Source organism: Pararge aegeria, chromosome Z (genome assembly GCF_905163445.1).
Source record: "Pararge aegeria chromosome Z, ilParAegt1.1, whole genome shotgun sequence".
Classification (NCBI taxonomy): Eukaryota; Metazoa; Arthropoda; class Insecta; order Lepidoptera; family Nymphalidae; genus Pararge; species Pararge aegeria.
This window is the reverse complement of record NC_053208.1, coordinates 10945352-11016629: the sequence shown is the minus strand read 5'-3', so window position 1 is coordinate 11016629 and position 71278 is coordinate 10945352. Positions and strand designations below refer to the sequence as shown.

The window sequence follows — 71278 nt, the reverse complement described above, 5'->3', positions numbered from 1 at the left end:
GCCATGCAATTATTGTGTCAAGGGGACTACGTTCGTGAAATTATATAAATTTTAATTTCGCTTATTTGCAACAAGGTTGACAAAAGGGATTTATAGAAATTATAATTATAAAATAATGTTATAGCTACAATGATAGAGATTTCTCGAAGATGTCAGGATAAAGGCGCGAGTGAAAATGTAACGTTAAAAATATTATTAATCAGAGTTAAAAATGCTAACATTCGCAAAAAAGCGATTTATTTTTAATAATATTTGCCAGCTACTTAACCCGCATGTGCTTTTTGCGTTTACTGTATCTATCTCTTATTCCTTTCAAATGTTTTAAATGTGAAAGCTACTACGTAAAAGGAGCTATAACCGACAACTCACATATGCATTTATTATGTTGAAGTTTTTTTTCCGTGCTATAAAGTAATCTGGTTATAATTCTTAAACCTTAATAATCTTTCTTCTTACTAAACACCCTCAGAATTCGTTAATTACGAACTACGTATATACGTCTTTTCTGATCAAAGAGCGACTTATGCCATGCTAATCACATCAATCTATTCTTGGTATAGGAGCAGCGTGGTCGAAGCAAGAACCAAGAAACACTTTCGCATTTACAATATTAGTGAGGACGAGGAGCTAGCTTTTCAATATATTTATATTATCGTTATCATAATAAAATGATTAAATATATGTTTGCCAAATAGAATAAAAAATGATCATTTATGTAACTTAAGGCCTTCACATACCATATTGACTTGACGCCAAACTGCCGACTCGACACCAACTCCACTCAAATTAGAGCATGTAAAAGGGAGCTTTATGTGGTGTGCCATAAAGTAAGTTGTTATAAAAAGTGTAATAATTCGAAGACGTGTGTACGTGGTGTTGCCCACTCTTCGTACACTTGTCCGTCTTCTAACCATCTTTCCCGCTAACCATTTATTGGTAACGCTTTGGAAATCTCGTAGACGATGCGATGACAACACATTGTTTATTATTCGACAATACGTTGACATACATTGTTTCTCTATAAAATTTGAAGCTCTACGTAGTCTACTCTAGAAATGGCATGGTGCTCCTGAAACAGATACGAGCGCGACGCAGTGGCACTCATGTCAAAGCGAATAGCGGCGTAGATGGTAGTAGTTGGAAAAATTCGCGCTTACGTGATATGAGTGATAGTCGATGCAGATTTGTATACAATTAAATTCGTCAACGTTGAGCGGAGTTGTCGGCTCTTTGACGGCGAATCAAAAGTCAGATAAACCGGTGTAAAAACCGTTTCGAGTCGATAAGTGTGCTACGGCCTTAGTTCGCACACAAAAATTTTAACAATTACAGTTTTTTTGTTCCAACGTTAGATTAGGTTTTATGATAAACTGTAAAGATAAATATACGTAGTATGTTACACTCAAATGAATATATTTTTTATTAAAGCAGTATTTTTATACCAGTTTTAGTTACAATTTATATTGAAATCAAATTTAGGTTGATAATCTTGTAAATAATATAACTATTGTAGGCAGTGAGATATTGTTACCACCATAAATAAAACTTGTAGTAGTATTCACTCTACTATTGATAAGAGAGAAATATGTCAGAAAGTTTCCCGAACGATGTCCAACCAAGTTGAATTATTCGACTAATCTACCTCTTTCTCGAAATACCTACATAACTGGCCCGTGTATTAGGTGCTAATTTTAAGTAGTAAACAAGAAATTTCAATTAAGTCCTTATATATGTAGTTTGAAATAATTACTAGATGGACGCCGGATCAAACTATAAGCATACAATAGCATTTCAGATAGACAACTTCGCCTTGCACATGTTCATTATTAGGTTATTAGACCTGATGAAAATCGCTGTGGAAGTCAGTATTAAAGACCTGCCATATCAGCTACATTATCGAGAAAACGTAGTAAAGTGATGTACTTACTTTTCGTTGATATCGATACATTATTCTGACAATCCAGCACGGCCAGCTATTTATATATATATAAGGCAATATTTCAAAATTCAAAATTCATTTATTTCAAGTAGGCCTAATATAAGCACTTTTGAAACGTCAAGTCTGTCTGTGTGTAGTGGACTCTCCCACCGGTTCGGAAGGCAGATTCTACCGAGAAGAAGCCGGCAAGAAACTCAGCAGTTGCTCTTTTCCAACATTAACAATTTAGATTTTACATTTCAAAATTCATTTTTCTATCTTGTGAGAGATGAAAGCGGAACCGGATGCTTCCAAGCAACCTTGTCATTAAGAAATTCATCAATAATTGTATAATAACCTCGCTGTAATAAATGTGTTTTAACACATTCTTTATGGTATTATATTTATTTATATATATATATATATATATATAAATCCCCTCCCCATGTAGCCTCGAAAGAGCATCTTTGGCGTGCTCTGCAGTGGGCCGGTAATATATCGATAGTACTGCACTTAAAATGTCGAAGTGTAACAAAAAGTGAAGTGTGTCTGTGGGGAAAGCAATTTAACCTGTCTCTTTCTGACGATGTTCACTACGGTCTCTAGGTAATGAAATCTCACTATTTGTATTTAATGCGATTGTACTTTCTACTACTCGTGACTGACTTGTTATCATACGTAAGTACGGTGTTTAGGTATATAAGCTTATCAATAGAAATAATAAAGTGTGGGTCTCCCTTTCTCATCTCGCGGGTATCGTACGTGGCGACTAAGGGAATATAACGGAAAACGGGCAGCACCGTCCTCTGTTCTATTACTACTAAGATACTACTACGGGTAGTAACCCGTCTGCCTACCCAGCGTGGCGATTTTAGGAAAACCCTCCAAAATTACAAAACTTCTAGTTTTGGAGTATTTCCATTAAATTCTCTCATTTGTTAGGACACTGAACATTAGTAGAAGACATTTGTATTGTTATTTAACGCCTTATTTATCAGATGACGTCGCAACACGCAAGGAACAGCAGGTATTATCGTCTGTTAATGTCTAATAATACTTACTTTAAAATTTGTTAGAAATCGTTGTGTGCTGGCAGCTTAATTGTTTCCCCGAGTGACATAAAGGTTAGGTATATGCGTAAGCTGGAGTAAAGGTCTATGCCGTCAAGACTGGGTATAGACGTTAGACAGACATTAGCTTATAGAAGTCTAGATACAAAAATAGTAGTGGGTTCTATAACTGGAAATCATTGAATTAATAATTGCATGTTGGAAAACCTTTAGGAATTATTGAGTAGTTTTTGGTACTTACCCTTTTCTATTTAGGACCTGCCACATCAATTATTGATATGGATATTTAGCCCAACTGTATTATTTCAATAGTCATAAAAACTTTAAAACCAGATGAGTCATATTTATAACGCGTAGGTATTTTAACCTAATTATGTAGAGGGGATTTCAGTGTGATCATGTATTGTATTTCTGTCTGCCTGTGGAATTATATAGCGAACCATCTGACAGTGAATTTATATGTATAACTTTGTAAATATGTTTTATGCCTCAAGGGCAAAATTCCCTCCATGATATTTTACTTAGAAATAGAAATAGAAAATATTTATTAGAAAAACTCAGTACAATAAATCTTTGGAATCCTGAACCCTAAACTAGGAAATCCCGTATCTTAGGGGCCAGTGCCTTCCCAAACATTGATTCAATCATTGAGATGATATATAGTGCACTTTAACAGAGGAAACTTTCAAAGGTGTGTTTGTAGATAATACTTTCATAAAAAGCCTTGGGTCGTTTAATTTCGGTAGCGATAGGTAGATAATAAACGTTGAAACCTGTCAACCCGCATGTGAACAGCGTGGCGATGCTAAGCTTTAAATATCTCTTCTATAAGAGAGAGGGCGTTCGCTCTACATTCGGACATTATTAGATGATGATTACTCTAAACCATTTAGGTCATCATTTATGAGAAAGTTTAGCAATCGTCTATTTCCTCCACAGACTTAAGAACATACAGAAACCATGTAAACGACTAATATTGAAGCATTAAAAATCTCGTCCAGCTTCATTTGCATTTGAAGTCGATCTTTTGATTGTATTTTTATAAGTATGACGCACAATATTTTGTATGCACCGTAGATTATATTGCTGCCGAGTAGTTTGAGTATAACGCTTTCATTATACAAGATTTGAACTGTTTTTAAATGTCTATATTTGTGATAATAATTCTAACGAAGTTTATATATTACAGATTATAAAATGAAATAAAATAATAAATGTTTTAACGTACACTGGTTTTTTTATTTAAAACAAACACCGACGACCCACGTACCTACTTACTGTAGTTTAACAGAAAGTATACATTTGGTCCACCAATCCGTACTAGGCCAGCATGGTAGATTACGGCCTTAACCCCTTCTCATTGTGGGAGGACCGAGCACCCGTGCCCTGTATTTTTTGTAAGAAAAAATATCATATGCTACTTCCTAATAGTTTACCTTTTTATCGGTAGAAGTGGTTAGAATCGGTCCAGTAGTTGTGGACCTAGCTTATTGTACCATTTTAGTATCTACCAATGAGTCATTTTTTTTAATTTTTTGCGTTGAGTTCTTTATGATTAACTACGTCACAACAATTGAATTAGCAAAGCGATGTCTCCGAATTCACTTTGATTGGTGATCTGTCAATGTGTCCGAGCCACTTCCTAACAATGTTTGGTAATAATCCGCGATATGATAAAATGGTAACAAAAAACATTCAAAAAGAGATTGAGTATTTGTTAAAGTATTTAATTAGCCTTGTGTATTGTGAAGTCAACATCTCCTGAGGATGCTATGGTGTGAGCGAAACGTGTGTAGATGATGCATTTTGTAAGACCTATGCGGTATCGTGTAGGTACTTACACAGATTTAAGATATTATAATTGCATCGTACAGATTAGCCTGGTATTCACCGAATATGGCGAATTCAGCTTAATGTTCATTATATATAAAGTAATGTAATGAATGTGAAAAAAGTCACACGCTTCTATCCAATATATAGAGCCATGTACTTTATTTTGGTTGCATATTAAAATGTTATAGTATCCACTTTATCTAAGAATCTATTTAATTTTTTTTATTCGATTTTAATTTAATTTTAAAAGTTGACTCTGAGTCAACTATCTATTGTCAGCTGTTAAGTGATAATGACTGGGGCCGATGGCAATGGAAAAGGCAATTAGGACAAATTAAGAGAAGTGCAGTGGCGAAACTACGGGACTAGGTGAACCAGGGCCTCAGAACTCTTAACCTAAACTGAAGTGAAAAGCCACCAATGATAATATAATGTCCAAGTCGAATAAACCATTTTTGACTTCTAACTTCTTGGTCCTTGTAACCACGGATGGCTTGACCTGAAGTTACAAACATTGAAGTAGTTTTACACCGTCGAAAGTATTTCATCATCAAAGGCCTTTTAGCCAGCAGTTCCACAGCTGGGCCTTGATCTTATCCAGCTTTCAGAGGCACGGATTTGATAATTCCCGAACTCCAGACTGGTACTGATATTTTTTGAAGAAAAACTAATTCTAACATATTCTTTGGAATGAATTAATAGTACCTACCTGTATACTTTAAATATAGCCCCAAAGTCCCTGGCCTTTAATTATATAAATAGGCAAATGATTTAGATCTTTAAAGCAAAATCATTGTTTTCTTTGCTTTCTCATATGCTATCTATGAAAACTTGAATTGTCAGGTCATAATATTCTTATTTTACAGCTCACAGTTATAGTCGTAAAATTTGCCTGATATATCCCGCGTATCGAGATACCGCCCCAGACCATTACAGATCCTCCTCCATAATAAACAGTTTCCTCGATGAAACACTGAAAATAACGTTCGCTGATAAACTCATCTGACATTGATCATTTCCATGTAGACTCACCCTGCTCTCATCAGTAAAGAATATATTAAAATACACTACCCCACTGCTCTAACGTCCAATCCCTATGCTCTCGAGCAAAATCAAGTACTCGAAGCTCGACGGTGGGCTGCCGTTAATGCTAGACCTGTTGCATCACTCTTTTGCGTCAGGTTCCGTTCAGCAAGTCTGATATAACGATCATCAGCTGCTGATGTAGCCCTAGGTCTGCCCGTAAATGGACGGCAATCAAATGCTGGTCTTTAGTTATCGTCTGTAAACTCACTGCACCGAAGATCTGCTGGTTCGAAGTCCTCTAGCGACCTCACGTTGCGAAACGCCTGACTGAAGTAGAGCTACAGCTTGAGCTGCTTCCTGAGGTGTCGTATCCATTATTGACCGAAAAAAGTAGTAAAAAATACACGCGTCTGATCAAATGATGGACCAAAACTAAAGAAATAATATGAAATATCCGATTGATTATCTTTTCTTTATTCATACAAAGATGTGGAACTCTCTACAAAAGACCTATGTCCAGCAGTGGACGTCAATTGGTTGAGATGATGATGATTGATTATAATGTAAGTTGACGGTACATTACAATCAATGTATCTTAATTTATTCTTCATAAAACTTAATTTCTGCAGGTATAATTTTGATAGTTGTAATTATATGTTACCTTAATTATTCATTGTAAAGTCAACATCTCCTGAGGATGCTCCGGTCTCGGAGCGAAACGTGCGTAGAGGGTAAATTGCCGAGGATCTTTTTGGTATGGAGTATATGGATTGAAGAAATTATACATTACACCAGATAGATTCTCCTGCTGTTCGCGGAGTATAGCAAATTAAGCTTAATTTTCATAATATATTATGGATTTCCGCAAAGTGACGCCTGCTTCTATCCAATATGATAGTTGTAAGTTTTTTACTTAAAAAAAAATCGATTAAAAGTACCAACGGGCGTGTGGCCCGGTTTATTTGCTGTCTAGTGTATTATTCATAAAAATATTTAATCATCAGTCATCTTATTACCCATAACACAAGCTACGCTTACTTTCGGGCTACATTGCGATATGTGTATTGTCGAAGTAGGTATATTTATTAGGTTGCGGATGCATTAACCCAGCGCAACCATTTTTTAACGTTACTATTTTTCTGAAAAACTACTGAGTTGAATTTGGTGTAGTCTTGCATTACATCAGTCATCTCAGAGCACGTTCTTCAATTTTTTACTTTATATTTTTATTCTTCCCAGGCCTTTCAAAAATACTTCAATTCTTTTGAAAGTAGTTCTTATGTTAATAATAGAACGAAAGCGCAATAAGTTATAGGTAGCTCCTCGAAATAGCACTTAACGACCCATGATGCACGTGTATACAGTTGTTAGAAACCAGTTCCAAGTGCCTATTAGGTCAAATGATTCTGAATTATTTATTCGAATTGAAAGCGGCTAGTACGTTAGTGACTGCATACGTCTTTGTAAAATTGCTTTGTAAATACATATTTGATTCCTTAAAGACTTAAATATACCCACTCAGCCTGAAACCTTGAATAGGTTATTTCTTTATTAACTCCAATGCAAAAAGGAATTTAAAAGGCCTTATTTAGTTAAACTAACAATATTCATGTACTTACTTAAGCTAAACTAAAATTCCTGTTTAAACTGGGATTTGTCCTGAAGTTTAAACGTTTTAACATATGAAAAAACAAAGCGTGGTTTTATTATATTTGGTTTCCAAAGCCCAAATCGCGAGCAGTTTGGAGTTAGAAAAACAAGCGGTGTCAAGCCTCGGAGAGCATGTTAAGGGTTCTGTCTCGGTTATTTACACAAACTTGTGACAGTAATCGTTAAAGCCCACCAACTCGCATTCGACCAGTGGGTCTATGCTCTAAAACAATATCTTCTATGAGAGGGACGTGGGTCAGGAACCGTTGCTACTATAAAGATTTTGAAGTAACAGGAGTATATAATTGCATTGCTGTCGATTCCAGAAGGTTGTTTTTCATCATATCAACCTATTACCGGCCCACTACAGGGCACGGGTCTCCTCCCACAATGAGAAGGGGTTAATGCCATAGTCCTCCACGCAGACCCTATTGGTGGACTTTTGAGAAAATTATGGAGAACTCTCAGGTATGCAAGTTCCCTCACGACGTTTTCCTTCGTAGTTGAAGCAAGTGATATTTTAATTGCTTTAAACGCACGCACGAACTTAGAAAAGAAGTACGTGCTGAGATACGAACTCAGCTCCCTGAAAATGAAGTCGAAGTCCTACCCACTGGGCTATTAGTACCAGCAACAAAGGTTCAAGGTACCAAAAAGAGAAAGGGTATTTTAAGCTAACAGAAATAGCCTCTTACGACACAATTAAATAATTTATGGCGTTGATGCGTTCCTTGTTCATGATTCATCCGACCTCGCTTATAGGGCAGGGGACCGAGCACGGCTTACCAACGGGTTCAAAGCCAGGGCGAAGGCTCTACGAAGACTCTTCTGTCGCTTTAGATATAGGGAAGAAAAGCTAAATATCACTAATTTGAAAATGTTTACTGCAATCACGCGATCACTAAGGATGCAATCAGCTAAGGATTCGTTGCCCGACACCTTAACCGGCGTGACTGATCCAAGGCCGTTAAACGATAAAAGGAGAAAGAGTGTGAATGATGCAAGCAAAAAGTGCAGCACTCCTTCCTTAAATAATTTCCTAAGGCCCTATAAATCCTGTACTAAAACAGCCATACGAACGGTCGGTCAAAGACCAAACCTTTGCAATCATCCGATCCATCGTCCCGTTTCATTATTTCTTTAATTAGTTCTTGTTGATCCACTATTTATCTAAGATATTTATCAACAACATAAACGACTGCAACTTACCTTGCTTACCTTAGTTAAGTAATTCCAGTTTATAAGCAATTAGTTGAAACATGCTGCGTAAGTTAGAACCACGATGAAAAATGAGTTCCTTTATATTTCACCCCTTTTACATAGATATGTCATTAGATAGACAGATTTGATTAGATCTAGGCACGAATTACTATGACGCAGGTTTATTATTATTACATTTATGTCTAGACTACGATTATTCATGTTCATCTTTTTTATTTTTTACAATTTATCTACTGAAGTTACTCGATGGTTATTAGTTAACATAAGTAAGATGTGAATATTTTTATAAGGATCCTATTATAGGGCAGGTCTTATGTTTTCAAGTTATTTCTTAATTGAAACATTTCCCTTACCCACTAGAGATAACTTAGGAAGTTTTTTTCGTCGTGGTTTTTTCACACTTTCGTATACTTAGAACATACATACTTTAACCCGAAATTCAGTACTGTAGCTGGATGGATATACAATTGGCAACCTGTTAGAATAATTATTGAATGCGGTGCGGGCGGGGGCATACGTATATGTTGATACATATAAACATTATTGTCTAATATGACCATGAGTAAAATTAATACATAATAACGGTTCAAATAATACAAAAACATTTAATATAGGTAGGTACATTTTATATACCAATATTGACAATTATAAAAGTATTTATTGTTTTGCTATGATCCGCGATAATCAAATCATTATCTTGTAATATTCTTTTAGTAACTTCTTTTTCTCTGTAAAGTTCATTCAAAAAGCGCTCTCTACGCACTTTTACTCGTAGAAAAACGAGGGTTACAAATTGTGTAACGAAGCTTTTAAAATTTGTTTTTAGACTAGGTACATATTTTGGGTTAATCGAAGAACAAAAGTGCATTTAAATTCATAAGCAAAACCCATGATCCACGTGTAAAGTTGTAGTGAAGTGTCTAGGTCAAAGGATTCTGAATTATTAAAGGGTTAGCTAACACATTAGTAACTGCCTAGGTCTTTGAAGAATAGCTTTGTAAATATAAATTGGTATTTTTAGTTGATTGCTAGGTTATACTTGCAAGGTTAGGTTGTGTAGTTTTAGGTTCAGTTCAATTCAGAATTTTATATTATTTCTTGACTAACTACAATTTGATGATGCTTTATCGATAAATATCATATGAGTTTCTTTTTCTACGGCACCTAACGCTTTACGCGGCCATGTTGGCTGAGCATGGTTGAGGTTTCAAAAATTATTGTTATTTGTAATGAATTGCATAATGTATTGTATGCATGATGACTAAATTATAAAAACTGCACTGCAATAAAACACATTTGAATATTTTTTTACTAAACATATACAAAAAATATCTTATTTTTGAAGGAATTAAACGTTTTTTTTAAAATATAAACTACAATTACATTTAAAAAAAATTATTGTCATTGCTGCACTCGTAACTTCATAGGTAGACTATTATTATTATTATTATTAAACTCTTTATTTGTATACCACAACAGTTAAAATATAACAAAAACAGAAACAGCGAAAGAAGTAGTAATACAAAAGGCGGAACTTACTTAGACTATCTGCCTAAGTAAGTTCTTGTTCCATAGCTGAAGATTACTGATTGAGGTATTGATAACCAAAAACCTTAGTAACTGACAGTATGAAAATACAAGATATAGATTTTCAAATTTCGAGCAAAATTATATTTATAGACATGACGTCATAATTTTGAATTCGGCGTTTCACCTGTCATGGCGGATATCTAGATTTTGCAGTTTTATTTATTGAAAATGAATACCAATAGAACGAATATAAATAAAAATACGTTTTACATAATACATTAATCATATCATGAGTTAAATACAATAGTTTAGCGATTTCTTGTTATTCTCATCATGCCTATTGCATGGGTGTTTATAATAAAGTATGCACTTACGGCCGGTTTGTTGGCCGCAACGAACTTAATCGAACGACAGTGGCAGGTGTGTTATTGCAGAAAAGTACATAATATGTAAGAAAAGTTACTTACTGAATAGTGGTCAGTAACCTTTGCCCACAATGGCTAACCAGGTTAAAAAACTAAACGATAGTACAAAACATTTCCAAAAAGACCTTATCGCTTGAAGCGATCTCCTCCAGACAACCTTTGGTTGAAGAAACATATCACATAAAACGGGATAGTGCAATACCCAAATTTGCTAATTGTATACATTATATATACAATACATACTAATACTAAATATATATTGTTAAAACATGTATATTTATTTATATGTATATAAATATCCATATATATAAACTTAAATACATCTTTAAACATACACATAAAATTACATAGATATTTTATTACACAGACAGACAGGAAATAGTCTAATAACCGCGATTTAAAAATATTTAATTGTTTGGACTGTCTAATTTCCCTCGCAGCTCATTCCATAGGTTAACCTTTACCGTATGTTGACGGTTGGCCATTTGTTGTAAAATATATAGGTACTGAATTCGGCAAGTTGACGGTTGCGGCCACATTACGCAAGGCCCCTTAATGGATATGTTGTTTTGTCAGGACCTTGTCACCCTCACTATGATATTCGCACCGTCACAATAATAGAGCGCAGACCTATTGTTCAGTTTTAAAGTCGTGCATTTTGTACAACTCATTTTACAAAACGCTGCACTCTCGTCAGGGTATAAAATGCGGACAAACATAAGCTTTAAAACAAATAGGTTTCGGTTTATTTTAATGTGAAGTAACAGTTTTTGGTCCTTGAAAACCACTCTACAATTATTATTACGAGTGCAAATTTCTTCCGAAAAATAAATTGAATCTACTGAGGCAGGATGCAGTGACATTTACCCCCGTTTATTAAAACACATATATTATTTAGATATTATTTTCACTTTTCACAATGCTCTGAGAGTTGATAAAGCTGTGGGAGAAGATACATTTTTATCCTTTCCCCGGGGTAAGATAATTGTCTCCTGCCCATGCTAGCCGTGCAGGGATGTATACCGGGGTCTCCTCGGCGGCATTTTCCTCTTTTGTTTAACACGGTGGACAATATGCAAAGTAGATCCGGCGATAGCTATGGCCCAATTATTCTATTGCAATGATAAAAACTACTAATTATTGAAAAAAATACGTTTATTATTATTAAAATACGACCTGATACCCGCGACTTCCTTCGCATGGTTTAAGGTTTTTTCGGGAACTACGGGAAACTCTCTTATTTCCCGAGATAATTTTACAATTGATATATCACTTGCTTCTACGGTGAAGGAAAACATCGTGACGAAACCTGCATGCCTGAGAGTTCTCCATAATGTTCTCAAAGACGTGTGGAGTCAACAGTTCTTATTGTAGGAGGAGACCCGCGCCATAAAGTGAGCCGGAAATGGGATGATATAATGATGATGATCATTGATTAGTGGTGGCTTTATGTGTGAACGTTTTTATGAAGCCAGACAGAGTACGTAAAATATGCATACCCATTTTATAAATATTTTAAAAGGAAGGTACCTACCTACTTTAGAATAAGATTCAAAGTTTGTCGTAGCTTATAACCGACAAGTAACTATTGGAAGTAATCTTATTGACTAAGTCTGCTAATTCCTAGACTAGATCTAGAATTCCTTAAAGTAGCGTTGCGAGACATGCGAGCTTCCCTAACCTTCTTGTTCGCATATATGCCAATGGCCAATGGCTGTGGCTAACTTCAACTTTGAACGATCTCCGTTATAAGTACGGTCGGTTTAAACTGCAACTGAGAACTTGTTATTATTGTAATGTTATAGGGAATTACTACTCAGGAAATAGCTTATAATAAAATTATAGCTTATTTTTTAAAAAAATTATTGTAATATTCAAATGTTCCATGTTTAAATATTCCCACTTGCCGATTTCGATATAGTAATCTAAATCGAAAATACTAGAAACCGATATTAATGATGCACTCAAACCAAATTACTCATTCAAAGTTATTTATTATATGTATTTAAAGTAAGCAATCCAGACAGCATTTATCAAAAATATTGAAGTTTGTTCGAAGTCGAGCTTCTACCACGCTGAAGTCGAAACTATTTAAAATGCGGTTTGAGTTCTTTGGCGTTGTGTAATGTCGTGCAATATGTGCAATGAGTATATGGCGATTATGAGTACCGAAAAACAAGTAGATAAAGGCGAGCCGGTCTACCGCAGGGGTTGCGGGAAGGGGGGACTCCCCATTCCTCCGCACTGCGCCCATTCGTTGCCAAACACGGTTAGGAGATTTTTATCCCCCGATTATATCCTGACAAGGGATACAATTTACGTGTCCACCTGCTATATCAGTGCGTACCTTCACGCGTAAATTATTTGGGTATTATTTCCACCTGCCAGTCGATAAGCGCAGTGGGCAGCGACCCTGCTTTCTGAGTCCAGGGTTTGATTCCCAAAACTGGAAAATGTTTGTGCGATGAACATGAATGTTTTTCTGTGTCTGTGTGTTTATCTGTATATAATAAGTATTTATTCATCCCATCATTATCATCATCCCTTCAACCGATTGACGTCCACTGCTAGACATAGATTTATTGTAGGGCGTTCCAATATCCACAATCCTGAGTAGCTTGTTTCCAGCGGTTTCCCGCGAATCGATTGATGCCGTCTGCCCTCCTCATTGGGAGTCGACCAACGTTGGGTTTACGGGTGCCGGATCGCCATTCCAACACCTTGGGACCCCAACGCCCATCGGTTCTCCAAACTACGTGCCCCGCCCATTGCCACTTCAGCTTCGAGACTCGTTGAGTTATGTGGGTAACACTAGTTCTTCTACGGATCTCCTCATTTCTGATTTGATCACCTAAGGTTACCTAACCTAACCTAATTTGTACACCTAACCTAACCTAACCTAGTTTGTGTTGTAATTTGTATACCTAACCTAACCTAACCTAACATAGCTTCTTTCTTTCTTTTCTTTTTTTTCACAAAAATTTTCACCAGTCTACTTTGTACCCATGACAGCACGGTTGCTTTGGGGCTACACGGCGATGTTTGTTGTCGTAGAATACCTACTTTATTTATTACTTGTGAGAGCTGATAAAGCTGTGGGAGAAGATAAAATTGTATCCTTTCCCCTGGGAGCAAATTGTCCCCTGCAGGGCAAGCACAATTATCGTGTCCACCTGCTAAAGTACGGGAACATTGAATAGGAAAAGTTTACCCCCATTTATTATAACACATATTTTAATTGGGTATAATTTCCACTTGTGCGCCATTGCTCTGAGAGTTTATAAAGCTGTGAGATAAGATAATTTTTTATCCTTTTCCCGGGGATATAATTGTCTCCTGCCCATGCTAGCCGTACCATGTGCCGCTGCCCGCATGGGCACATATGTGTAAATTGTCTTGCTGGCGAGTGGCCGAGTTGACTCACTATAGTAATATGCTCATTAACTTGTGTGACATAAGCCTGTGACTCAGAGAGCACGTCAAAGTCGTGTTGTTCCCGGTTATCATGACTAACATGTGATAAATTTTCGTTCATAAGGCCCCCTCTCTCTCTCTTCTCTCTCTCAACAAGAGAAAGACAAAGAAATCTTCGTTCTTAAGGCCTGCCAATCTGTATTGAAACATACCTGTCCTTTACTGACCTGGGGTCAGGACACAAAGGTTGAGGACTATAATAATATGGAGGCAGAGGAGTTTAAATAATACAAAATATTGCTGTGTTAAATATATTGAAATTCATTCAGCATTTCCTGTGCTTAGGCTAAAGTGACCTAACATTCTTTTGATTTCCTAAAGAAATGTAACACTTAGAAAAAATGTAGGTACGTAAGTTTAACATACAAGTCAAGAATAACATACAACACATTAGTGATTGTAAACATCAAAATTCAAACTGGTGTCGGTTTATCAATATTTTTCTACAGAATGCTACGGTCCTCTCTCGTGAGTCTTATATAAAACAACTCGATTGAACCAATGTGTAATAATGTATTACGTAGTCGAGTCTAAAGCAATCATATTTAATTTAATCTAGGGTTTTTAAGGAGCGGTTCTAGATACTAAAACCATCTTTAACCCTTCGGCGACAAATGGCTTTGTTTAAAGTGGCATGTCGTCCTCATAGAAAACTGTTGCACTTACTGTTGCCAATTGCAGCCCACTGGACCACAAACATTGTTGTTTTTAGAACGTAGTACATTATCACGCAAAATACTTATTATTTACTAACATTTTGTTTAAGGTCTACTGGGTCTAGCTTCCTCCAGTCCCCGTATCCAGTTACTTCTCTGACAGTCCCGACCGGTGGCGACCTGTCATCTCCATTTATAATACGCAATGAGTATACAACCTGTCAGAAAAGTAATACAGAATACGGGTGTTTTAGTCTCATACAAAACTAAGTTACAAGTTATTATTCAATCGCTTCTAAAGTTTTGTTAAGATACTCGTACCTTTACGTAGAAAGAACTCTGGCGATTTTACTGCGCAGGTTTGGTACTATTTATTCAAATTACATAAGAATAATTTTAGCCTATCGTCTTTTTAAATAACGTATGTTTGATGTTTATTATACTAAACAAACATTAATTAACTAATATATTCGCCATAATTTGGATGTAATTGTAAAAATTGTCCATTGGTCCTGGTCAATTGTCACAGTTCTTTTTACGAGGCCTATATCACAAAGGCGATTGTGTAAGAAAAAATTGATAAGATTTGCACACTAAGAAACGGAGGCTCGCTTTCATGTACCGAACAATGTTCCGTCAAAGTAATGTCTGGTTCATCCAGACACCACCATACTTAACTTCTACCGCCAAGCCGAATTTCTGTGTTCGCTCTGAACGGCTTGCTTGCCGGTGTAATTACAGGTATAGACATAGGTTGTCACACTTTGTAAGACGTTACTTGCATGCCCTGGGATACGTTCGCTTTGTTTGTAAGCGATGTTTTTTCACTTAGCATCAGGTCAACTGCTTTGTCCGTCCAAGCCACCATTCGCTCTACGTAATAACAATTTAAAACATGAAAAATGAATACATGAGAAATCTTACACAATCGCCCTATAATACGGACCAAAAACAATAATGTGGATAATAATAAACTAAGATGATATTGATGTTCTAATTATTAACATACTATGTCTATAATCTTCATAAAATTAATACTCATAACCACTCATACCTTCGATCAAGTTGTAGGTACCATACTTGATCGAAGATGTGCATACTTATTAACATTGATTTAAATAAAATTAAACAATAATGAGTAGGATGCATACATACATACCTACTACAAATACTTCCGTACTTACCTATTTAATTTCAGTTCGAATTTCGAAAATTCAACGAAAAAATACAGGCAGGTAGGTATGTAATTAAGTATAGTTTCCTATTTATTTACCTGTGGTCGAAAAAATTTATCAATGTAGGCTAGTTAGAATATAAAAATGTTAACAATTGAATTCATTTAATTATTAAGTTATTAACGATTATTATACATTAAACCATTGAATTTGCTGCTGATGAGTAGATATAAAACTAGGTCTCATATCTATTCGCAACTTGTTGCACTTCGGGCAAAGACATAAGTTGAAAATCGCAAATTAAAACCTGTCTTAGTGTGTTTACCCTTACTGAAGTAGCAATTATTGAAATAAAACATGTTTAGGCTCGCGTTGAATTTATCTGGCGCATATATATGTAACGAAAGAGACCTGGGATATCAAAATGTATGCGTACTTCTCTTTGATTAGTGTAGGCCAGGTCTAAATATTTATTATGAGTATACGAATATAACCGATTGAAGCTTCATTGCTTTCTAAAGCCCGTTTTACCTAATATCCTACATGGAACTAAGAGCAATAGCTTTAGTATAATATTTACTCGCTGACAGTCGAGGAGTCGATCACTGGTATTAAACTCGGTGTCGCCGAAGTCAAATGGACCTAATGTCGTTTGAGAGTAGCCAATCCTGTCGGTACTTCTGATTGTTGTTTTTAAAACGTTCTGTCAAAAGTCCGAGCTAAACGATTGTAGGCAAATGTGATCTTTAATTTTTTGTAAATAAGATCCATTTTACGCTGATGTTCAAGTATTTCCACACTCAAAAACAGCACCTCAATTGCAAGCGAGCAAATCCTAAGGCTACAGGTTCTCACGTTAGGTCTTAAGTATAAATTAAACGATATTTGAGAACCTGTTCTTAGCTTGATGTCGGTTTATTATAACGGACTTTACTACGACACCTATACCAGCACTTTTTTATATAAGATCATGTAGATAATTAAGCTAACGTTAATCTAGTTTTATATTATTACATAACATTGATAGGTATAACTGTATGTTTCTTTCAAATTAATTGTATGCAATTATATTGTGCATATCATCCAAAGACCCTAGACACGAACAATTAAAACGTACTGATAACACTAAATTAACAACAAACCACCTACTTCTAACTACATGTTTATAAGTAATAATTAAACTAATTCTGATCTAATAGGTGCCGTTTGAATATCAGGTTAATACAGGAAAAGTGTTTTCTTATTTCACTGTTGTCAAAAGTTTAAAGTAGACTTTAATGCACGACAGACTGCATTAAAAATAGTACCGCAATACATTAAATTAATGGGTTCGAATAACAAGGGAAGTTTATCTACTCATTTCAGATAATCTACATCGTACTTTAACCGTTAGATTATTAGTATATTATAGTATAGGTATTTTAGATGAAAGTATAGACTATACAATAGTTCTACGATAATGTGACCGCTTCTCACTCCAATATTATTTAATTGCTAAAACTTGTATGCATATTTTCCTAGTTGTTACATCATCTTATGTTCCAACATACACTAATGCCCGTTTTCACTAAACAATGATTTAGGCGATGTTTATACTTAGAAAAAAAACGTTTCACCAATTTTTGCGTGATAACTATTTATGCCTAGGAATTTCCTTAGATTAGGCATTCCTTAGATTAGGCAAAACGGGCATTACTTTCTATAATGTTCTAAAAAAGATTATCATATTTTTATACAATGTTGTGTGTATAATATTTTCTATGGAATCTACAGCGCAAAAACCAGCCCTGCGTTTTCGAGTACAATATAAAAGCCATATCATATATAGGGTGGATATAAGGGTCCTACGTAAGCTAATATCCGTTATCGTCGATCCTACGCAGCTACGTAGTATCTATATATATATATATCCCTCTCGGATATATCTTTACAAACGTACCAATTACCAATACAAAAAGTATCCGACAGACGTGTACGCCTTAGGAGTTATGTAGAATAGTAAAAAGTAAGGCAGTTTTCATTTTAAGGTTGGTATAACATTTTGTTTCATCCTAAGTAGCATAAAGATATCTAAATATTATTTATGAAAATTGTTATTGTACGCTCCATGTACTCGTACTAAATTCCCGTTACTTGATCTTACTTATTATTTAAGAATTATTTAATATTACGTTTTTATAATTCGTTTACAACGATTGATAAGATAATAATTTAAATAATAACATTTAAACAGTTATATAATATAAGTAATGTTTGAAACTTGAAAGAATATTGATTAATATTTTATTTTATTTATTTAGTTACCTACTTAAATGAGTTTATTTTGATGTAGAATTACCATAAAGGTTACCGTTTAATATTTTATGAATAAGGTATGCCCGCCCTAAACATGCAGTGGAAAACCAATGTAAATATAAACGAATTAAACATTTGTTAAATCTTGGATTTGTACTAATTTTCACATTAAATAGTTATTTAATTATTTATTATATCTCATTATAAGGTCAACCGAAATATACCACTTATTTATAAAATCGTCAACGCTTTAAATTATCATATTAAGTTCTTAACTTTCACACTTTATTTGTATTGATGTTGTCAATGGCGTGCAATGGGTTTCTTACCAGGGTATGCATACAGCAGGAAAATTGCATAAAACTGCAAAAATCCTCCTCTTGTACCAGTTATATATAGATTTTAGGGTAGGCAGTGCTTTTGTGCATGTATGAAGTGCACGCCACTGTCATGTTGTTATGGTTTAAGCTTTTCAGACTAAAGAATACTAACAAATTGTACACCATTTACATTCTGAGTTCGTAGACTAAAACATTACTTCGTCGTCGTCGCCAAAATTGCTCGATAGATTAGAATTTTTATTTTGTTTGCCTCAATATTTTTCAGGTTTCTATTCTTTGCCCTAACTTTTTAATTTTTTCCGCTTAATTATAATTTTAATAATACTTAATAAAAAAATTAAAGAATCATTATTTATTACTGGATAAGTATGTTTCTGGCTTGTAGATTTGCTGGATTCTTTAGTTTTACATTAATAACACTGGTGATAATCACTGACTACCTATCTGAAAAATAGGAATTTCCCTAAGATAATTTTGTTGAAATACTTTCCCTACTCATAAACCTGAAATAAGTAATCCTTCAAATTACAGACAAATGAAAACCTTCTTGTGTGAGAAACGGTCGTATTTTGACAACAATCTGAAACATGTCAATACAATGTCTCGGTTAAAAAAGTATCATAAGGTGAAATAGTGTGAAGTCGTTCTAAAAAAACTGTGGTCAAACTTTTGTGGGAAAAAAAAATTCAGTCGAAAAGCCATATCGACTAAGCGTTGGACTCTTTGAGATCGGTGAGCCTGGCTAGTTGCGCTGGTTCCAACTCATCAGGGATGGAGGCCCGGCCGGCTCGGGGCGCTGATGGTGGTGACTGCGGGGCTGTAGGAGGTCCTGAAGCTACTGAGGCCCCAGTTGAATCTCCTTCGGAGGCCGTGGAACTTGAAGCAGGGTGTGGAGCGGAGTCAGCATGGCCTTCTTCGGAATCGCGGAGGCAAACGGCAGTCTGTTCGGATAGAGAGGACTCTTCGTCCTCGTTGTCTTCTATGCGTTCTGGCTCCTCAACCTGCTGCTCGGGCTGTGTCTCGGGCTCGGGTGGCGGAAACGGCTGTTCTGGTTCCTCCATCATGGGGGTGGCTGCTGTAATGACGATCTGTGCTACCCCCAGCCCACAATCTTCCTGTGTAATTTCAACTTGTGGTGGCGCAGGCTTCGGCCTCGGGGCGGGGGGCAGGTCCTCCACTTCCTAGATGCGACAGATTGTCTTAATCATTGCTGGGCCTAAAAACTGAAGGCTAAAATGCATCGGAACTGCATGGCCAAACATTTTTTATTATTCATTCCCGCGAAATTTACTGCAGCTAACAGCGATTTAGCTCATACGCTTTATATAAAAAATTTTGGCCACGACCCACCGCAGTTACGCTGTGCGCTGTGCTGTGCTGTTACGCAGTTTCGTCTAGTGCGGTTCAACCTTCACATTGATGCTAATTCGGTAGTACACAAATCTCTAAACTAAATTAAATGTGAACGGTAGCCCTTAATATCTCATTCCCAAACTACCATTCGGATAAGGAAATTAGTATTTTTAGGCTTTTTGTGTTAGTTTATGAAATGAAATCACAGAGGAATGCTGAAATTAAGGATTTGTTAAATCCCCAGGGATACCACAAATGCTAGAAACAATTGCATTCATATCCAAGGGATATCGGTAATCCATTCAATTACATCTTTCTCAACGATAAAATCTAGTTCAATGCCGAAAATTTTACACTGATTTACGCGAAATACTTACTTCGAAATAATGAAACAAAACACTTTTTTAGTTTAGTAGCTATACCTCCTCCGGCCTCCCAAACAAACAATCCTTCTATTCTTTTGTAATTACGAACGGTACACCGTACACCTAAGGTTTCAACAGAAATTGGTATGCTTTACTCGGCATAGACTTCAAATTATTGTAGAGTTAACTATTATATTACTTTTTAATTTAAAGCGATTAAAGTCAACAGATCATATCTGAAATGATATGATTACGAAGTATTACTCATCCTGTGACATTATATATTTACTAATTTCAATTCTCTTTACTCTTTACATCTATGTAGTCAGCTCATGGCTATCGATCGAGGTTCGTTCGATATCCATCGCTCAATTTATATTCATGGTGTTTTTCTTTAAGGTATTCCATTGTATGCTTTCCCAGTTCGAATCCAGAGGGGTATGTCTTTAATTAAAGTGGATTTACCTATTCGTTTTGGAATTCTCTGAACGCTCCAGTCATTACACATTTTCCCTGGTGTTTATATAGCATTGCCTAGTATTCCAAGGTTCAATATTAATGAAATCGAAATGGGACTACGTTGGACCACTTGGGAAAGCTATAGTGGACTCAACCCAAAAATAATGATTACAATAATTGGTCCTACAATAAAGAGTTATGCTCACATAATAAAAATATAAAAAAACTACGCGAGGCAGTTTTGTCTGTAACTATGTAACTTGTTAGTTATATCGTCGAGCTATTAGATTATTATTTTTGAATTATTTTTTATTTAATTTTGGTTTATAAAGAAATGATTATGATCGAGGATTTAAGTTCATATTGGTCATTAACACAGCCTTACAAACCAAAAATAATTAAAAAAATATATATCTCTTTGATTAAAAATAAAGTGTACCTACTTACTAATAACGCACGGAGGTGGATCTATGTACATATTATAAATACAGTATACATATAGCTCAGGGAAAGCGTTCGGTGACGATCACGCAAGTTGTATTATTTAAGTGCTAAACGTGCCTAAAGAAGTTTTTCTTAAAAAGTATATAAAAACGAACGCACGGAGGATCACAAATATCGACTGCTCATCATTCTTAATAATTATTTTATTACTTCGAGCCTGATAGTTCTTGTTTAGCACAACTCTTGTGTTTTGACATTTCAATACATGCAGTTTAGTGGAAAGGCAATTATCATATTTATATATGAATATCTGTGATATCCCTAATAATAATAGCACAAATGTCTAGGGATTTCACGAAATCCCTGTTTTCATCATTTCCCTGCGACTTATACATCTGTGTACAGCCGAAAAGTAACCATTACAGTCGTAGCTAAGCGCAAAATGGGTCTGTGACGTCATTTGGCATCTTTACGAACACAACTGTCAATAACGTCACTAATTTTAGGTACGAGTGCGTCAACATTTGAATGCCATTGTGAACCAGATCCCTCTTTAATAACAATAAAATTGCGATAGGTGCTATTCGCTTGTGAACCGTTATATTTTGGCATCTAAAGGCTTTCGCACACCATATCGCATACTAGTGCAAGTTTAATTAGAATCGGCGTTATGATGGATGATGATGAGTCGATAAATGTGCGAAGGCCTTTATCTACTCGTATGCATGAAACTCTTAGTCTCTAAGAAACTTATGTACTCAGATAGGAACTCAATGAAAATTATGAGATATGTATGACATTATTTCTAAAATATTTCTCTAGCTAGCTGTTTTCATGCAAATGAAGCTGTCATGCTGTCGAGGATGATGTTAGTACAATCATATTCATTTAATCTAGTTTTAGGAAGTATTATAAAAAAGTCCTCAAGAGCTTAAATCAGCTTTTTCATTATAAATACGGCTTTACCTACTACAGCCGAGAGTTATATAATACCTTTTTATTTATTTTAATCTTAACATAATCAGTTTAGACCAATACACCTATATTACTAACAGTATAACATAATATGTTTTTTATTCGTAATTATTGTTTTTAAAAGGTAAAATTGCATTTTATTTAAGTTAATACGAAACATTTAATTTAGTTACTAGGTATATATTACCTTTATAGTTCTAACTTAATTCTATAAAAAAAAAAGTTATAGTTATATGCTCAACATTTGTTAGAGCAGAACATTAATAAAGTGTAATATGTGAAACACAGCATATCCTTTGTGACCTTCCATTTGACCAGACGTTCAGTCACAAATTCCTAAAAACCCAGTGGCTTAGCGTCAGTTTTCCTCCTGTTCCAGACACAGTAAGTATAAAAGCTTATATATTTACCGTCCCAGTGGCGTACCCTAGTATTTGGTATGCACTAAAGTAGTGATTATATACTAACTACACCTATATAGGAGCCTTTCTCGACAATATCTGGTCCAATGTCCATCTGTTTAATAGTCATTTTATCGTTATTAAAAATCAATCGAAACAACCACGCATCATAAAGTATAAATTATCGATAAGAAGGCTTGGAAGCATGCCACTCCGCTTTCCCCTTTCATCTCAAGATAAATTAATGATTGTAAAATTATAATGTTGCAAAAGTATAAGCTGCCGAGTTTATTGCCAGCTTCCTCTCAATAGAATCTGGTAGTCTCACAGTAAACAGACAGTCTTGACGCTTAAATAGTGCATTCGTTGGTCTTGCTTGAAACTCTTTTTTTTTTGTTGAGTAGGACTTGTGCGTTGAGGGTCTCGGGCAATGAAATTTCATAATACTCAGCGAGAGCCTACACAATAAGTTTTATTTTATGTACGTAATTATAACAGTAGAGAGTGCGTGGTTTAATGAGTGCCGCGAACCAGTGACTTTTGTTTTTCGAAATTCCATCCCCTGAAATATACTGCCCGGGGCGATGATCTCCACCCCTCCCACGCTACACCACTGCTATATACAAGACACCTCGTTTTCACTGGCATGTAATTTTAAATATGCAAAATTGCATTATATTCATCTTTATGGCGTCATTATCACTTTCTTAAAATTAAGCTTTGATTGTTGATTGCTTATAATTAAGCTGGAACACATTTATGACACGACATCTGACACTATATAGCTGTTATTATAAGTTTTGAATATATAAAGAGTATAATAAAATGTGTCGTCACTCGTTAAAAGTGTCTCATTGAAATATGGATCTGTGAAAGTAGATTGGAGTGTGATGTAAAAAAATTGATGAGTTCCCAACTAGTCACACCTTATCGTTTCACAGTTCGACTCGTTGGGTTTTTTTTCCCCATCGGGTCACACCCAGGGGACACTGAACCGTAATGAAAAGAAACGGCAATGAGTAACAGGTACACCTGTTACTCATTGCCGGATGATAGGAAAAGTGTCGCCCTTATCTATTTGTATGGGATATGATAATAGAAAAATTCGTCAGGTTCTTTCTCAAAAATCTACATAAGTTGTACCTTTATGACGGAGCTATAATTTAGGAGTTGTTAATTCTTCATGGGTACAAATTCATCCAGGGGTAAAAAAAACTTGAAACTGTATAATATGGGAACTGAGTTTTTTTATTGAAAACTGGCAAAATATTTATTACAATACCGGTACCATCGCTTAACGGCTTTTTAATTTATAAAATCAAAATTGAAAATACTTGTTTTCATTTCTAAAATCATTATATATAAACAGGAAAATAACAAATATGGTTAAATTTGGTATGTAAATTTCAACCTTCGCGCGAAGAACTCATCTAATAAGCCATTCAAGCTACAGTTGCAGGATCATGCCTAATTTGGTCACACTGCTGCGGCTGTGCGTTTATATAATAAGCATTTATTCTGTATAGAATTGGACCAACCGTGGATGGTTGGTCCAATTCGCGGTTGGTCCACTTCACAGATGGCCTATTAAGTGAATGGTCTAAAATTGATTAGATAACCATTTTGAATATGCTACATTAATTTAATTGCATCTAAATTGAATGCTTTAAAATTTATGACATTCTTGATAACAAGGTTGTGAGGAAAAAGGCCACCGTGCTTTCATCTCTCAGAATATTATTGTTAGATTGCTTAAAATAAATTAGCCCCCTCTGTCGCTAAAACTGCTTCTTTTTTTTTTAAATAGGCGACGCCAGGAGTTTTGCCTCGTGGTTCCTTCATGTCACCTTATCATTAACCCCTCTCGATATATTTAAGGCAGCAAATTTAAACACGCCCTTCATAAGTTGCGTCTTCGGTAATAAAATACTCTATTTAATTTAGGACTTTGTACGAATTGGACTTATCATGAATTTTACTATCCCCGAATTTAGCTAACTGCAAATTATGTGCCATTTGGCCCGAGTTGACAAAATTAGCATGGCTGTCTACAATATTCCAGGTATGCAGGGAACAAGCACACAGGACAATACAACATTTCTTATGCAAATAGGCATTTCCCCCAGCGCATTTGTCAATGTGCACCATTGCTTATAATTTGCTAGAGTCTGAGTTGAACGCACAGAGCCTTAAGAAATTGGTGGTTATTTGGTGCAGGCGGCTCATTTTCTCGATGTTATCCGCATGCGGTAACTGAAAAACTCATTGCGCTCGATTTCATTAGATACACGCGACTCCCAATTATTTTGTGGCACGCAGCGTGCGATTAACTTTGAACCTCTAGTCACGTGAATTAAGAGACAACTACAAGCTCCGACTCACATTTTGGCAAAGCGCCACTCCAAGCGGACACATAAGTAAGTTGATTGCAGACTGACGCAAAAGCAGCAGTTGGACTCGATTATTGCACATCTTGCGACTTTTTAGCCTTTTCCAGTTAAAACCGCAATTGCGTTTTTTTGCGGAAGTCTACAATTAACTTAAGCTAATGATCAGTGTATATACGAGTAGTTGATGCAAATTGCGTGACGACTTGTAATATCACATGACGAACCGAACTAAATGCATTTCTCATTACTAAAAATGCAAGACGCGATCGCAACGTAGACGCCAAATTGATCCGGATGGTGTCGGCGGCTATTTGGGTGGCATGCACAGGGTGACGACCAGGATCGGCATTGATCAGGCAGATGTTATAAAATGGGAAAATCTTTCTCCAGTAGATATCAGTTATGAAAAAAATGAAGTGTGCATTTATGTACGCACATTACATACGAAGTTTCAACTAAGTTAATCACAAAAGGTTTTACTGTACAATGTACATGCAAATAATACTAAGACTACACAATGCCTCAACACCCCAATTCCTGTTTCGACAGTAGGCTTGACGTTTTTCCTTCGATGATAATTATAACATTATAATTAAAATAAAATGTTTTTTGAAATATGAGACAGAATTCTATATAACGCTAACAAAGTTTTCAAATGTTTGAAGTACTCATATTCTGTCACGCGTTGCGGGAATATAGGTCGTTCAAAGTCTTACAATGTATTGCTCAGATGGAGAGATTTTAATGATTTTAGGGTAAGTAGTTCTTCTGTAGATGTAAAAATTCAAATTTGTGTAAGGGTCTACACTAACATTTCTAACACTAAGTTTTCTTTAAAAAATATTTATATTTCATAACCTTTATTTTTAATTTTTATCATCAGGTGCTTAATGCCTACCCTGTCGACACCATTTGCACGCTATTGGCAAATGTCACCGATTAAAAAACGCGCGGGCGGTACGTCTCGTCGCGTAATGTGCAATCAACTAAAGAGTATAATGTAATTAAAAGCCAAACCTCGTCTTCAAATATATCACTGACAGCCTCATCGACTGAAGCATGGAAAAAAATCATTTCAGGTTATTAAATGCGAAATTGTATACAGCTAATTACTTAAGCGATTAATATATTTATTTCATAGTTAGTTTATGACATTATTGTTATAGGACTATGAAATATATTTTGGATATCTATTGATACAGAAGATATCTTAGTTTTACTATTTAAGCAAAAATTTAAATCGCTAGATACCTAAGTTCTGACACTTAAGAGATTTCGCACTGTGGCAATGTTTAGTTTATATCAAGAGCTGGTTTTTCTTTCGATAAGTAATGCCTCCTAAATAAATTCCAACGAAACTTCGATATTTTATTCGTGACAGAAAAGGACAGTAATTATCTGTGCCCTTTTCTCTCACACTTTTTTTAGTCTCGTGTTAAATAATGTATTACGTGCGTTTTCTGTGTTCAATCTAACTTTAATATGTCAATAAGTAGCTTAGTAGCGTTTTTATTTATTAAGAATTGTATGAAGTTTAACAACGTTAATAATTTTATAGAATTCAGTTTTTGGTTATTAAGTACCTCTTCATCTTTTTCACAGTGGCTCTCGCCCACTTTGATGAGGTTGGCTTCCTAATTTTTTTGTACTAGGCAAGTAAAACTTCAGTCAAAAGGTAACATAACTATGCTTTAAATGTGCGGATTAAAACGTAATGCAAAAGGGGTAAACTTCTTTCTTTTTCTGAAAGAATGTTATAGATAATCCTGGAAAATCTTAAAAATTATTCCCTTTAGGTAGGAGTATAAGAATTGAACACTTTTTTCAAATAAATCGTTCCTATATATTCTAACATGTTTTGTAAAATATTGACGTGTAATTAAGTTTATCGGTTACTATCGATACTCTCGCAATATACTTATCGTCAATCTTAAATAAAGGCATATCTAACGATTTTAATCTTTCAGGGTTTACTTGTTTAACTTTAGTCTTTAATAGAATATGTTTGTGTGAGTTGATTTTATAATCGCTTGTAATGAACTGAAATTAATTTTCACATAAATTTTATTTAGTACTTACCAACAATGACGACTTGTGGGTGGCTCGATGGTGGCGAAGATGAGAACTGCGCGTCATAATGGTCGTGATGGAATCTACTAAGTTCTAGGTTAAAGACGAAGTCGGGTTGACTGTCCATAGAGTCTCCTTTGTCAAGAGGAGGCGGTGGCGGCGGGTCTGCTGGTGGTGCAGCATTCTTAGTGTTGTTGTTTTCGTTGATGACTGGCAGCGTCCAGGAATAGGGGTAAATAATTCAAGGGACTTGTGCCAGGTATCCGCTACTTCGAGTCTCCTCGAGTCTCGTCGTGCGGACCTCTAACGTCCCGTGTTTAATTACGTAGGTAAAAGGTTAAACAAGATTAATGTATAGTATGATGTGTATTAGGTATAATGCTTTTGAAAGTGTGAACCAAGTAGTATTTTATTCGACCGTTTTCATAGTTGAGTAGGTACCTATTTTAAAGTGAAACTTCTTTAGGCTCTGTGTGAAATATTAATTTTACGGTGAAATATGAAACGGACGCGAACGGAAGTGATATAAATCTCAACACCTCTCAGTTATTTAAAGTTTCTAAGACTACGTCACAGGTTAAATTAAAAAGTGAAATGGCTTCCGGCTGAATACGTCAGCTTATATAAGGGGCATACAATGTTGATGGGGTACTGTAACAAAATTTTTATGAATATACTACTTTTCACAAAAACAAATGCGGTGACAACCACAACATCAGCTGTAGTACATTCAAGAACAAATTCGTTCACTGAGTATTAATAAAATACTAATAGAATTATATTTAAGGCTATACACCTATAGGAATCATTAGACAAACGTTTATAGGCAAATAAATATTGTAGTCAAATTATTTTCGAGATAAAACTAAAGTAGATGTTATTTAAAATTATAAGCTTTCTCTAATCCAGCTTATATTTACTTAATACTTTATAGTAATACTTTAGAAGGGTCGAGTTCTCGCACGCCTATTCCATTCAATAATAATTTTTCTTTAGTGGTGAAAACCCAAAAAAACAAAAAAAGGACAAGAGTAAATAAATAAAATATATGATACATAGTGGATTCATATGACCTTCTAGACTAAGTTAACGGTACCTACACGATAATCGTTTAAAATCTGAATAGTTGTGTGAACAAATCCCACTATGGCATGAGTTCTTAGATACTTGTATTTTATTTGTTACAATCATCGTATGTAACAAGCCCAAAGAAATTTCACTTCTTACAGTTTTAATTACACACTTACGGACATGCTTATTATTTCTATGTAGGTATATCTGTTATTGTCATGTTCGAAGTGTGCTGAGACTTAATATTTTGGATACAGTAAGCCACCAAATATTGGTGGATGTCCGAAATGTATTGCAATATAATCCTTGAATTCAATAATCCACTTAAATACGTCGTCGTAAATAAACTTCACGTCAATTTGGCGTTTCTTCAGTAAAGAATTGCGCCCTCACTTCTTTCAAAATAAAATATTTAAAAAAAACCTAGCAGACAATTGAATTGCAAGTTTGGACACCACGCTCAGTGAGATTAAGATTATTTTCTATGTTTCTGGGGGAAAATAGTAAGGTGTTTAATATGTGGTAAATCGAAAAATGGTAATGGTGTGTTTCATAACCCAAAGATGATTGTGTTATAGTAATTATTCCTGACATCCACCAGCAGTTTCGGTACTTAGACTATCTTTAGAATTACCAATTTAAAACATTCACAGTATCTTATATACACGTAGTAATAAAGAGCCGATGTCAACTAAATAATAAGTAAACCTGTCATAAATAATCTCCTGTTACTAAAAATAAAATTTTGTATACTACTACGTTCGACGTATTTCGAACTCACTAGACGTCCGACTCCGAAAATGATTGGAAGTATAAGTGTATTAACATGTTCTGTTGGTTGAACAGTAGAGTGAAAAACCAGAAAAACCACTATGTGGGATATGAGAAAGCCTTTGACTGAGTGGAAACTTGTTCGTTAAAAGATACGAACTGACTATCACTTAATTAAATGCCTATTTGGAAAAGCTCCCATGTCAATCGGTATCCAGGACCAGATTATGAAGACCGTTTCATTGGAGCGAGGAGTACGACTGATAGTTTAGCGTAGCTTCGAGAAACTATTTACTCAGTGTTTGAAGACTTGAAGCTTCTGCATTCTCATTTCATCTACGTTGGTACGGTTAGCCATTAAATACTCGTGATAGGTCTAGACTCTGGAAGATGGTTATTAAATGGCTTATAACCGGAAAATGCGACTAAGAAGATTACGACAAATATTCCCTCCTTGCACTCGACATTATAGATACCTATTTAAAACACATGATTCAGCTGGTAGACTACTTTTTTTAAGTCAAGGTCTATAAATGAACTTTGCTGGATAGCAGCGGATAACTCTATGACTTCTTACTGTACAAATACTCTCAATGCCAGAAGAACCTAAGTCTTCGGCATTGCACATTGCTAGTGATACCATATGGCTCATCAAATTAGTCACCTGTAGACCAATTAACAAATCAAAGAGATAAAATTCAAAAACAAGGAAAGTAAAGCTAAAGTAAGCTAAAGTAACAAGTCGAAGTAGCAGTGACAGTGGCACTTTATTTATATTGTTTGAGATGATGACGAAAGTAACGTTGGCTAGACTCAGTACATTTCAAACCTTGATGTCAAACGTAATACATATATAGTTTACTGTCAAATAATAATAAAATATTATATTGTAGACACAATATTTTAATAAAACTTAAATTACAGGTACATACGCGTTATACCTTAAAATCTAAATATTTACTCATATATAAAAAGGTTTACCAAGAGGACAGAGAGTTAGATAGATAAAATGATATATATGAAATTATCGTTTAAAAGGAGTGAAATAAGACGAGTAACTCTTCAGGAAGAAATAGAGAAACAGTCGGTACCTATGCGTTTTCCATTGGTGTTTACTATAGACGACTAAAATTTAATAGTTTGCAATACCTTTGTAATCATAGTTAATTTTATACATAATCTAAACATTATCATATTAACCCTTAAAAACTTTTTTATACTAAGTAAACAGTTTTATTATATTCCGGAAGAGCATGAGCAATTTTTCGGGGTTGTCCGTTTAAGCTGGAACCTTGTGAGGAGGTTTTTCTGCTTTACTCATGTATGGTAAACTAAACTTGCTTTACTCATTTATGGGAGGTGCAGGATTTATGAATTTATCTTATTGACAGATTTACTCGCTTGCCTCTGTAACTATGCATGATATAATATAGTACAAGGCTATAAGGTTTCAGATATTAAAGTACGTTCATTTATTAAATATTTTCTATATTATTTTTGTCCTAGCGAACGTTTTTTGCTAGGTCCACTCAGATCCCACTGACCCATGTGTACTATGAGGCAAAGTCAACGTAATATGTTGTGGAATCTGAGATACTTATTACCCATCGTCGGAATCGTTTTACCAATTTTATTTCCCAGGGCCGATTTTACAGCCCTGAAATATACTTTAAAAAAACTTTATTTAGAGTAATTGAAAATTTTGCCCTTAGTATATCATACTATAAGAATATACTATATATATATATATATATATATATATATATTTTACTGAAAATAAAAACCTACGCTTTTCTTATTTTTTTTCATCCTGCAGCTTTATTTTGCCATACTTGGCAAGAAGACTCGCCTCGCAAACTTTCAACTTTAATAGGAAAAATATCTTAAAATTGCTTATTATCGCGTGAAAAATTGAAATAATTTTCAAACAGAGTTTGAAGCATTGTTGCAAATGTTTACATCTAACATGATCGTGCATCATGCATTTACGACGATGTAAGATGGGCCTAATGTACACAGCGTTTTCTTTTTACCTACGAATAGCTAATAAACGATTGATTTTTAAACGTGCCATTAAATACGGTAAGTTCAACAAAATGTACCATGCCAATTGGGAATGAAAACGACAACCAATGACCCAATCAGCCAAAGCTATCGGGTATCCAACCGCAATATTTATGGCGACTAGTAATTTTACAAAAAGTACGTTTAATGCGTTACAAAAGACACCGACATAATATGGAATCCGCACATAGACAACTTCACTTACGCCATTACTCAGTTACGAATTAATAATCCGACAAAGATAAAAGTTTTTGAAGTTGCCAAAGCACGAAAGACCAGTGCAAAGGAGGAAAAGAAATGGTGAGTTACTGATTAAAGAGCATTAAATAAACAATACTTACTTTCGTCGCTGAAAGCAGTTGGGGATTCCGGAGGCGAAGCAAATACTGGTGGAACCGAATCTGATAGAGTCCAATCATCTTCACCACTCATTGGTTCGCCATACTATAAAAAAAAACTCGTTCGTTTTTCGTTTCATCGTTTCAACTTTCCTTACCTTTCGAAAAACTGTTATAAATAATTATCAACTCAACCTTTCTAAAAGACGTTAGACAAATATCTGTATAGTGAGCTAACTTTATGGTACTTTCCAAGATTTTTGCTGACTCTAATTATATGATGTATTAATTATATTTACATGGAAAAGGAAATCTCTTGTAATTTAATTAATTTCAATTAGTTTCAAGTCGTTAAAACTATCTAACGATATATATATACTTACTTGCTTAACGTTTCATATACCTTGTGCGAGAATATACTCTTTGTCTGTAATCGGCTTTCGGAGTCGGAGTTTCTCATTTCGATTTGCTAATTGATGAAAACTTTATACTGGGGAGCCAATTAGAAGTTTCATTGATAGGCTATAGTGGTGCTATGTAAGTATAGTTTGCATCTTTGGAGTGTGAGGGTCGAATTATTATATTAAGTGCATTGCAATCAATGCACTTAATATAAAAAGTGTAATTATCAATATAAAAATTACACTTTTATTAAAAATAACCGACTATTACTTCTAACACTAAGAAATAATAGTCGGTTTAGCATTTTTAGGTCATATCAAGAAATCTTATTTTTTCAACATTCCACGACCCTTTCAGATAAGAAGAGTTAAGGCGGGAGTGTACCGCGCTGGCCCAGTATTAGTAGACTTTACACACCTTTCGGTAACTATATGGAGAACTCTCAGTTAAAAGTTAGAGGTGCCGAAAGGATGGCTAGAGCACTCAACACAATGTTATCACTGTACTACAGTAAAAGTTGTTTAATAATAAATAATTGGAAAAAAGTACTAAAATATATAGTATACCTCATCGCACAACTCGACGATAAGAGATGGGAAGTTACCAATGACACCATTGGATTCTCCACGCCACCAGCCATCGTCTACGTCGTGAGCATCACGTGAGATAATACGGATTAGCTGAACAAGAAAACATTTTTTTTAATTTAAATCTCTTATGACATGTGTTATCTACGTCAATTATAAAAATAAAGTAAATTTTTATAAATTTTTACTATAATACCTGTCCTTCCTCGAGATTTAGTTCGTCAGCAGCTTCAGCCTCATAATCATACAAAGAGAAGCAGTATCCGATGGTTTCCGTGTTATCAGGTTTCGCTTCTGCCACTGCCACTGGTTTTTCATCAGCTTTAGGTTCATCTGGCTTGGCAACAGGAGCGGAAATTACTGAGATTTGATCTGGTGATTGCACAACGTCTGCGTCTTCACCTTCCACTGTATAATCCACGGATGAAAATGATATTTGGGTAACTAATCCCGGAGCGCTAGTTGCCTATAAGAAAAAGGATTATAGTCAAAGAATTGTTAATTTAAAATTAATATAGATTTTTTTAAATTAAAGATATTAACCTGCTCCCTTTCGACGTCCAGATAATTATGAGGTACGTAGCCTTCTTCTCCTCGATAGTTTCGTGCACGAAGCCAACCATCTCCATCTCCTTCTCCAACCACTTCCAGTTGTTCATTCTCAATGATGGATAGTTCATCAGGATTTTGTGCCTATAAAAGTTCAAAGTATTATCCAACTTTTCTATTATGTGCAATGATATTTTAGACCACCAGAGTACGGATATCAAATGTTATCGCTCGAATCCTGAGGTCCATAAGGCGTCTTTGTTTCTGTGCATGAATTTCATGAGGTAAGAAACAACACAGCATACAAACATTGCGAGCGACGCAACAAGGCGGTGGTGAGTATTTTTTTTACCGTGAATTGACTATACTGAACAATATTTTTTATTGTTAATTATTTGAAAATACGTAAATCGTTAAATATGTAGATCGAAGGAGCTGTTTGGAAGTCGATGCAAAGTTACTGTGTGTATATTGTTTATTAATTTTATGTGGCGATTTGAAAACTTTTTTCTTCTTGTTCTTGCAAGGGTTATGTATATATGTACTTGAAGTATACTTTTTCAAGTATATAGGAGCAAAATTTTAAATAAAACTATTTTCAAAATAATACTTACTGTGTACGAGTACAAAGCGGTACATTTGTATAATGGAGCTGCAGGTGGCTCAGTAGTTGGAGCAGCAGGAGCTTCGGGCTCTGTTTCACCCCAATTGACTTGGGTAGGATCATCCCACCCAACTGTAAGTTGTTCAATGCGCATCCGTTCTTCTTCTAATGCAGCTAAAGTAAGGGATTCAGATAATATGGTCAGTTTATTTGGCGTGTTCAAAATTTTGGCATTTAAAAGATTTAGAGAAGAATTATGGAGAAATTTAGCAACATTAAGATGCTTAAATTTTGAATCATGGTAATATGAAAATAACTTTGGGCCCCGATACCTTATGGGAACAAATTCATAACACTCCAGAACACGTTTTGTAACGTTAAAATTGTTAGTCCTCATGTGACAAGATGTACCAAATTTACGTCAACAAGGGCATTGGATCAGGAACGAATCAGAGTTCTGCTTGGAAATGCTTGCTTAAAATTAGTACTGATTTTAGTTTTCGATAAATAATATATTGCATTATATACCGTCAACGTCTTCATCATGCTCGTCTTCATTTTGAGATTCAGATGTTGTACGCTGATGGCCTCCAGATGTACTAGCCACCGCCGATGTTGAAGGTGCTTCACCTTCAGTATTATCGCTGTCGTAAAATGAATCTGAACTTGGTTGATCCTAATGACATAAATCGAATAATTAACACTTTTATTTTCTTCTTTATTAACAGACCCTGACTATGGAGAGCCATCTAAAGAGGCCAAAATTGGTGGGTCTACAACTTAATCATCTGACCGGTCTCTACCATATTCATGCTCCGTTATAAACTTAAAAAAATGAAAAACGAAGTCCGTTAACAAAAAGCCTCTTAAAATATTTAGTGGGCATACTCACTGCTGCACCTGATGCATCAGTGCGAATACTAAGGAGACTGCTGCTACGCGGCAGAGTTTCCTGTACTGCAAGCAAGTCGATTTCTTTCAACCATTCATCCACAGGAGCACCACTATGCCGTAAACATTCCAACCTGGCCTCGTATTTTACTTTTGAGGTTTCGGAACGCCTGATATTGGACTTTAGCTCGTCCATACGAACTTCCAGTTCGGGTCCATTTGGATCATTCGGATCAACCTGAAGAAAAAACTTTGTCAAGTAAGAGAATTTAAAAAAGAATAAAATTATGCATTCTTTAATGTTTTTATTTTTTTGATATTCTAATTATGTATCTTGCATTCTGCCAACCTTTTGTCCTGCATCTCGCATAGCTTGGTACAAATGTAGTTTACGCGTAGCATCTCTGACGAGAGCAGTCTCCCTTACTACCCGAGTTGCCCATCGACGTGCTTCTTGGGCTAGAGTTTGAGATACAGTGTCGTGTTCCATGGTTACAGTATCAACAGGATCGTTGTCGCAAGGCTCAAACTCATACTAATGGAAATAATTAAAAGAAAATGTTATTAAAAATATATTATGCTTTTTATTCATTTCAAGAGGAATATTTTTGCTACTAACTTGAATATGTTGTTTTAGAACAGGGTAGTACAAGTATAAACACTGCAGATTGTATTCTCGAGTCAGCTGTTGAGCCTGATCTCTGATTTTGCCAAAGGAATGTTGGGTTGCAGAACAGGTTAGTAATTCAGTACGACCCATCAGCGTAAGAAATTCGGAAACTTTTTCGTATACAGACGCTTCCATGCTTTGCATGCACGATTGCAGTTCGACAAGAAAATAGCGATTCTGTAAAAATATTGTTAAATCAAGTGTGTGTAAAAATTATTTATATGACTAAGTAGTTCACAGTTGATATTTTATTGACCTGATGAGCATTAGCAGCGGAAATACTCAGGAGATAATCATTTCTCGCTCCGGTTGATTTCTCTTCCAACTGGTCTCTTCGAGATGACACTTTTGCACTGTTCTTTTGCAACGAAGTGATTGATTGAAAGAAGGAACCTTTTTTCTTCTTCAACCTGTATTATTAAATAAAAAGTAAGAACTACATTAAAAAGAACTAAATCTTAGTTTTGTACTTTTTTAAGAATTCCATTTACTTACTTTTCTTCAATATCTTTAGCCTTGTCTCTGACATCGTGGGCCGTGTGTTCTTCGTCGAAATAGAGTTTTTTGGTTTTGTCAATATCCGAAACTGTTAATTGTAGCTCTTTATGTGCTTGGGCCAGATAATCCGTAGTCTGTTTTATAAAAAATGGTATACTCATTAAAAAAAATATTTTATTTATATAATTTATATTCTATCTATGCAAGGCAAGTAATCAAAACTTGCGATTGATTTTCTATTACTTGGCTGTTCCTTAGGTTTTATCTTAATTTTCTTTTTTAAAACTACCTCATTCATGTGTCGAGGCATCATAACAAATAAATAATTGAGAACCCAGGCATTCATTTCAGAGTTTCCTTGAGACGCTATACGAAGATTTAAGATTTGTGTTTTCTCCTATCGTTCAGCTAAGGGGCAGTATACTACTTTTTCTATGACGGGTTTTATATTTTTGCAATATTTAATTGTTGGCATTGTTGTCACTAATAGTCAGTAGGTTACTTATAGGCTGAGAATAAAGATGACTTTATATTCCATAAAATTGCAGCCCAGATACAAACAAATGCGGATGCGGTACAAACAAACTAATCCACTGAAGCGTGGATAGAAGCTTTCAGAATAATTGGTCTGCAGATCAAAAAGCTTATTGAATATTAAAGTTACAAAAATACAAAGTTGAAAGCAGAAACAGATCGCTTTGACGTCAAACATATAAAACTACTTGTTTGGTAGGTATAGGTTGACTTTTATTACCTACCTCTCATTAATTATCATAAATATCATTGCTTATAATATACACATATCATTGCTCATAAATATATAATCAGTAGGAATGCTTGCTTCATTGAATAAAGAACACGCAGAATCCTCATACAACCATTATTTTGATGGCCGATTAGCGCAGTAGGCAGCGACCCTGCTTTCAGAGTCAATGCAGTGTGTTTGATTTCAACTGGAAAATGTTTGTGTGATGAACATGAATGTTTTTGTGTTTTGGTGTTTTTTTTGTATATTATTCATAAAAATAATAATCAGTTGTCTACCCATAACGAAACCAATGCGAAAACGCCCCGTGCACGGCTCACTTTGCACACTGATAGCAGTGGGACATTAATAGTCACAGGATGTTGATCTATCGATAACTCAGTTGAAGTTTAATTTACCTATCGGTAATTCGTTTAGAGTGCATGGAAGGAAATATCGCTAAACGGGAAATGCAATTTTGCCGACGCACTTGCCACGGGCGACGCGACTATAATGATATTACTTTCAACATGGTCTAGACGGTGAAAGATCTTTCTAACAGAGTTTATAGAACGATTTTTATTATCTATGTGACAGTTCATGCCTTTCTTAAATCAGACTGTAAACTATGTTGCATAGTTTTGCAGGCTGCACACAAGTATGAAAAACGGCGTCAGCTTTGTAAGTTAAGCTAAACCATCTTAGCTCAGCTCTTGGTCTGCAACCCGCTCAAGGATTGAATATATACTGTCAAGTCAAAAATAGATGTTGCAAAAACAAAGAAACAAAAGAACAAAGAAACATTTGCAACACCGCATTGGCTTCAGGCCGTGCGTAACCAAAAGTTTATCAACATTTTTGTGGCTTTAAAGTGTTTGAAAAAATTTCCCAACCGTGTTCCTTTATTTAATTTTAATTAACTCACCCTAACGTGACTCAAGAAATTTCACTTCAATAAGCTTACATTCAATAAAATGGAATTTCTGAACGAAAACTGAGAAAAATGTTTGATTGGAGCGGGAATTACACACTAAGCGCTTTGCCGAGTTTATTAAATTCTTCTGAAAATCTAGCCGACAGATACGAGTATATGATAAGCGAAGAACTTTAAGAGAAAATTAACAGGGATTTCTTAACTCACCTTTTTGGCGACATTAAGCTTATGCTGTCGCAAGACTTTTGCTTCGTCAGCGATCTGCTGTTGAAATATTTCAACGGCTGCAAGTCTAGCACGAGCCAACTTTTCGTTCTCCTCCAAGACGGTGCGCCAAACGTTCCACATGTTCCTATACAAATAATAAATACAAATGGAAAATGGCACTGCTAAATTCAATCTGCCATGGTTTTGGATTCGATTGGTGTGGTCGTTTCAGTCATTTGTCGATGCTGTAAGTCCGTATGAGATAGCTACTGGCTATCAGCATGGCGTACGTTAAAACTTTCTACCACATATGCGTAGAGGGCTATTTTAGTTATATTATTCTATGATTCTATAATATTGTAGTGCTTGCCAAATTAAACCTTAACACCATACCGAACTATATATAAAAAAACTAAACCAGATTCCGAACATATTGAAAAGGCACCAGTGATTTTTTTGTGTTTCCAAGAAGCTGCTTGCTCCATTCAGTGAACCGCGCTGACCATTGCTGACCAACGGGACAGAAATGTAAAAATTATTTAATTTATGGTCAAACCGTTAACAAATCACCGATATGTGAGTACTGCGAATGTGAAAATTACTGAAACGAGCATCACTAACTAATCAATGTTTGATTAAATTAGCACCAACTGTAGGTATGATTTCATTCCAAAAATGTCATTACTTTTGAAACGAATTCATACAGATTTACCTACAATATAATTAAAATAAAGCAAAAACAATTAAAAATTATACCCGCTACAGTATCTAAACGAAGAACAGTCCTAAAACAGTCCGTGGAAGCGTAAAATTCAGCGCTTCATAAAAACTGTTTGTTAAATTTTGCCTTGCTGGTTTAGCGTAAATCATTCCTAATTAGGCCGACAAAGTTGAGATTTTTTTCGAGAATGCGTACATTTACAAATACAATAAGAGCCTAAGCACTTTGACATATTAAAGGTTTTCAATTACAGCAATTCGCAAGGGGCAGGCGAAAGCTCACGCAAATTGAATGGATATCTAAAAGGGATGCCGCTAGTATGTTATACCAACGACCAGTGACATGTTATTACATTTAGAAACAACAGTGTCCCGCAAAAAATTGTTCTATCGGACATGACGAGATGCAGGCCAGATTTCAGGATGATGAGGAATATAATTATCAAATCATGCTTACTTCTTAATTGCGTCTTTCAAGACATTAGGTGAGCCTTCTTTTTGTAGCTACTAAAACTAAGGGGTTTATGGTCTCAAGTGGTAATTACATCTCACTTCCTGGAACTCTTTGAATGATGCATATTTTACGCCGAAGTATCTGTTGCTGGGCAAGAATATTTAAAATATTTGAATAATTACTTAATAATGATCGTTAGATGTACGAATTATGAAACGTATTGTAAATAAAAGATAATCATGAAATTATTAAAATTTTGGCGCAAAGAGGTTTTTATAGGTTTTTTTTTTTTAATATTTACTACACGTAATAAATATTGCTTTAAATGTATTCTTTAGTAGTGTGGGTGCTTTTTTAGAGTTGTGAATAAAACTTTAAGATCGATCGCGCAGCGGCCGGCAGAGCCCTTATATGAAATAAAAATACAGACCAATAAGTTATATTATTAGAGAAGACCACACTGATCAATACTGTCCTGCGTCCAGATTTAGCGCTACCACTGCAACTCTACCTGAGTTGCAGTGGTAGGTAGTTAATTGTATGCTAGCTCCTTTTCTTTATTTTCAATCAAATAACGTTCAATTGAATTTAACTAGAGTTATTACGAGCCACATGCACTCTGCAGTTAACTCGCTGCCCTCGTGCAATGCTCAGCATTTTCTTTTGAGAGTAATACTTCTATATTTATAACTCATGTACAAAAATTGTAAAAGACTGTAAGTGCGGATTTCATTGAAATCACACATACAAGCCATGTAATACGTTACAGCAGAATGTTTTACTCCCATGAGGATACCGAAATTCCGCGTAGACTCAACGACGCGTTTTTTTTGCTGAACCACTTAGGTACTTTCGATATTATGTAGGTACCTACTCATACATCGGCGGAAACTTAACACCTTCACGGTGCAGGTTAAAAATATATATTTACTTGATTTAAAAAATAACTTAAGTGTGAGACTCAATATTTAATTCTTTCTTCTTTCTCCTGGCTATTACCTATCCCAATTTGTTAGGAGTCAGCCTTCCTAGTAGATACTTCTGCGTCACACTGTTGGGTTTTGATATTTTGTAGTGTTGCTCATTATAATGTAATTTTTTTTTTGTTTGTAGGCAGGTTATTGGTGGCTCTCCACGGCCTTTTTTTCTGTCTATATGTTCACGACTCTTTTAGTAACTATGCCACATCACTCACACACACACAAAACTCGCGGAATACTACTACTACTAAAACTACTACTAAAACTACTACTATCCGTACCTCGCGATTTTTAGTTTTTTTTGTATCTTAGCGACTTCAAAAGTACGACGGATATATTCTTCTCTATTCTCTAATTTTATCTACTACTACAGACCAGCGTAGCATCTTCATAATATACGAAAATACTAACGTATAAAATATACTCAATGTTTTATACGGAACTCAATGTGTTAAACAAAAAGAAATTAACTTATATGCAGGTTATTGCAGTCCTGTTTATTTAGTGCCCGTGAAAGGTTGATAGGGCGTGGTCAAGTAACTTCAGGTAAAACTGCCATTATGTATGATATCGATGCCAAGCAGCGCCTACTTGATTTATTTTTAGCTCTACGGTAGCCATTAGTGGTTTTTTTTTATGGTAAAGCAATGATGCAGTCTAATATGGTAGCGGACTAATTTGTTAGGGTTATAGCAGTTTTATTAAACTCATCTCGGCATGTATTTGTCGGTAGGGTGGTAACTAGCCACGGCCGAAGCCTTCAACCAGACCACATCAGAGAAAACTAAGAAATTATAGAAATATCCCTCAAGTATCTCTGCAGGAAATCGAAAGACGGCATCGTAGCGCCGAAAGAACGCCGTAGAAACTATAGTGGGATTTAATGTGATACATTGAAAGATAAGCTTATATATATTGTTATGTTGACATTATTTGGAAGGAGTACCGCACCTAACGCAACTGCGTAACGTAAAATATTAAAGTTTATTATTTATTTATTATTTCATTTACAGCATGCCTTAGCAGCTGCAGCTCAAACTCCAAATGTTGTATATTCAATTAGGACTATAAATTACACCGCGTCCCCATTTTTAAACTTTATGATAGTAATAATTACAGATACAATACATTAATAGCTAAACTTAGAATTAGGAAAGTGAACAAGTACATAATAAACAGTATAATTGATTATTTAGAGCACAGAGCTATTATATTAAAGAAGGGAGTCAAAGTACAGATCGGAGGGGGTGTTCCTCAAGGATCCGTTCTTGGGCCAACCCTGTGGAACATTCTATATGATGACATTATGTCAGTAGAAGTGCCGGAAGGGGTCAACCTGATATGCTATGCAGACGACTTAGCGGTGTCAGTGACAGCTAATAGTGCGGCTGACTTAATGAGGAAAGGAGATGAAACCCTGCTTAATATAATGCTATGGATGACGCACAATCGCTTAGAAATTGCTCCACAGAAAACTGTGGCCATAATATTTAATAGGAGGCTAAGGGCAGAAAACTCCTTCAGATGCGGAAGTATACAGGTCACTCCTGCCCCATCTGTAACCTACCTGAGAGTGACCCTGGATTGCAACCTGAATTTTGGCAAACACGTAAGGATAGCTTGTGAAAAGGCTCAGAAGACTGTTAAAGCACTCTGCACAATTCTACCCAACACACGTGGACCAAGCTTAGGAAAAAGAAGGACTTTGGCACTAGCAATGCAGGCTGTAGTTATGTATGCGGCACCAATCTGGGTAACAGCCATGGACAAGGAAGTACACAGAAAGACGGTTCTAAGCGCCCAGAGAACGATGGCACTTAGAACTTGCTCAGTATATAAAACAACATCCACCGACGCTGCCCTTGTACTGGCAAACCTCATCCCAGCCCACATCTTGGCACAGGAGAGATCAGGTACATATTGCTTAAACCTACCGGAGAAAAGATATGCGGCCAGAGAAAGGACCTTGGAGATATGGCAACAAGAATGGAACCAGTCTACCAAAGGCCGATGGACGCATAGACTAATTGGGGATATAAAGGGATGGGTACATAGGAAACATGGAAATATAACGTTTAGGATGACACAGTGCTTTACAGGCCATGGGGTTTTTATGCAATACATAGCACGCATAAAGAAAAGAGTGAGTAGTGATTGCATGTATTGTGAACACCCATGTGATGATGCAGAACATACCCTGTTTCACTGCCCACGATTTGAAGAAGAAAGAGAATGTGAAGAAGGAAATAGGAAGTGAAATAAAGACAGAAAACCTAACCTCCATAATGCTAGAGGCATCAGAGAAATGGGAATCTATAAAAAAATACATGGAAGAGATAATAAAAGTAAAGAAAAGGGACGAAAGAGAAGGAAGGTAGGACAACGACGTTAGTGGTAGGCCAAATGGCAGGTACACTAACGTTTAGAAGGCAGGAGGGGTTTTTAGTCGGTAGGAGTCCGGCACTATCCATAGGGATGTCCATGAGGATTTTCCCCTCCTAATATAAAAAAAAAAAAAAAAGATACAATACATGCTCCCCTTTTCGAGACTTAGCGCACAACGTATTTAGCCCGGTATTTCTTTGTTATCAAACTTTTAATGTTACCCTCCTACAATGTTACTTAATCCTAATTAGCTATCTAAAGCTTGTTTTTCCAATGAGATTTCATTTACCTTCAGATACCTCCCACGTCTGAGATTAATGCTTTTACGTAGCTATTTAAAAAGGTACCGATTTCCTTGATTAAATAAATTGTAACGCCTTTTTTAAATCTTAATAACGCACCAAAATAAAAATGGTTTACAAAAGACGGACTTAATGCTAAATGCATTGCATGCATTTTCTACCAGCTAACCTTGTAAAGTGTGAGATAAAAAGAGACCTTATCACGAGATATACTTACAAAAATATTCGCTGTAGGGATTATTTATTTTTAGGCGTTAATTGTTTACAACGCATCTCTTGGGGCCCGAAAAAAAAATTCTTCGCGCCCTAAATATTGGCTATAATTTACTGTGTGAAAAAAATACCCCATTTAATAAAAGAAACGGAAAACAAAAGGAAATGATAATTACGAGTTAGGACAATACATACAAGTTTGTTGTTGTCCTCACAAGGGATCAACATACCGCACTAGTATCATAATGTACAATTCAACAATCAAATTATTACATCGGTTTTAAGTCCTATAATCCTATTTATTCTTAACACGTGTTTTATTTCACATTAACTCAGTTGTGTTTTGCGATAAAAAAAATATACGATTTTACTTATATTTTAGTCTTACAATAATAACTACTTACTAAAAACTAAAAATTATTAACTGACATTCTGACTGACGATACTTTTCCATTACCTACTACTTAAATAAAAAAATAATTTTCATCTCCTTTTCATTATGAAGTTTACTTCCTTTTATAAAGTTTATACTTTTTGTTTTTATATGTGACTTCATAACTGGACTTCCCTCAACTCAATAGGTATTGACAGAATACCAGCGTTGTGGGTACATTAGTATCCGGAACATTAAGCACGATACGTCATAGACTTTAATATCTAATTAATTACAAAATTTTAAGTTTCTCCGTATGTAAGTCTGTTTGTGTTTTTCTGGTAAATAAACAAATTCTATTCTATTCTATTCTATTCTATTCTAAAGCATTCGCTTGTTTAAAAGTTATAAAAAATAAAAATAAAAACTGTATGCGTATTGCACGTTTTCACTACTCCCGAGTAAATATGTAAGCGTCATAGCAAAATATACCTTTTCCTCGTTTGACATTTGTATACTCTGATTTTTATTTTGTCGCTATAAATGCCAGCTGTAATAGAAGTGGGACCGAACATAGCTTTAAAAACGTATTGCCAAACCTCGGCTCGAATATATTTTCCAGTAGGGAATTTCGATCAAAATATTATGTAATAGCAAACCAGGAAGAAAATTATTTTTCTATAAGTATCTTGAATATAAATCAGCTCTAGAGCTTTAATTTGACAGTTCCATGAACTCCTAGCAAAGATTCACACAAAGCGGTTTTGCGACTAATCCGTGCTATAGGTACTCGTATGTGTATTTAAAAAAAATAGCTCTGATACAAGTTTGTCGCAAAGTATTAAGAAACTTTTTTTTTATTCCACTAAAAATTATCAACTTGCAATTTCACCTGATGGTAAGTGATGATGCAGTCTAAGATGGTAGCGGGCTAACCTGTGCCTGTATCGGTTTTTACGACATCGTACCGGAACGATAAATCGCTCAGCGGCACGTCTTTGCCGATAAAGTGGTTGGTAACTAGCCATGGCCGAAGCTGCCTACCAGACCAGACGAGAGAAAACTCAGAAGTTATTAATTCACAAATTTCCAATCAAACCCGTAACCACCAGGTTAGAACCACAGCGTTCCTGCAGTCGTGATGGATGAACTTAAAATTTTGGCAAAACATTCCATATTAAATAATATTATCCCTAAGCTTGCAAGGGAGTGGGATAAATACCAGATTGAGTCACAGCAAAACGTAGCCGGGTTTAGTTAGTTTTTATAAAAGCTATTTGTGTATTTCATTAGCCTCAAAATTCCACCTTTGTGGTGACCTCACGCCAACCACTACACCTACCTACGAGGAGTGCAAAATTATATTTCATATAGAAGAAGTGCAATTCAGTATTTTAACTTACCATTTTTCTTCAGCACCGTCTACCTTCAGATCAGGAATGTTTGGTATTTTCTTATTCAGATACGCCGATGATATTTTCAGCAGCGCCTGGGAACAAACAAAACTTTTTTCAGAGGGAATTAAAACGAAGTAGTTGCCTAAGTAATAAGAATATGACAACGAAGACTTCAAATAAGTCCATTTGTACAAAGCCGCTATTTTAAAATGATTTTTTCAAAAAATTGTAACATAACCAATATTGGACGTCGTTCGCTGTTCGTTTTAATTTTTTTTTGCCGTTTACTGCTCTGGTTTTCAGTAGTGGTATTTAGTTGCCACTTTTGGATATTTTTTTAGCGTAGTAGTTTTTATTTTTTTTTCATTTTAAAGCAATGTGAGAGTTCCTTTCTTAATCCTTTCTAATATTATAAAAGTGTGTTTGATTGTTTGTTTTAACTTTACACCCTAACTAAGCGTCAAAGTAACTTGATTTTTGGCCAGAGTTAGGCCTTAGGGTAACATAGGGTACTTTTTATCCCAGGAAAACTAGGATATTATTATTTAATACTTTATTTTTAGGGTAGGTAAAAAAACCGTAATAAACGCGGACGAAGGCCGCGGCCAACAGCTACTATTATTATAAACTTCATTCAGCTTCTCTGCTTTTCGTTTCGAATTCAATAACATTATGATTTTTGAATGCATATATACCATATATGCATTTGAAAGACAAACCTGTCACAATGAAACAACGCGTTCTTGAATATGCTCTCGAAAAGTTCTTCTGTAGAAAAGTGGTGGATGTCCTTTGAAAATGCTGAGAAACACTAAATGCTGAGAAAGACTAAAGCTTTTAACAATTCTGTATCAAAAGTTTGGTGTATGAATGTGGTTACTATTGGATAGAAGCAGGCGTAACTTTGCGGACATCCATGATATATTATGAAAATTAAGCTTAATTTGCTATACTCCGTGAAAAGCAGGAGAATCTGTATGGTGTAATTTATAATTTCTTCAATCCTTATACTCCACACCAAACAGATCTTCGGCAATGTACCCTAACCTGTGGTTACTAAATAATTTTATTCTTAGTTATGCAGTCTAAGGTTGTAGCGCTGACCTGTTTTACATTTAAGTATATTAAGCTTATACTTCTAAATTGTTCCTATGTGGCATCGTACTGGCTATCGTAGAAATAAACTTTTCAAGATGTTTGGATAGACGAGCGGGTAGACGCTTTCTATTGTTGTATAAAGATAGATAGCTCTTACCTAACCGTGATTGTGAAACGCAAAGTATTGGTGGATACGGATCTCATTATCGAGATAGCTATTTCTCCGTAAGCTCCGTAAGTAAGTTTATTGAAAATGGACCGCTTGGATGGTAACAACTCATTTGTCATGGCCGCAGCCTTCCGACAAATTATAAATACACAGAAATTATAAATTCCCAAATTGCCCCAACCAGGGACGGAATATGGGTATTAGATTACAACGCCTACCACTGTGCCAGGGATCTTATTTGGTAGGTAAAACCCCATTTAATTTTAACACTTTTCTTCACAGTTCCCCTAGTGTTTAAGGTTTTTTTTTCGTATAAACTAAGCTTCTTTAATAAATTAATAATAGTTAAAGCAAAAGATCATAATTTCTTTCGTTAAAAGTATTATTTTGCTTCGTTTAGTGAACTGGCTCTTTCTTGCCACTTCTCCCCTATATAGAGTGAAGGGATATAGGAATAAAATATTCATGAACTATCTGACAAAATTAACTAACCACCGCAAGGTATTGATTATTGACGCCATTTGCTTAAATGAAGGGAGGATACCGTTAGCTACATCCGGCGTAGGCGACAAAAGGCAAACAGGCAGAAATTGTGTTGCAACGTAGTAGGTATTAAACTTCGAGAGCGATTAATGGGTCTTATACGACTGATGATTCTATACAACTAATAAGATCTCTCTCTACGTTCGTGTTCCTCATTGCTGAGGGTCGTGACCCCTTCCACTTACAACTTTTTGGACGATTTTGTGCCATTTGACTCGGCTTTGAGCAACGTTTAAAGCCGTATGCACTTTGGTGTCGAGAGCAGTGCGGATTTGATCCGACCAACGAAACGGGCTACGTCCTCGAGGTCTCTTTCCTTCCACTTTGCCAGTGACCACTATCTTAACTAATAACATACAACCTGTGAAATGCGTATATCGTGCTAATAAAAAAAACTAAAATTCCATTGCCGAAGATTGTAGCCAGAAATTGGGGATAGAAATTTTAACTTTAGGTTAAATAGGTACAAGGGCAAGTAATCTAATTTGCTTCGATGTGCGCCAATTTCTCATACCTTACACCCCAATTAACGAAACAAAATCAAGGTCTGAAATGACATATTGTGTGTGCGTGCGTGCGTGCGTGCGTGCGTGCGTGTGTGTGTGTGTGTGTGTGTGTGTGTGGTTGTGTGTGTGTGTGTGTGTGAGAGAGTGTCGTATTGATACAAATTGAGCCGCGTGTTGTCGGTAGGTGAGTATACAGTTGACACCATCCCTACTCTTCCTGGGTGTCGTACGAGGCGACTAAGGGAATATAAATGAGAACGGGCAGCAGCGTCCTCTGTGTTGCTACTACCATCTACCGCTGTCACCGGACCGACTGCCCTGCGTAGTGATTAAGGGCAAACCCTTCGGTTGGGAGAGCATATGGTCCAGCAGTGGAATGGAATGGATTTACGTTGTTAATACTGATTGATATATAATAAAACTCAGAAATCATAATGTTCTTTGAAATGGAACTCAATATATATTTAGTAGAAGCCAATTGTATTGTTATTTAATCCCTAACTTCATTAGATTTAAAGTTTATTTCAAATCGTAGTGCACTGGCAGCTTAATTGTCTCTCCGAGTGACGTAAAGGTTACAGCCGGCGTAAAGGTCTATGCCGTCAAGACCGGATATAGACACTTTGACAGACAGTAGCTTATAGAAGTCTAGATACAAAAATAGGAATGGGTTCTATAACTGGAAATCATACAATTAATAATTCCATGTCGGAATAACTTTAGGAATTTTTAAGTAGTTATTAGTACATACAATTTTCAATTTAGAAACTGCCACATCAATAATGGATATGGACAATTTCAAATGAATATATGGTACCTACTTTTACTACTACCCACTCTGGTACCTACTATGATAATAATGTTTGCTTAGGTATGCGTTTTAGTCGAACGTAATTTAGCATTTAGGTAATAACTAAGTACTTTTTGAAAACTATAAGTTAGAACTAGAGTAGAAATCTTGAAACGATATCGGGTTCGTCACCTTTAAAGTAATGTCAATTCCTCAGTACAAGAAGGTAGACATTAAATACAATATACAATATATTATCTAGGTATATATATATATATATATATATATATATATAATATATATATATATAGATATATATATAGATATAGATATATATTATGATATATATCCCTACTAATGTTATAATTGGCAATGTAAGCTCGGTTCCTTTGGCTGTGTGTTTGACGATTTAACACCCATAACTCCGACAAGTTATAACCGATTTAAATAATTATTTTTCTACTATAGAGGCTATAATATGTGTTTAATTTTGCCCGAACTTTGTGTAGATCTGATGGCTGGAAATAGAGAACAGAACTCCTCAACGGACAGCAACAAACCCCTCATTTAAGGCTTAGCGATACTGAATCCTTAATATTTTTTTAGAACTACAACTAAGTTGAATGCTACATCAAAAAACAAAATCAAACGCAGACGAAGTCGCGGGCAACAGCTAGTATATTATATATATGGGTAGTAAATGGAACTTAACATAGGTATCACACAGTTATAGCACCTTATTCCTGCCGCTAAACAGCATTGCTGCAATGCTGTAATCCACTCTGAAAGGCATAATGGCCGTTCCGTTGTAATTACAGGCTTAGGAGTTTTTTTGCATACCCTTGAAAGGGTTTACTATGATTTTTCATTGACCCCCAGCTGGGCCATCTACTCGGTCCGTCAAGTATTACTTGGGAAAAAAAAACAACATACTTATTACATATGATGAAAAACCGCGGTACCCCGCTGAGAACTTCCGCTCCGAAATCCAAACCAAGGTGTTCAGCCCAGCCTCCGTCTAATATAAACATCTGCTTTGTTCACTGACAAACGACAATTACCTAAGTATATCTGTGTGACTCAGAAGCTCACGGTGTCAAGAAAAGGTGTCTTGGCACAGTGAGTTTCAGAGTTGAATCGTGCTCAAAATTTCACCCTGCTCTCAGTTGTGAAAAAACTTACGAAAATCTAGGGCGTTCGGATACGTTAAGTTTGGTATTACGACGAGTAGGTACATTACTACCGATGGTACAAATTAGTTCATATTTTTTTTTATTAAAACGGAAATTGACTTACCTCGGAGTACGACTTCTCAATTGCCGATCGTTTGATGGTGTAAGTGCGCAGATCTTCCAACAAATCGCACTCATGTTGATTCTTAGCGTGGAGTTTCGCTATTTGCTCTGTGTGAAGATTCTTCAGAAACTTCGTGTAGTTGCTCTGCAAAGAATAAAATATATTTGAAAATGAGTCCTTACCTCGCTGGTATCAAGTTTTGGATCGCGCTACCTTTATTGAAAGATGAGAGTGAGGGAGTCGAGAGGGTGTGATGAGGGGAAAGGTGGAGGCTTAGTAGTTCCCCCTCCCACTGCCAGAGAATATAGAACGTAGTTTTTGTTAATAATGGTTGTGTTAATCGAAATTAATGTACCTTTAGTACTTAGTCGTTTTATTACGTATATTTATTTCAATTATATATGTATTTGTATCTTTAGATTTTGGTATTTATGTATCAACACTCTTGGCCCTATCCCGTTCCCTTGCTGTAAGTCCTATCTACAAAGGTTGCCTGTAAGAGATTGCTTGTGTACTGTATACTCCTTACTGTTTCTTTTCCTGTATGTTATACGTGCAATAAATTGTTTGTTCTTCTTCTTCTTAGTCGGATTGGCTTTCGGGCTAGAGAAGTTGATTGAGAGCTCAGGTAATCCCTAAACCTAAATTGCCTTCTCCTTCCCCCTTAACCTAAGCAAAGTAAGGAGTTTGGTGGGTAAAAGTTTTTCAGAAAAGTTAAACCCAGAACATTTGGTTTTGTATTTTGTTTTCCCCTTTTACGTAATTCACATTCCAAATGTTTGAAATGAACTTTGACTTACCTACTTTTTTTTTCAGGATATTTTTACGCATTTTCAGCGAATAAAATTGGCGTATCCGATTGCGCCTAAACCCCCTGGGTTCCTAGTAATAATTACAGAGCTAAATTAAATTAATACGATTCCAAGAATAAGAACTACTATCTAACATAGTAATGAAGTCTATAAACTCGTGTTCACAAGGGAAAAACTTTAACGAAAGATAGGTATTTTGTATTAAAAAAAACCCCCGGGACTTTTTTAATTTTCTGGTATAAAAGTGTCTCATCCAAACTATGTCCTTGCCTTTTATTGAATCCAATTTAGAGGTTTAGGCGTTGAAAGGTAACAGACAAACCGAGTTACTTTCGAATACTTAATATTAAGTATGTATCGACTGATATCGAATAATACGTAGGTAGGTAGCTTAACAATCTTCGACTCACTCATATTAGTCTCTGTCAACTCTCATTGAAAATGTAGCATAAATTTTCAATTAATATTCTGACAAGAACCTACCTACATGTTCACACTTCATAAACACCGATCCACATTAAATGACTTTGTTCCCAAGACGCGACGCAAATAATTATTGTCTCGCCTATGTCACATGATCAATAATCCATTGTTAGGTACCTACTAATTCTATTAACGGTTCTAAAGTTGAGCAAGCTTAGTGCTCTAATTTCGCACATTTTATTATCTCGAAAAAGTGCAAACGGATCGTTCCAATGATAAAAAGATAAACTTTGTTTCCCGTAAATAGCTACCACAGAAATCCTATGAAGTAAGGTCTTAAGAACCTATGTTATCCGGATACTAAATAAACTAAAAACTAAAAAATTGTAAAAAAAATAAAAAGGATAGATTTTTCCCATGTTTGCAAAATTTATGAGCCTATTGGTAATAGTGTGATGTTATATAGCCTTTCTCGATTAATAGACAATCCAATATAAAAATAATTTAGTTTTTATAATTTTTATTAGTGTTTTTGCCTACACTTGGAGGAGTTATAAATATTTTATAAATTTAAAATGCATATAAAAATTTTCGGAACCGACAGGATTGAACCTTCGACTCTCTGGCGGCTTGAGCGCTTTCTCCAATTAAGCTACGCCTCTCCTACCGTCGATGCCGAAATTAGTATATGCCTTTCACATCAGTCTTATAGCTACTGTACCGTCATCTAGTAGGAAACGTTGAAGTTTCGGTAAAAACACGGTAATAAAATTATAGAAATTATGAAAAAGCAATGTGTCATCTCTTGTTTGAAACGTGTCCCATTGTAATATGGACCTTTGAAAAAGTAGATCGAAACTGAAAAAAAAGCGCTCAGTCCGCGATTGCCAGAGAGTCGCAGGTTCCAATCCTGTCGGTTCCGAAAATTTTTATATGCATTTTAAATTTAAAAAAAAAAAAAAAAATTATGTTGAAGAATTTATGAAGAACAGAGATCACGCCCGTACAACCTCAAAATGTTTACCTCTTTATATTATTAAGAATATATCAGTAGGCTGACATATAAAAACACACACATTTCTACCCTCCCACACTACATCTAATAAGTACACGTAGCATTAAGAACAAACGTACAGAAACCGATTACGGGACTAACATTGAAGCATTAAACTCCACTCCACTTTAGTATGGTTTTCCGAACAAACGGGCAACGCCTAGTAACTTTATACCTAGTAACTTTATACTAAATAGTAGTTGGGAGTAATTATTTTACCTCTAATGTTTTAAGAGTTCGCCATAAAATGGAAAGCAGTTTGTGAGCTAGCAACATTCCGCGTCACGTCTCACTTTACAACGTTTTCACTGTTTTTTGGGACGCAATGCAGATTCGTGTAAAATGCACTACAACAATGCACACATCGCCATCAAGATTCAAAGTAAGCGTAGCTTGTGTTATGGGTACTAAGATGACTGGTTAATATTTCAATTAATAATATACATAAATATTTAAAATATACAGATAAACACCCAGACGCTGAAAAACATTCATGCTCATCATATTCAAAAATATTTTCCAGTTGTGAGTTTGACCCATGGCCTTGGACTCAGAAAGCAGGGTCGCTGCCCACTGCGCCATCGGCCTTCATAAAGATGGATCTGGAATGATTATTGATCTCTAACGCCGAAGATACGAGCTCGCGTCCCATAGCGCCATTTTGAAAGCTGAGCTAATAGCTTGCGATCTTTATACCTAAGTATCTTATTAAAAACCAATACTAACATATGCATGAAAGATCATAACTTAAGAACTAGACCGACGGAGCATTTGTTTTTGATGTTAATTGTCAGTTCATGAAAGCAGAAAATTTCGATGATATTTTTTTGATGAATAATCACCGTTTATATGGAAACTAAAAATGTTGTTAAAATTAAATCCCGTCAGAAACTGTAAAAATGACTTCACTGAAATCCCGTCAGAAACTGAAATGAAATACTATACTTATATAGCCTTCAAACTGAGCTAAACTCGCAATGGGACGGAGTACATACGCATTCCGATCTCAAATGGCATCGTAGAAGTTTTATTACTATTATTAAAATATTATGTGCGACAAATAGTAAAAGAAGTTGGATAACATTCAGCAGTGCAAGCATTTTCCTTAAATAATTAATTGTGGAAAAACTACGGTAACCAAGCAACAAGTAAACAATTGAAATAGGCACCTACGAGTATTGTTTATACCTACTGTGGAATTTTATTACCATCGGAGATATTATGAATTGTAAAATTGCTTGGAGTTAATCAGCCGCAGCTAATTAACCTCCCATAGGCTCAGGCTTCCTCTCATAGGGGAAACGGTTTTAGAACATAGACCCACCACGCTGCCCCAATGCGGGTTGGTGGGCTTTAACGCCCATTCACAAGTAAGTGATAATAACCGTGACTGCTTAGCGTAACGTCTGCGAGGCACGTGGATTGACACCGCCAATTTCCTAAATCCGCTGGTACTGAAAATTCTTACTAGAAAACTCACCATACCTAACCTCAACCCGACCCGGGATTCGATCCCAGGACCTCGTGATCCGTAGTTGATTATCACCACTAGACGAACGAGTCTCAGCAAAGGTTGCTTGGGGTTAAGAAGTGTTAAGTATTTTATGTTTAAATTCATCATCACTTTTTGTTGATTGACTGAGACGATAGCAGATGTGGGTGTTACTACGCCTTCTTATAAAATGAAGTGACTCCAGGTCCGAATAAGACGAAGCATCGGACATCAAACCCATAACTGTCTTCTGTTCTGTTCCTGGGTTTATCTCCGTACTTGGTTGGCCTGAACCGTCCTTTTTCCAAGATATCAAATCACCAAACTTAATCGATACCAGCATATGAGACCCTTTTTTTTGGGTTTGTTAGACAGAATTGGAGGTTTTTGTTTTATTATTACGTACTTCCTGCCCATTGGACTGAGGTCATGTGCCCCCTCCCCCCTTTTGAAGGGGATGATACCCGAACTAATAATAATATCATTATTTCTTTCATTAAAATTGAACATAACATGGGTTGAGGAAGTGGCTACCCTAGCTAGATTTTATCTGTGTTAAGGACAACCGGCCCTCTCCACCGGAAATATACATAAACAGATTGAAATCAAGACATCGCTATTACTTAGCTATAAATTTAACATATAAAATAAAAGAAAAGTGGTTAGTAAGTGTTTATGTGTATGAGTGTGCGTGCGTTGTGCGTCTGTGTGTGTGTGTGTGTGTGTGTGTGTACGTCTACGTGCGTGTTTGTGTGTGTTAAACTAAAAACCGCCACGGCCAGCATGCCTCTCTCGTTGGCTTTACTAGACTCACGAGGAACCCATTGGTACGGACGAGCAAACGAGGCTCAAGGATAAAGAGGCTCGGGCTACATAACCGTATTTCTCCGCTAACCTCATAATTATGTCAGCCTGAGAAGAACCGACACGCAAATAATAGATTATGCAAATAAATTAATAAATTCACTGCATAATACACTTTCTGATAGGTTGAGCAACTAGCAAGAGTACCTACCCATTTAAAGGTAATTTTAACAAGTATTCAACTCACTTGTTAAAATAACATAACATAGGGTCAAATGTAGGTACTTGCATTCACAGCACAATTTTCAAATTTAACCATTAATTTTTAAAAATAGAACTTATAATTACTTTCGAAAATAGAATTCAGGCTGCTCTTAAAAGCCGCACTTTCACAATTAAACCATCAAGTGTTTACTTCGACGTATTAATTCTTCCGGTATTCGTGGTATTAACAAGCCAGGTTCACAGAAAACTCTCATTAAAATAGAAGTAATTATATGTGCTGTTTTAACAAAAACAAAAACCTTTTTTGCTGTGAACCTTTAGCATATTAAATCGCGTAGCTACTATTCCTTTACAATTTAAGAAAATATTTTTCTAACTTAACTTGATTACTAGTTAGAATACACGTGTAAAGGAATATTAGTGTGTCTGTAACTGCTTAAATATTATTTTATGAACAGGACAATAAATGAAAATGTTCAACTTGGAAATATAACTATAATAATCCTTTTTAATTTTTTTTTAAATTATATTACTATATGATTCAAGTACAGAATTAAGAACATACAGAACTCGCATTCAGCTAGTATCGCATGCGTTGCATTGTGACTAAAACAGTGAAAACGACCTGCGCACGTCTAAGTTCACACTCGCGTAATGTTGGTAGCTCAAAAACTTTTCCCATTTTCTCCATTTTATGGTAAACGTTTATAACAGTGAAGATAAAATAATTATGGCCTACGGTTAAATGGACTGTGACTGACCGCCTGTTCGAGAGACACTACTAAAGTGGAGTAGTTTTTGATACTTCAATATTAGTCGGTACAAGATTTCTATGTAGTATATAAAGCTCTATGTAAAATCCGAAATAAGCTGGTTGCTTCGTCTAATTATACAATTAATGAAAAAGACTTGGTTTTACTTACAGGATAGTGATTGACGGCTAATTAAAGTGAATGAAAGGCAGGTAAGAGCAAGAAAAAACTATACATAATAAGTTTTAAACGAGTTGCGCTTCCATTATTTTATGTTATAGTAGCCAAGCAAATTGTGATCCTCAAAATAAAGTGCCGAACTCCTCAAGTATTAACGGTTATTTGTTTTTTATAGTTTATAGTTAAATGTGGAGTGCTACGACTAACCGCCTGTTCTAGAAACACTACTAAAGTGGAGTAGTTTTTGATACTCCAATATTAGTCTTGTTAACGGTTTCTGCATGTTCTTAATTCTGTGAGTTAAATAATGCTCAGCTCGGCAATAACCACCCAAGGCTAATAATACCGGCTTTGGGAAAACCAATATTTTGTCATCAGTTATGAGTAGTTGTCATGTCATATAAGATAAATATAATTGCATAAACCTAAACATAAACCTACCTATAAAAAATGCCCTATCGCAGGGCATGCAAGGAACACGACTTACGGCCTATGTCCATCAACCTGAGCATAGGTGTTAAGCCTCATAATTATACCGCGAAGGGATCGATCTGAACTGAGAGAAGCATTCATTAAAAGACACTAATGATGTCCTTGATAACTGCAGCAAGGACTCGTAGTCGGAGTCTTAAATTACGACACACTAGTTGACCTCAAAAGAGCTTTTCATTATGGCTTCTGTTATTTTTGAGATTGCATTAGAAAGTGCGATATACTCGGTACTAGCTGTAGTCCACGTCTTCGTCTGCGTTTCAACATCACGCAACGACCCTTTAGTCGAACAATGGGCGGCTCATCAGTCGCGTTGGGTCATAGAATGATAGTTCGTATAGGGTTCTACAGAAAATGGATAGTTACCGCCAAACAAAGGCCCGCCCCAAGCGATTAACGTTCCGGTACGATGTCGCGTAAAACCCGATTAAGGGGCCAATTTAAACTGCCATACAGGTACGTACCACCTTAGACTGCATTATCACTTGCCACTAGGTGAAATTGCAGTTAAGGCCTAACTTGTAATAATAAAAAAAGACGGAGAGTGAAGGAAAGAGAAAGGAGAAGGAGAACCGCTTGTAGGTAATAAATAAAAATGTATATGGTGAAAACTGACTCTGAACCCAAGCGGCGCAAGACCGTGGTATTGCGAACTCTTTACAACAGACCTATGTCCAGCAGTAGACGTCCATTGGTTGACATGATGATGATGATGATGATGATGATGATGATGATGAAAATAAGAGCGGTAATAGCTTAGTGGTAGGCATCGGCTGCACCGTTAACTTTCCCCAGTTATGTGCGTTTTTAATTTAAGCAATTAAGTAAATACCCCTTACTTTAAAGGTAAAGGAATACATTCATGATTCAATTTTGTAAATTTAAAATGCATATAAAAATTTTTCGGAACCGACAGGATTTGAACCTGCGACTCTCGCGCAATCGCGGCCTGAGCGCTTTCACCAATTAAGCTACGGCTCTCCTACCGTCGATGCCGAAATTAGTATATGACTTTCACATCAGTCTTATAGCGACTGTGTCATCTCTTGTTTCAAACGTGTCTCATTGTAATATTGACCTTTGAGAAAGTAGATCGAAACTGCAACGTTTCCTACTAGATGACACTACAGTCGCTATAAGACTGATCTTGTTTTTGTATCTTTATTGTGTAATTACATTTCAGAAAATTAAGTCACTCCGACGTGTTTTTCACGTTTCTTCTAACCACCGAGCCTGAGGAAGTTATATTTCAAAATACTGAATTAATTTTCGGTATAAAAATGGTTACCGAGATTTATTTCTTTTCATGTGAAAATCTTATCAAGAATTAATTTGCGAGTAATATTATTGGAGTGGTTCTTTCTTATTCGGGTTTCATATAACTTGCGCGTGGGATGATAGGATATAATATTGTGTGATCTGAACTCCGAATAAATTTAATATAAGCTTTAGGGCCCGAACTGGGGACAAAGTTGGATCGATAAGTATTTTGTATTTCTCATAATCATATTTACCGCAATATCTCCCTATCAATAGGTAAATATATATCTATAAAACGAAGTCCTTCCGCCAAGTTTTTCCGTCTGTGATATTTCAAAAACTGCTGTAAAATCTATTTTTCTTATAATATAAAAAATCTTTTTTATTACTTAGTAAAGTTGATATCCATATTGTTAAAAAATTATAAAAACACACCTACATGCAGAAAACCTCTTTTTATTTATTTTATCGCACTTGTTGTTGAATATTTTTAAAAAATACTCTACCTACACAAAAAAAATAATGTAGACAAGTTAGAAGAAATGTTGTGTAAAAAGCGGATAACCTGATTCTGTTAAAGAAGCTTTTCCGCCGAATAAATCAATATTATCATCAGAAATATTCCAATACAACTTAAATTTATTTAAATTTTTAATTATAGTATTAAACTTCTTTACAGTGTCAATTGCGTGAAAAAAATCCAAAATTTTTAATGGATTGCTAATGTATCTAAAACTGAAGTCCTTGTACGAATGCAAAAGATAATCTAGTTGGACAGGACTATGAAGCGGCCTAAGATCAAGCACCTACGCCATATCTTGAGACACGATAGGTAGCGATTAAAACGACCCATCGACGCATCGTGGGATGCGAAGGATTAAAGGAAAGCGAAGGGTTGGAAGAGACAGAAGTCCTGGCTACAATATACACGGCAGTGGACGGAAATCAAGAAGTTCGAAGAAATGTTCTGCTAGAAGAAAAGAGGTTTTAAATAATGACGGGTGATCTTCAGTAATGGAGACTCAGAATCATTCATATAAAGAATAAGAAGGCAGAATAAACCAGCTGAAATTTAGCTAATTAAGAGATTAACTAGTAAAACCTGCCTCAATCATGAATCATTATATAATAATAACAGTAGTTTATAATACCATACTAATATTATATATAGTACTAGCCGTTTCCAGCCCGCTTCGCTGGGCGAATTGAAAAAGGAAATAAATTACATTTTATGTTTCATTTTTATTTATTTTTTTCATATTTTTATTATTCTCCTTTTTTTTATTTTTGTATGAACATAAATAGGCCCCGCGGATAGAACTGTAAGCATCGATATTTTTTAGACTTACTCAAATTCCAAATTCCATCGATTTAGCCTGTATCTTTCATCCAGGTGATTTTTCTCACTAATATTCATTGTAACTTTCAATGTGCAATCATTTCCGTGCCTTTCTTCCAAAAATTTATAATAATTGACATGAAGAAAAAAATTTGAAATGAGCATTGAAAGTTTAAGTTAAAGTCATTGCAAGTCTCATATGTGAAGTTGAAATCTGTCTAGGTTCAAGTGCGACGAATTTTCTGTTAACTAAAATTTTCTCCGTGACATCAATTTTTTATAGAAAATTAATTGTGCATGTTTTTTATGAATTCTATTGGAATAAGTAACTAAATTTCTTTTCCACATCTCATGTGCTTGGAAATGCATTCATTTTAATCTATTACATTTCCGCGATCCCGCAATAAAAGAATTCGTCGGTTATGTAGTCTGCAAAAGTAAAATGAATGTAAAATTCTTAGTCCGTTGATTGGATAGCTACATGTAAAGTTAAGTTTTTGAAACCTCTCAATGACTTTTTCTCCGCTGCCAAAAAGACGATTGTTGTAAGGAAATACACGAATATCCCTACATACACGAAGATCCCCACCAAATTTGGAGTCTGTAGAAGTTACAGGTTAGAAATGAAAATTTTAGATTTTAACACCCACCCCCGCAATTCTTGTCGGAAGTAGACTTTATTGAAATCCATTTTGAGATGTTCTTTATGTGAATAATAAAAGATTCCTACCATATTTAGAATTTTTAGAAGCTATATTTCGAAATTGAAATTTTTTATTGTTAACACCCACCCCCGCGAACCTTATTGGAGGTGATTCATTGAAAAATCCGCTCGAAGATCATTTTTATATTACATATAGAACACTCACACTAAATTTTGAGTCTATAGGAGCTATCGCTTGGAAATTGAAAATATTCATTGTTAACGCCCCCGCAATCTTCTTTGGGGTGGGATATCGTAAAATTTGTTCATAAATCATTTTTACATCACTTATAGAAAATTCCTACAAAATTTGGAGCTTGTAGGAGCTTTAGCTGGAAAATTAAAAATATTAATTGTTAATACCCACCCCCGCAACCCCCTGTGGGGTGAGCTATCGTAAAATTCGTTCATAGCCTATTTCTACACCTCTTACAGAAAATTCCTACCAAATTTGAAGTCTATAGGAGCTATAGTTTAAAAACGGGAATTGTTCATTGTTAACGCCCCCGCAATCCCCTTTGGGGAATGAATTTCTTAAAATCTATTCATAGCTGACCTCTACATAGCAAAAGTAATATTCCTACCAAGTTTCACGTTTCTAAGTCTTATGGTTCCCGAGATTTCTTGGTGAGTGACTATATAGATGGGAATTCTTCGATTATCATCGAAATTTTTAACTTTTTATCGGGCTTTTGTAAAATTTTCTTACATACAAAACTTTCTCCTGACAATTCTGAAGATAAAAAAAAGCCCAATTGGTCCAGCCGTTCTCCACTACCGTGAGTAGATTCTTAGCTGAATGTAAAAAACCATAATCCGTTTAATACACTCTGTTGAAATCCATGAAAACAAAAGAATCAAGAGAAAATGCTTATCTTTTGTTTTTATTAGCGGGATAAATGTTCATAAAAGTAAAACAGCAATAAAAAAATGAAGGAATGTTGGAATTCAAAAAATAGATAGCCATAAACCATCTAGGAAAAATTTCGCATCGAATGGTGGTAGTTTCATGTCGATACGATCAGTGGTTTAGGCGTGATTGAGCCTCAAACGAAGACCATTTTCATTATATATATATAGATAGATTGTGATTACGATCTTATATATGTGATTTTTTGTAAAGAGATGACGTGTTATACTATGTGAACCTATACCATGACATAATAGTAGATTATGCATCAAGTCTGATTATATTTTATTTTACAGTCTACACGGTATTAGGCGCGTGAGCTAAACGCGTACGCTAAGAAAGCCGAGAGTGAAACAAGTAATGTACAACGTGTTTCATATCAAGATTTTCATCACAATTGCGAGAAAAAAAAGCGATAAACTTTTAAATACGTGCTCAGAAATTAACTGACCCTTTGTATAAAAGTGATTCTGAAAGTACTGATTTCCATTGTATAAAAGTATCGTAGGCCGCTTTTTAGATTTTGGTTGAAACAGGTTATTCACTCGCGATTCTTACCGCGATTATTATCTACTTTTGCTCCACTTTCCAATTTAAAATGGACATTTTTTTTTTTATAATGGACCAAAACGCGAAAATAACAAAATATTAATTACGGAAAATAGCGCAGCGGTTTTTTTTTCGCGCGCCACGGTATACCGATATACACTTATCGTTCGATGAAAACAGCCTATATTAAATATAATAATGGGTATATTTTTTTAAACCAGTTTAAAACATAACTAGCTATGAATTGGGAATTTTTTACCAAATGAAATCTTTGCGATGTCTCTCAATAAGTTCATAGTTTATATAAAACGTAAGCTTACAGAAAAATCCTATTATAATATTAAGGATTACTTAAACGATACAAGAGCGTGGGTGTAAATTGCTCTAGCTTCATAGCTTAATATAAATTTACTGGAAGACGGTGATAACAAAAAAAAAATTTACCTGGCTAAGTTTGTTGTGGGCGCTTCTTAGACCAGGGCGCGTTTGGAACCCTCGTAGCTTTAGATTTATGTTGGCGAACGAAGTTATCACCATCCCCTTACAATTATGTAAACAAATATGTATGAACGCTTCTAAGTGCCTGTGATAGGTCTACGTGAATAAAGAAAATTTGAATTTTGAATTTTAATAATTTTACAAAAAATTTAACTATAATTTATAATAATTGAGAAGGTAAAAATATTTAGGAATTGCCTACAATTTGTGCATTTAAGGAAATGCCTACTATTTTTAGCGGCATAAAACCTCTTATTTGTTTAAAAAAAAGAATCTTTTTACCCTGCTAATTTAAAATGGTCCATCTTAATACATTTACCTTGCAGTGAGGTACAAACTAAACTTAATCGGGTCAGCATAATGCAATGCTACAGAACTAGATACATAATCTACAATTTATTTATTATTATCTAGAAAATATATTTTCTGTGTTATCTTTATTCATGTTATAGAGAAAAAATTAAAATACGGGGATTTTTTTTATCTTGAAGTCAGTTGTTCTTAAGTTATATATATGAATATAATGTATATGTATGGCTTAAAATGTCGTGTGTCGTGAATGTTTTGCATTGATTCGAAAATTTAGAATAATCATGATTTTAATCATTACACTCTTCAATAAGCTGCATGTACATATTATTAAAAAAAATGTAAATAAAAAATTATAAACAAAAATTTATAAATTAATTTGTGAAGTATATTTTTAAAGTGAAAGATTGCACACACACTCTCACGCACACAAACCCACACAAAATCAAGGTCATAATTTTATTTTTGATTATATTGGCGCCAAGATATACGTCATTTTATGTTTATTTTACAATTAATCTCCGAATTTCAGGAAATAGGAATCGGAGAGGTCTTAATATTTACAAATCAGCAAAACACGCGTGTTATTGATTTTAGGAAGTGGTTTCCTAGTAGGTAGCTACTAGGTGTACCTATAAATTATTTGAATAAATCGATTGAAACAAACTGGATTTTCATAACTTATATGTATAACGTACATTACTAATATAAGTAGACGTAGGCTACGGAAAACCTTATTTACATGCTGCCTACTGTTTTAGGAACACACGAGATCGTGACGCTTTAATTTTGACTCCGATTGACTAAAACATATAATAAACTAGCTGTTGCCGGCGACTTCGTCTGCGTTTGATTTTGTTTTTAAAGTATTCAGTATCGCTAAGCCTTAAATGAGTATAGTAGTATATATATAACATGCGACTGTCAATTTATTATAGACAAATAATTTGCTAAAAATAAAATTGCGACTATAATTAAAGACCTAAGATATCCTATCTCTTAAGTTGGACCAGACTGCTCACGGTGTGTCAATTTAATTTAAAATCGGTTAGTAGTTTAGGAGTCCATCGCGGACAAACATCGTGACAGGAGATTTATATATATTAAGATATGTGACATAACAAAGACAAACATATGTGTAACGTTTGATGCAATTTTACAATTGACGAAGTGTAAATTGTAAAATTGCATCGAAATCTCTTGTCGAATAGCATCCTATTCAAAGGAGTGGACCAATTTCTTAATCTAAGATCATTGATCTCGACTGTGACCATTGAAATGAACTCTTTGTGACTGTTATAGCGAACACTCTTAAGAATCTTCGTGTTATATAATATAAAAGATTTTTTCCATTCCAGTCTCAAGTAAAAACATTGGCGCAGATAATTCATTGACACTGCGATAGCTCCCACGGCGTTACCGTGAAAGAGAGTACAGCATGGCTTCAGGCTGTGGCAAGTAGCAAAAAACTCCCTAGCCCACTATATTACAGCCTAATGTTCTTATCATATTAATTTACTCACCTTCCTAGGCGGAGGCTGCATGGTTAGGCGGAACGCCGAATCGACGGCGGCCGACGGGTCGAGGTTCGGAGCGCGAAACGTGGATCGATGGCGTCACACGCAAGCGAGACCGTGTTCTGCCGCGTTAGCCCGTTGCACGCCCGAAGTAGACGCTGCGCATGCGTGATGCGCCCACCAACCAACCCTTAGGCTGAGTAGCCATAGACTAAGCCTCATAGTTAAATGACAAGGTAGAGCTTGATACGATGGTGTTTGACGATTCAGTCTAACTCCTATTTCAAAGCGCTAGTCGGGATGGTTGATGACAGTTTATTAAACACAAAGTGAATGTTTGAATTATCGACGAGTGTCTACCATAAAATAAGTGAACTCACTCAATTGACTATGCGTAGCTACCACAGAATAAATAACAGTACTGGATCTCTTAGATCGAAGTTTAGTAGGTTTTTTTTCCTGATTTGCAACAAATATGGTTTCTGCATAAGGAATACTAATTACTAATATACTAACTCAAATCAATCAATATTCAAAATCTTTAGAAGCTTCGTCGCTTTCAATGCCCAATTTCCAATCCCATGTATCTTTATAGAACGTGGGTCACACCGAAATTTAAAATATAATTTAAAATATATTTTAAAACGATACAAAAATCATAGAAAAGTTTTGTAATACCGTCGAATTTCATAGAAGATCTTTATTAAAACATTGGATTACATATCAATATAGTTATATATTACATTTCACAGCCAAGGCGATATTAGGAGTAATAAGATTTAACTGAGATCAAATTTTCAATTTGTAATCAAGTGATTCAGGAGTTTTGTTTATTACCTTGCCAATCCAGTAAATTCCCAGTCAGCAGTAAGGAGAACTGGATCCGAAGGCGTGTACAATTTTATCAATCTGCGCGGATTTTGTGTGTTTGTGATTGTTGTGAAATTTGTTAGTTATTTTTTTTAACTATTATTTGTATTTTTAGTAGGTATAATATATATTATTTTGTTACCGAGGCGCCATGCGAACTGTCCCAGATTGAGTTAGTTGCCGGGGTAATATGCCACTTGAAAACGTACGCTGTGACCGGTGTTCAGAGAGCCGTTATTTTAAAAACAGAAAAGGTTTAAACATTCACATAGGTAGAGTTCATAGATCATCAGATTCTTCAGCAATTCCTGTCCTTTCAAGTAACTCGCAATCATTAAATATACCTGTTTGCCCCTTATGGGAATCATTAAGCAACTTTAAAAATGCAATACCATTAATCAGACGCATTCCACGAGGTTCACGCCATTCGGTATTATCATCCCTCAAAAAAACTATAGATAACGTCATCACCCATAACACCATCCGTAGTTGGGAACTCTTGCTCACGTTCGCGTACCGTACTCTCCACGCAGACAAGGACAAAAACCTTTCACTTACTCAAAAAATTAAAAATAATTGTCTTAAAAATGACTCCACGGTCACTAGTAGTAGCTTCGAATTATTAAGTATACCATCACATTCCACTTTAAACCACAATTTTAATTTAAATAAACTGATTGAAAATAAAATAGGCGATGGAGACCTTAAGGGAGCAGCTCGTCTTTTGTTCTCAAGTGACACTATTGCCCCTGATACACCGGAGACTCTGGAAGCACTGCGCTCAAAACATTCATCCCAATCTACTCATTTATCCTTTCCGGACGCACCGTTAAGCACTTCATTTTTTCAGGCCACTACAAACGATGTGCTGGGAGCTCTAGCGGCTTTCAGAAGTGGCTCCGCCGCGGGACTTGATGGTTTGTCTCCACAACATTTTAAAGATTTAGTTTGTGGTACAAACGTGGATACGGATGAAATCCATCACTAATCTGGTGAATCTGATGCTATCTGGACGAGTACCTGAAGAGATAACCTCTACACTTTATGGCGCAAATTTATGTGCCTTAAGGAAAAAAGATGGTGGTATCCGTCCCATAGCAGTAGGTTCAACAATCCGTCGCAGCGTTTCCAAAATTTGCTGTAAAAAAATTCTACCTTCTATTTCATCAACTTTTGACCCAATACAGTTAGGTTTCGGAGTTAAGGGGGGGTGTGAAGCAGCTTTACATGTTACTCGTACATTTCTCCTTAACTCCCAGGAGGAAGTGCTTCTGAAAATTGACGTTAAAAATGCTTTCAACTCGGTGGATCGCGGAGTCCTCCTCTCAGAAGTTGTAAATAAATTACCACAGTTGTTTCCATATTTAGCACAGTGTTACCAGAATCCTTCGAGGTTAGTTTATAAAAAAAAACGTTTTGAGCTCCGCCGTCGGCTGCCAGCAGGGTGATCCCCTTGGTCCCGCTATTTTTAGTCTAGCTATACATCCTATAATTTCAACTATAAATTCAAAATTTAATATCTGGTATTTAGATGATGGGACCTTAGGTGGCAAAGTGAACACAGTTTTGGATGATCTTAAGAGTATCATATCAAAATTTGAACTGATTGGCTTACAGCTTAACTTTGATAAATGTGAAATATTTATTCCAAATTCATTTTCGGATGAATCGAAACAGCACATTTTAAAACAATTTAATAACTTGGCTCCCGGCATCAAAGTTTTAAATGATAAATCACTTCGTCTTCTAGGGGCACCTATACTGGAAACGTCAGTCCCACAGTTTATTGACGATTTAATTTCCCAATTTAGCAACACTTCCGATCGTCTTTTCGAAATTAATCCACATATGGCTCTAACCATTATTCGCTTTTGTTTATTTGTTCCAAAATTTACGTATTTTCTTAGATGCTCACCTCTTTGGAAATTTTAATATTTTAATGGAGAAATTGGATACTTTTATAAAAGATATTCTTGTTAATATTATTAATTGTCCCATAAGTAATCAGGCATGGACCCAGGCCTCACTTCCGATAGGGTATGGCGGTCTTGGAATTCGCAAAATTTCAAGTGTTTCGCTGCCAGCTTTTCTTTCCTCTGTGTACAGTACACACACTCTTTTTCAAAAAATTATATCCAATTCTTTGGGTTCCATAGAAGTGTCATACTTGGCAGAGGCAAGAGATAGTTGGTCTGCTCTTAGTCCCAGTATTTTGCCGGTTTCTTTTTCTTCACAGAGACAGTGGGACGACATTATTTGCAAAAAAACTTTTGACACACTTTTAGACCAAATGCCATCTAAAAGAGACCGTGCTCGTCTTCTCGCTCTCTCTGCTAAGGAGTCCGGCTACTGTTAGACCACACCACTCTATCGGTGGTGATTGGTCTTAGGCTTGGCGCCTCTATCATTCAGCCTCATCGATGCCACTGCGGTAACAGCGTTGACACCTACGGTCACCATGGACTCTCCTGTTCAAGAAGCGCTGGTCGCTTCTCTCGCCATAGCACCATCAACGACATCATCCGACGTTCTCTAGCTACCGCTCACGTACCAGCTGTATTAGAACCTATTGGTTTGGCGCGGAGCGATGGCAAGAGACCTGATGGTATGACGCTCATACCTTGGAGGCTTGGAAGGTCACTTCTGTGGGATGCAACTTGTGTTGATACCCTAGCTGCATCACACATCCAGGCCACTTCGTCAATGGTAGGTGCGGCTGCTTCCAGTGCCGAGCAGACCAAGAGGCGTAAATATGAAAACCTGGATAGCAGCTTCATTTTTGTGGTAGAACCTTTTGGAGTAGAGACTTTGGGACCGTGAGGTCCGGAGGCAAGAGCCCTTTTCAAAGAATTATCGAAAAGGGTTATCGAGTCTACCGGTGATCCTAGAGCGGGCAGTTACCTTGGCCAACGAATTAGTTTGGCCGTCCAAAGGGGCAATGCTGCCAGCATCTTGGGAACTGTGCCTCGCTGCGGTGGTTTCGAGGACGTTTTAGATTTTATTTAGTTTTTAAATAGTTTATTTTAGGTTATAGTTATGTATTAATAAAAATTATATTTAAATAAGGTAAAAATGTTTGATTTTCATTTCGAAAATGCCAAAATGAACAGAAGAGTGAAGATGTTTCAATTTGTTTATAGCGTAAGCAGCTAGCTGTACCTTATTAGTTTACTCGCGTTGTAACATAAACGCCCCACTGCACGGCTAGCGTGGGCAGGAGACATTTTTCGTCACTGGGAGAGGACGAAATGTTTATCTTCCCCTACAGTTTAGACACTCCGAGCATGGGCACACGGATGGAAGTAATATTTAAATTATACACGTTTTCCCTAATACTGAGCTTTGGCAGGTGAAAAAGTAAGTTTCATCCTTTGTGCACATAGCCAGGGTACAAAAAAATCTCTTGCCTGTGCTATCTGTGCTACAGCTTACAATTCATGACCACTTTTAGAAAAGGGGATTGTAGAATTAGGTTTTAGGTGTTTCTCTTAACGTTTTTTATATATATATATTAATAAGCATTTCACTCAAAATCATTAAGTTATGTTGGAGCCTCAGATGGAGTCAATTCCGTCTTGATTTTAATAACATTTTCGGGGATAAGGGAAGATCAATTGGCGGAGGCTAGCGACCTTGCTTTTTGAGTCTGAGCTCTGGGTTCGATTCCCACAACTGGAAAATGTTTGTGTGGTTTTGAATGTTTTTCAGTGCCTGGGTGTATATCTACACTAATATTTTAAAGAGGTTAAGTTTGTAAGTTTGTGACGTGGTAATCTCTGGATGTACAGAACCGATTTTCAAAATTATTATTCATAAAAATATTAATTAGTCATCTTAGTACCCATAACACAAGCTACGCTTACTTGGGGCTAGATGGCGATGTGTGTATTGTCGTAGTATACTGTATAATTATTTGTTTATTAATGATGTGATGTGGCATATGACCTGCGTTGATGCGTTGGCAGCGTCTCACTGTAAAGACTTTTTTTTTGAGGCGCATGCGTTTGGCTTGTAATGTATTATTGTCAATAACCTGAAAATTGCAAATAATATTGCCAGCATTGGGACGTATTGAACAATTCGATACCATATGTGACTTATAAATATTTTGTATATTATAATATTATTTACAGTAGTTGGTCATTTTTTTTTTGTAAATACTTTACATACATATTTCGTTGCTTCCAAAACTAAAATATTGAAGGAAAGCAAATTAAATGAAGCAATTAATTCCAGTGTAATGTTTCTAAGACCACAATGGTTTATTGTAAGAAAGTTGTCTATTCAATGCGATCAAGTACTTAAGTAAGTACTTAAGTATTGGCCTTCTGTGATACTGCCCCACCAGGGTAATAGTCGTAGTATGGTATAGGTAAATATTCTATTGAAGTTTTGCACCCGCATCAATTGTGACCTTCAGTGAAGCCATACTCCTTAAGGGTGAAATAGGTGCTTTTACGTTACAGTTGATTTCTGAGCACAATTTAGTCTTGGAAATTATATCTGTATTCAACTGATTGAAATACGTCGAACACTCTTGTCAGAATGAGAATGGTTTAGGTCGTAGTCCAAGTACCACGCTGGTCATTTGCGAATTGGTAGACTTCACACGCCTTTAAAAAAATAAAGGAAAACTCTCAGGCAAGCAGGTTTCCTCAAGAAATTTTCCTTCACCGTTAAAGCTAGTGATACTTGGATTGCGTGAATTAAAAACACACATAACTATGAAAAGTTCTCCCGAAACAGAGGCCGCAATCATATGGTATTTAAATAAAACGTTCGACTCTTTATAACTTTCTCCTCTTAAACTAAGATGAATAGGGTATATTTCAAATATTCACTAACAACTTAATACTTTTAAAACTGAAGAGAACGTATTTATATATCTATGTTTGCTTAAATAGCGCATTCCAATATACACACAATCTTAAACAAAAGTCTTAAGTCTTTTATAGGGATTCGATAAATGACCGAGAGAAACCCTTATAGGATACACCGTCGGTCTGTATCCACACGCATAAGTTGTTTTAAGAACCAGCCAGCAAATTTTACTAAGATATAACTACGCTTTGAAAGCCTATCAAGACCTTTTATTTCGGTTAACTTAATTAAAAAAAAATAAAGCTAGAGGCATCAAAGAAATGGGAATCTATAAAAAAAAACATGGAAGAGATAATAAAATTAAAGGAAAGTTACGAAAGAGAGGAAAGGTAAAAGAACAACGACGTTAGCGGTAGGCCAAAAGGCAGGTACACTAACGTTTAGAAGGCAGGAGGGGTTTTTCTTTTTAGTCGGCAGAAGTCCAACACTCTCCATAGGGATGTCCATGGAGACTACTACAAAAATAAATATGAATACATAGAGAAAAGATATACTCGTAACTGCTTCAATTAGAATTCAAAAGTACCTACCTACTGACAGAGATTAATTTAGTTTAAAGAATTAAGCAGATGCAGCCCACCCTTCCGCATAAGAGCAGTGCGTTTATATACTAAGTCTATCTATCCTGCGAGACAAACGACCGACTGTAGCCAGCAGGTAAAGAAAGTTTATATACTAACTCCTGACAATTAAAAATAATGTTATATTTTTATTATTTTAATAAATAAAATAATACAACGTTTCCTTCTAAAGCACGGGCGTGAGTTTTAATTACAATTTTAATTTATTTTTATAGTTATAATTTAGAGTCCATGTAGGTAAGAGGAAAAGCGAAAACAGAGCAACTCTTCTCAGGGCATACAAGGAGCACGTCCTGCAACGTGCCGCCCTGTGTCGTAGTACCTTAGGCGTAGGTATGAAGCCTCATATAAACCTTTTGCCTCTATTATTAAACTAGGTACCGTACTTCACCAGACGAGCTCTGCTACAAAAAGCTCTACTACTACTATTTATTTTCTTGCCAGTCATCAGTAATGTAAAGAAAGTTTTCAAAAAAAAACACCCACACATTAGGAAATCTCATCTATGTTGGATTTATTTTTTATTAATTTAAACACAGATTTACTTTTTTTTAATTTTTAAAAATATTTTATTCTATATGGATCGAATTTCTTGCATTGGTAAATTCTGTGGTACACGAATATTTAAACAACAGATCTAAAACTAGTAATGTACTTTCAGACCCTAAGAAACCTGCAGAACAAACTGTATTCTGTGTTCACACCGTGTGGACTAAGAGAATACCACTACGGATTGGCACTACTGTAAGACAGTTTAGAAGAAATGGAGTACAGAGCCTAGCAGGTGGCTTCGGCCGTGACTAGTTACCACCCTTCCGAAAAAGATGACCGCTAAGCGAGGCCGCGTAGAAGCCGATTAGGGGTATTAGCTGAATATAACTGCTATGTCTACACCCAACAGGTTAGCCAGCTACCATTGTCACTTGTGGTAAGTGATAATGGTAGGGGTGAAATCGTAGTCTAGGGTTAACTTCTAGTGGCATAAAATACAATACTAGATACAGCTTTAATAAGCTGCAAAACAAAATTATTATTTGACTAGACAATTAGTTACTTGAATGGTGTTATTTGGTATAGTGACCGTGGATTATATAAGTGACCGTGGTCCGTGACTGAAGACTCAACTTGCTCTGCCAGACACAGAGACACAGAGGAAAGGTAAAGGCCTTATTCGAATCTGCAATGACGGTCACCCTATCTAACTACCGATTCGAGTCAACGTTTTCTAACCCCTGCCGCAACCAAGCCAAATTCCGGTAGAAATACCTAGTAGCTTCTCTTATGCTCGTTTCACTAACGATGGACCAGGCAATGAATAAGTAAGTAATGCCTCATCAAAGAAGATTCCTACGCATACTTTTTACCTTTCACCAATCGATTTCACCAGGCAATTCATATTTATTATTTATTATTTAATGAAAAATATACATTTTTATGTTAGCATAATAATATCTGTTACGGCGCGGCGTAACAAAAACCCAATCGAGTTATATATATATATATATATATATATATAATCTTACTTGTCTATGGTTCTTGCCACAAGGTGTGGTGTTGTTTGTGTTTGTATTAACATATTTTTCCTTTTGTGTGGATTTAAAACAACAACTAAATTTATATATTTTTTCCATCTGTCAAGTGTCAGTTTACGAGTCTCCTAAAGTTTACGATCCGCCTTATCGGCGGCGTAACTTAAGAAGGCGCCTACCGTACTTAGATATCACATAAGAGTTCGTGAAACGTTTATTTTCTCTAGGAATCACCATCCGACACAATCAGGCATCCGATTAAGGCGATTTCTAGGTTTAGTGAAAACGTTAATCTTTGTGCGATGTAGTGAGCCGGTAAAGGTTTGATAGTTATGATAAACAAGTATTGAGTATACTTTATATGCATTTAGTAAAGATCTGTTATTTTGACTTTACAAACAGACGCTTCAATTTTATTTAGGCAAGTATTTAAAGAGTATTAAGAACATACAGCATCCTCATTTAGCCATTATTGCATGCAGTGCATAGTGTGCAAAAACAGAGAAGACGCCCCAAGCATGTCTCATTTCACACCCGCGGAATGTTGCCAGCTCTCAAACTTTTCCCATTTAGAGCATAAGAGGTGAAATATTAATTGTCAACTGCTAAATGAATGTGACGCGCGCCTGTTCGTGAAACACTACTAAAGTTGATTCTGTATGTTCTTAGTTCTGTGTTTCTTTGTCTTGTGCTGCTGGACCCACAATACCGTGGTATTTGTAACTCCCTACAAAACACCTATGCAGTGAAATTTCGGAACTTCATTGGTTGACATGATGATGATGATGATTGTGAAGGCAATAGAAGGCACTGAAAAATCTTACCGACATACAACATTTTTTTCTTCTTGCTCTATGTTTCCTTCGAGACTCCATTGATCACTTCTTATATTCACTTACAGTTTACTTGTCTAACAAACTTTATAAACGTCCACGTGCTAAACCAGAAACGGAAATCTACGTTCAAAGTTAATTTTAGCACCATGCTTGAACACCGATAAACTATTTGTAAGTATCTACTTGGTAATTTATTGTCTCAAACACATAACACGAATGGCAGAGTGATATAATTTTTAATCAACACTCTATTTCTAATCATTTATTATCTGATAAGACTACCGCAAAGTGGATTGGCGGACCGCACATTTACTATTCTATCGTTTGAGCTAGGTACATATAGATCCTAGAGTGCTCGAGCCTGTCTGAATTACATTCTTCTTGCAGAGCCGTCTCCTATCGGTTGTTGGCCACCATTAAGACTATCCGGACTTTGGACGCAGCTGCACAGTACATTAATTGCGTACTTTTCCCGAACCATTGCGGTAAATGTTCTTCTTCGGCCAGATTGTCTTTTGGCGGCTATTTTCCCCTGAATAATGAGCTGAAGGTCATTCATTGTTTCTCATAATATGACCAAAATGCTCTAACTTCCGCTTTTTAATCGTCTTAAGTATTCATAGATCTTTGCCTA

General features: G+C 35.7%; 1 protein-coding gene across 3 annotated transcripts; it reads right to left on the bottom strand.

Annotated features, from left to right (window-relative positions):
- Positions 1 to 18946: 18946 nt before the first annotated feature.
- LOC120636458 (protein nervous wreck) lies at positions 18947 to 70814 on the bottom strand. 3 transcript variants are annotated; one of them, XM_039907939.1, is made up of 18 exons: positions 70633 to 70814; positions 48629 to 48772; positions 44233 to 44318; positions 37403 to 37547; positions 35514 to 35650; positions 35275 to 35428; positions 34968 to 35195; positions 34698 to 34883; positions 34350 to 34586; positions 33986 to 34133; positions 33468 to 33631; positions 32848 to 32997; positions 32501 to 32770; positions 32284 to 32397; positions 31319 to 31421; positions 27081 to 27281; positions 26019 to 26053; positions 18947 to 19795 (listed from the first exon to the last, which is right to left on the bottom strand). In XM_039907939.1, the coding sequence occupies exons 1-18, from the start codon at positions 70681 to 70683 to the stop codon at positions 19322 to 19324; spliced, it is 3027 nt and encodes a 1008-aa protein (XP_039763873.1). In that variant the 5' UTR covers positions 70684 to 70814; the 3' UTR covers positions 18947 to 19321. The 3 variants fall into 3 exon arrangements, with proteins under 3 accessions (XP_039763873.1, XP_039763874.1, XP_039763875.1); XM_039907940.1 differs by lacking the exon at positions 70633 to 70814 and adding an exon at positions 61954 to 62053; XM_039907941.1 differs by lacking the exon at positions 27081 to 27281.
- Between the last annotated feature and the right edge of the window lie 464 nt (positions 70815 to 71278).

Coding starts and splice junctions, on each gene's coding strand:
- LOC120636458 (XM_039907939.1), bottom strand. CDS start 70,683: ATGGAGTCTCGAAGGAAACATAGAGCAAGAAGAAAAAAATGTTGTATG. Junction 48,773..70,632: donor GAAAAAAATGTTGTATGTCG/GTAAGATTTTTC, acceptor TATTCTTTGCAG/AGCAACTACACGAAGTTTCT. Junction 35,429..35,513: donor GCTAAAGATATTGAAGAAAA/GTAAGTAAATGG, acceptor TTAATAATACAG/GTTGAAGAAGAAAAAAGGTT.